Source organism: Gymnoscopelus microlampas (genome assembly GCF_963454915.1).
Source record: "Gymnoscopelus microlampas genome assembly, chromosome: 8".
NCBI classification, from domain to species: Eukaryota; Metazoa; Chordata; class Actinopteri; order Myctophiformes; family Myctophidae; genus Gymnoscopelus; species Gymnoscopelus microlampas.
Genome location: NC_139945.1, coordinates 7,951,436 through 8,023,524, shown reverse-complemented (window position 1 = coordinate 8,023,524; position 72,089 = coordinate 7,951,436). Strand labels below are relative to the sequence as shown.

Below are 72,089 nucleotides of genomic sequence, written 5' to 3'. Positions count from 1 at the left end.
TTAAAATATTACTGTCTATCCCTGTGTTTCCCCTCCCTTTTTTTTACTTCCACTTAGATGGTTGAAAAAAATCTGAAGGACAGACCTGGCGGAAAGAGGATCCTTACCGAGTATGCTCGGACAAAAAGCCTAACGGATACCAGAAGATGCGACATGGTGAAGATATTGGTTGCACACATGGCAAGTGAACATGGGTATGTTGTCATCTAAAAATTATGCACCCAATACACAATTTTGGTTGTACTTGGTGCAGGCCAAAATCCTCCTTTTTGCAGAAGGCAGCGGCACAGCAATACTTTTGTTTGGATCTCATACGTGTGTGTGTGTGTGTGTGTGTGTGTGTGTGTGTGTGTGTGTGTGTGTGTGTACTGTAGGACGAGTCCTTCAAGGCGTGTTAACCCTGCAAGGCCCAGTGTGATCGCACGATCACATGTATGTTTTATAAAGAAATGAGTTTAAATCATTTTTCTTTTCTGTTGTTTTTTATTTTTTTCACCTCTAAATCCTCATTGGGTCCTATTGTTTAGTCTTACAATGCCATTGGCCAGGATATTTGCATATAAATACCCCCCACAGAGCCAGGAATCATCACAACTTGAAAAGAATCTGGGCCTTGCAGGGTTAAAGAGGACTATGCAAAGGGCATCACTGCCTTATTCCCATACCTGGCCGATCCCCAGGGAAATTTGGGCTATGTAAGTACATAAAACACCAGTCTAACGCACATTTACACATGCTCATTAAAACCAAATGACACTTTCCCCCCCTCTTTTCTTCTTGTGTTTTAGGAACAGTATTACAGTCCAGTCGATGGGAGTGGGTTTCTGGCATGGCGAGTGAAATCACTTCAAAAAGAAGCATCAGAGGGACAAGAAAAGAGCTGAAATGTTCAGCCACTGACGGGTGTGTGATTTTGATTGTAGCTAGAATTTAAGGCTGAAGTCACATGTTCACACACACACACACACACACACACACATACACACACACACACACACACACACACACACACACACACACACACACACACACACACACACACACACACACACACACACACACACACACACACACACACACAGGAAGAACCAGTGCAACATGTCATGTTTCCCCCAGTCCACTGTCTAGCAACTGTGAAGATGGATCCTTATAGTAAATGCATATCACTGGAAAGTATTGCAGCAGTATATGTGGTTTCTACACTGTTACAGGTGGTCCAAATGCTGGCGACAGAGCTCCCGTCTGTGAGGAAAACCAGCTAACCACAGAAACCCAGTGTCGTGAGGCCATTGTATATGTGGCTGTATGTATGTATGTATGTGGCTCTTCAACTGCCTTGCATTAACCCACTAAGACCTGAGGAAGCGTCTGTGTCACTTTTTCATTTGAGCCAAAAAGCATTATTTTACACTTTGACTATTCAAAAATACAGATATATATCCCCTCCCCTCCTCTCCTCTCCCCTTCTCTCCTTCTCTCCATATCTACAAGCTCACTGTGAGTTTAATGTTTGGAAAATAGCAGATCTACAAGCTCACTGTAAACTTGTTGCCTTATTTTAAATAGCCGATCGACAAGCTCACTTGTCAGCTTGTAGATAACTTGTGAGCTTGTAGATCTGCTATTGTCACTATATTTATATAGTGACAAATATATATTTGTGTCTAAAATACAGTATTTTTGCTTGACATTTTCAGCTGTGGCGTGGCTGTACACCGGATCTGATATCTTGGCCAACACAGCTGTGGACTGAGGGGACCGTCCCAGACTGCACTACTGCAAGGTTTGTTTAACATAACATGACACATGTGCAAATCAAAACCTTTTAGATCTAACTATCTAATGTTAGCATATGGACATTTTCTTGTGGTCAGTCCATTGTCCGTTTTTAAGGAGGCATTGCCAATATATATACTCTGTAGCTTAACTCTTTGACTGCCATATGAACAGTGTAATAGTGTGCCACTGCTGCCAGCAAAAACAGTGATTTTTACTGTATCAGTTTGCATAGAAAAATACTGTACTTGTACTTCTATCCACTACAGCTCAGAGGCAAATATTGTACTTTTAATCCACTACAATTGTTAGAAAACTTTAGTTACTTTGTAGATTTTGGTTATTGTTTAAAAAAACATAGGGTACATTAACCACTTCAGCCCCATTTAAACTTTGGCTATTTGAAAATGGCAGATCTACAAGCTCAAAATGCAACATGTTGTGAGCTTGTAGGCTTACAAGCTCACTTGTCAGCTTGTTGGACACTTGTCAGCTTGTAGATCTGCTATTGTCTATTGATATGCATGTACTTTCATAGCTTTGTGTCTAAAATATTGTATTTCTTTTTTTTACAGCTCCTGCTGCGGACCCAGGTGACAGACACACCATCCCAGGCCTACTGCAAGGTGTGTAACTATCTAATGTTGGCTTATTGACATTGTCTTGGGGTCAAATACTAGGTTGTGGGGGTCTGTGGTTTAATGCATAGGCTTAAAAATGGAAGCTCTTTGACATTACAATAGTTTGAGAACCACTGGTATTCAGGTGACAAGTATATGTTGCTTACATTTTCTATAGTTGTCAGCTAATAATAATAATAATAATACATTTTATTTATAACGCACTTTACATTCTCACGGATGTCAGAGTGCTACAGATTAAAAACAGAGCATAAAAACAGCATAGGCAACAAAACAATTACAATAGACCCAACCACGCTAAACTAAAGGGCCAACTTTTAGAAATTATAACTCAATACGAAAAACAAACAAAGTCCATGAAAAATTAGAAAAATGCTTTTTTTAAAAGGTAGGTTTTTAGTCAATTTTTAAAAGCATCAGTGGACTGTGGCGCTCTCAGGTGGTCTGGGAGGGCATTCCACAGACATGGGGCTGTGTGGCAGAATGCCCGGTCGCCCATGGTGCGGAGGTTGGTGTCAGGCACGACAAGAAGGTTGGTGTTGTTGGAGCGGAGGCTTCGGGTGGCAGGTTTTGGGGTGAGGAGTTCTTTGAGGTGGGGGGGGGGGGTTGCCGTAAATGCACTGATGGGTGAGAAGGGAAATCTTGTATTCGGTCCTGAAGGAGATGGGGAGCCAGTGAAGTGAGCGGAGGGTGGGTGTGATATGGTCATATTTTCGCACTCTCATCAGGACCCTATCAGCGCTGTTTTGGATGTATTGGAGCCTTTGGAGGCTCTTGTTAGGGATCCCGATGAGTAGTGCATTGCAGTAATCCAGCCTGGAGGAGATAAAGGCGTGGACGAGTCAGCTGACTGAAAGGTGATAATAGGGGGGTGATTAGAGGTGTGGTTATCCATATGTGGCCAATATTTCAGCACAATATGACAGTTTTCAAGATGGATCTTGGCACTGTTTCTTTGCTATTGTCCAGTTTATAGAAAGCTATATGCTGATAGCCATCATTGCTTTGTGTTTGTTTAGTAACAGGGAACAGCCTGTCTCTGCAGGTCCTTTTTAAACAGAAAATTAAGGGTGTGTTGGCAATTTCATCCAACCATAATCAACAACTTGATTGTATAGGATGTGTCCTGTATGAGTTCTCTCTCCTGATTGGATGAAATTGGTCTCTCAAAATCACAATTTAGTTTTAAAGGCAGTTACTGTATTCACCCAGAAGCAGTATAATAGCAGTCGCACCCCTACTTAAGTAAGACTGTGTTTGCATACTGGTACAGTGGTGTAGTTAACTGGTATAGTTGCTGTGTTTTCACGTCGTGGATGCAATGTATTATTTAGTATATTCGTTTCCATTTGAAAGTATGCTTTAATAAGTACCTGGCATACAAACATGCTCACTTCTGTGTGCCTACGTGTCTTTGGGTCATTCCAGGGCCAGTGTTTAAAGGAGGAGTTCACCCAAAAAATTACTTATTTTCTATCAATTGCACACCCTATGAAGCCTTGAATCCATGGATTATTTTTTGTTTTTGTCGCATTCCTAAGCCAATAATTTGATTCCCGTCTCCTACCAGCTAATGTATCCGGTAGGAGACACAAAGTAGATTATTTGTGTCTCCTACCGGAAATACACACGGTCATCAAATTATTGTCTTAGGAATGCCACAAAAACAAAAATAAATCCATGAAATCAAGGCATAAATCACAGTATTATTCATATTGTAGCATTGTTTTGTCTTTTTTCATAACTATTGATTGTGAAGCATTTGTTTGAAAAGAACACTAACACTTGTTTCCCTTTTTTTCAGAAGCCGTCCAGCACTGACATGTTTTTTTGCCTTTAACCTTTTTCTACTTTTCAGGAATGTTCTTTGTGAATAATTGTCATATTTCTAAGATAATTGCATTCCATTTATGTTGTGGCTCGTGAACCGGTAGTACCCAATTTCTATAACACAATATTGGCCATCCCTGAATTTAATAACAAACTCACACATGAAATAATCAATTCTAACAAATGCATAACAAACTATTTTGGATTGTATACTGCCTTTTCATGACCCACTACCTTATATTTACATGTGCATGTTGTAAATGTTTAACTCACCATTTGTTTTTAGGGCTGTAAGACTGTAACACTTATTAGGACTAAATTATTTTTTAATTCATTTTGACAAAAAATGTAATTTTATTCAAACAGCCAATATACACTTATTAAAATAGGACTTAATTTCCTAATTAAACTAATAAATGTAATCCCAAAATAATTATGGAAAATGTTACACATTGATTCATTGATAAATACAAAATTAGATATCTACAAAATACACTTTGAGATAATTAACTTAATCAATATAGTTGCAGCCCTACAATTTGTACCTATTTTTTCAGAATGTTACATGTTGTTTAATAATATATTAATATATTTACCAGGAGCTTGCTTGATCCCCTTTTTTAACAAATGGGTCGGTGCAAGAATTTTTTTCCCCGTGCACTCCTAAATTGGCTGAAATAGGAGGCGGGTTTTTTGCTTCACCCTGGAAAATATTGAATTTACTTAAAAGTTAGAATATAATTTTGGATAATAACAGTAATAGTAGTAATAATAATCATTATAGCATCAACAATATATCTGTCAATAATAAACTGTTTACAGGCATTGTAATAGTTACCATACTATATAATTGTATAATTATCAATAATAACTATAATTAACCTATATATAGAATCATAAAATATAACCATACTATTATTACATATATAATCATAATAACAACAACTATAATAACAATAATTGATAGGACATTATACCAAATATATTGATGGTGTTGCTTACAGTAAAGGTACCAATAATACAATTGTGTTAATAAATACTTTAAACTATATCTGCTCTGCTTTGTCTCTACTTATTATTCTTTTTACCATGTGGTTGAAAAGTGAATCTATATGTTTGGTAATGTATTTAGTTGCATGTATTTAACATTTACAATGAATACAGATGTGTGTTGTTTTTTTTTGGAATTACTATTCATAATCAGAAGGGTTCTTCACTACTAAAGCTGAACAAAAAGTGAAACTTTGGAATGTAACATCTCTTAATACCTAAGCCCATACACATATGAACATAATACACAAAAGTTTTTTGTTTAACTGACAATAATTTTTGCCTTCTACAATCTGGTGTTTTAATTTATTTGACCAACTTATCCACTTAACGGTTTGATCCATGCAAGAGTCAAAGCTTGTAATTGAAAGTGTTGTCAGACTATAATCTCTGCCTGCTGGACAAAATGGACTTCAATCCCTCTACTGTGTGTAAAACTGTGAAGCAATCTACATGGACATTAGAGCTTAACCAAAACTCCTGCCTGGTGATGACAAGTCTGTCACAATGTAGGCTAAACAAAAGTTTTTCATTGTGGTATTGACGCCATTCAGTAACATTGATGTGCCTGATATGCTGGGGAGTATCTATTTTACAATATACAAAATGGTATGGCTTCAACCCAGCTACTAGCCAGGTCGACATGTATCGTAATGGTTCCACATGTATTATATGGTGAGACATTCCCAAGTACATTACAAGGTATTTAATATCTATCATCAGGCTGGGGGAAAATAAGTGCTGAATCTTATACTCACAAAACATGACATCATAATATATGGAAAACGTTAAATGTCTTCTGAGTATTTACAACTTGTTTGCAAATAGCAGATATGCCATTTACTCTATATACACAGGGTATTGTCTCCTCTCAATATCTCAGATCAGAACAATAAGGTAAACAAAAAAAGGCAAGTTTGCTTTAACAATAATTTATTTTGAGATCTTCAACACCACTGGAGACTGGACTGTGAACTATGTGACGATGGATTCCTTGGACCCCCATGGCCGCAACCCAGAACTCTGCGTCGGCGCAACCACACTTTGCAATTTCCCTGAATTGTGAAAATTCTAGTTCAGTCTTATGCTAGATGTGCTCCTGTTTCTGCACAACATTGTAACAGGGCCTTTTATTTATATGGTATATATTTTACCACGAATGTTCGTATTTTACCACGAATGTTCCATTTTCGTATGAAAATCTTGTACATATTGTGTGTCTTGTGACGATTGGGTCCAATATTTAGTTCAGTAACCATGGAGCTAAGGAATGGTTCAGAAGCTGTGTTCACGTTCACAAAATGAATATTGGAATTGGTCTATTTGTTCAATTTGATGCCTCTTTGTTATGCATCTTTTGGGAGGCCAAATACAGGCTTATATTTTTGTAACTGTCATTATTCGACTGTTCTCTTGGGATAAAAAAAACTAAAACAAAACAAAACAATTAAACGTCAACGGTATAGTTTGAATTAACGGCTTGCTCCTCCGGACGCGAAACGTAACGTCTGGGGGGTGACAGATACATTTTTTACACCCACCCTTTGTTATTGTGGTCCAAGTGAAGACGATGATTACTTTTAATTGAAAGTCATGTGTAATAATTAAAAGTAACTTCCCCTACACTGTCTATGAATTGACCTTCCTTCTCTCCGTGTCTTCCGGGTTGCAGTTGGAGGTTCTTCACCTGCTGTCTCCAGAACAGAAGGCTGAGCTGCTACTGAGGCCTGAGGTTGCAGGCCTGGACAACGGGACCCTCAGCCTGATCTTCCACAGCTTGATGACCGGTGGTCCTGGGCCCACCCCCACCTCCACCCCCGGATACACATACACCTCACATAGCCCCTACTCACCACTACCACCACCACAGAATAGCTTCAGAGAGGTTGCATAGCTTTAAATATTATACATTTCTTTCATCCAATTAAACTTTTACCAGATTGTTGATGGTAATCTTCATAACCTTAAACAATATTATTTTGTTCTTTTTGAAACACTTGCAGGTGGTGAATGGGTTGATGGGAGCTTTCAGACCTGTTGGGAGCCTCGTCAGTGAGTTTGTGTCTCTCACACGTGAGGTACATACAGCGTACATACATATACTATATGCATATATGAGAAGCCAATTACTTGTTTTTATATGACTAGTTTATTATGGTTATGCATATTACATCTGCTAACCTGACATGACCCTGACATTCCTATCTATCTGTTGCTCTCCAGAGAAATGTATCCGAGATCGGAAGCATGACTCTGACCCAGACCCTGCTGAACTGGACCCTAGCTGAGCTGGCTGGCATGTACACGCCACATGATACGTCCATAGCCCAACCAATGGAAGAGTTTGATGTGACAAATGTGGAGGATTGGTTCAACCATGTTGTACCGCCACTATTACAGAGATTCTTACCCCATGGGCAACTCCCTGACCAAATCAAGTATGCCTTCCACCAAGTGTTGTAAGTACAATTCATATTCTTTCATACAGTGAGTAGATGCATGTACAGTCCAGCGTCCATGTCTTTCCAATTATGTTGTGCAGGCTAGTCTTGACCAAAGTCACAGATTTTCCTGGATGAGCCGAACTAGTTTAATTAAGAGTGCCGGTGGTGTTAGTGGACTTCTGTTTCCTTTCACATTCAACACAACACAACACAAAATAATGGAAATCAACAAAAGGGCAACGTTTATTTATGGATTAACTCAAAACGTTTCTTTGAATATTACATGCGAGATAGCAAATATTGAGTGAGTAATAACTGGAATTGTTGATTGTAACCTTAAACAAGTGACCTAAGCAAGGCAGGACACAAAGATTACAAAAGGAAAGACAAACACAAGCCCTTTACTAAGATGTGAACACAGGGTAGGTGGCTGAACAAAGTTAAAATTATTAAAGGGAACTTAAATACAAACCGACGCAAGGAATTTGTCACTTTGTGATAGTGAACCTAACAAGACAAAGGTCAACAATGTCCTGCTTTTGGAGTGATAACAAAGGTCAGCCTCTGGGCACCCTCTGGTGGCCATCCAGAAATATTGCAGGTTATGTCCTTTGTAAGTCCCTTGTTTCGTCCACTGTCCATTATCTATGAATATGATGCTGATTATTGTGCTTGCTTGTTGAACAGCTATTTGGACATGGGCAATGACACCACTGAGGTCCAGGACACTTGCAGCATCACCCTTGAAGAAAGATCATGTGGCGTGAGAAGGCTTTATTAATTGTTTCTGAATTTCTTTAATTTAAATGTATTACACAAAGGATTCCAAATTCTATTCTAGATGTCGTCGGATAGGAAAGTCATGCCTGTACATCCATTATCCTTCTCCCCATCTCTTCTACCAGCTTACCAACGCAGTGGAAAATGTGGCCCGTTTCATGCACTGTGCTGCCCGTAGCAACCTCACTATGTCAGAGTCGATGATACCCAGGAGAACCTGGAGGACCCAGACTTCATCAGGATGTGGTTCCAGATCAAACTGCTGCCTCTGCTGCCTACAGTTCCCATAAGCCTCCTCGACTGCCTCAGCTTTAAGAACTTCACCTGTCCTGTTTACCAAGCCCTGTGAGTTGTCCCGTTTATAAAGGGAATGCTATCTTCTCTAGAACATAACTGTTTCCCAAACATTTTCAGCTTGAGACCTGAAAGATACATTTGGTGACTTCCTGGGACCTAAACTTTTAAGAAAAATCATTATGAATTATAAAGTATGCATATTTAAAAAATGTATTTCTTAAAATCTTCTGAAAATCTTTTGTATTCCTTTTCCTTTTCTTTAATTTCTGAAAATCTGTTGATTTAAAAAACTTTACCTTACTTTAATTCATAAAACCTGGTCTGTGACCCAAAAATGGGTCAAGAGTAAGACCCTACGTTTGGAAAACACTTATAGTCGAAATACACAAAATAGTCCCGGAATAATGATACATTTCTTTGCATTGCTGGGTCCAGAGTAAAAGACCTGAGTCATCATATGCGTCTCATGGATCCTGATCACAACCACAGCCCAGTGATGTACGAACACTTCATCCATTCCTTCTTGCTACATCACAACACGTCCGGTAAGTGAACCAAGTAGCCATAGCTAGAGACAAGCTCAGAGGACCATTTGTCTGCAGATGTACAGGAATTTCTGTTGCTTTCAGGGTACATTTTTGAGTAAAACATTACTCTATTCTAATACTTTACTATTATAGCCTACACTGACTTGTGTATTTATCTTCAGATCCTCAGTGTGTCTCCTCATCCAGCCATAGTGCAGAATGGCTGGAGGAGAACTTTGGATTCTTCTCCATGTTCGCCCCCATCACAGACTTCTATGACCTCAACCGTGACTTCTCTGGAGTGAGTGTGGATAATCTGAACATTTTTACTGAAAACATTGATTTGATTGTTTGTACTTGACACTACAATTTCAGTAACTTAATAACCTTTCAACCTGGCGTATATTTTGGGCATGTCATCACAGGATTGCAAGATTTTCAAAAACGTAATAGCTGATTTGCGAGTGTGACATTATAATTCGATTACGTATAAAATAGGGCTTCAGTGGTTAAATCTCATATCCTGCCCTCTCCCATTATGTCCTGTCTGTCTGTCTCTTGTCTTAAACGTGTCCAGATGGAGGTTCTACACCTCCTGACTCCGAAGCAGACTGCAGAGATGCTGCTGGTGCCTACTCCTCCAGAGAAAGACGTCATCATCCATGCAGTGTTTGACCATCTGACACAGTCTCAAGGAGACTTTCCTGAGTTCCTGCACCACCTGGTTCTGCTCGCTAGAGAGGTAACCTCATCTGTAGAGCGTCTTATGACAGCTTAAAAAACGTACAGCAAAATATAATAGTAATTATAATAATAATAATTATTATTATAATGCATTGACTTTTATTTTATTTCTTAGGTTAAGCCACCCTGTGATGTCTACCAAGTCATGTGAGTGTGTTGTGATGATGTTAAATGGCTTACATTTTAAAGGGGCTACACCATGAATGTAAAAAAAAAATATTATATATAAATATTGCCCCCCAACAACCCTGTGGTCAACAATTGGTATTTTTCTGGTGCGCCTGGCGTATTTCATCCAATTAGATGATAATAACTTCATGAAGACATTTGGAAAGTCTGTTTCCAATGTATTTTGCATTGTATTCTTGCGTGTGAGGCTGTTGTCCTTTTACCATAATATGTAATATTGTCTGACCACATTACCACCAAGATAAAAGTCTTGTAAATGTATTGCATGAATGAACAGGTATCGCAAATAAAGTGATTCCAGTTGCAGTGGCAGGCAGTGTAATCAGTGTAAAAGTGAGAAAACATAATGCGTTGTGATTATATTTACACGTTTTTGCATGTGTGTTCGTAAATGTGTGCAGTACATGTATATGGCACTAACACATTTTTTGTCGCCATCAAGGCCAAGGCCATCATTTCCAAGTATCTGACTAAGGCGGGCAACAGTCTTGGCAGTGCAGAGCTCAGTTGTGTCAAGGGACCCAACCTGTGTTCCCTGGATACCAGTGTCCTACAGACCATCTCAGAGGACACCCTCAGGTGAGGGGTGTTGGGGAGGGAGCCAGTAGTATCGTAAATCATGTTTACTTTAGTATTTCTTCACTACTTGCACACACTTGAACATCGACATTAATCCAAAAAACTATTATTATAAAAAATAAATTGGGAATATTTTGGGCTTTATTGACAGTGTATAGTAGAGCGAGACAGGAAACAGGGAGAGAGAGATGGGGAATGACATGCAGCAAAGGTTGTCGGGACTGGGATTCAAACTCACGACACTCTGTCAGACTGTATTAGAGCCTATATATGGTATGCGCCTGGACCGCTAGGCCAATGGGCGCCCCACCCAAAACTATTTTTAACCTAATTAACCCTGGCATCCGTATTTTGGGCTGGCAAAAATAAGAATCAATTATTTTTTATAGAAATAAAAGTCCTAATAATAATAATTCACGCATTTTCACAAATAAAAAAGAAAGTAGTAAAATTAGCATACATTTCTACAAGCAACATCGTACAACAAATTATAAAAGAGTGATGTGTGTGATTCCATGACATATTAGCCAAAAGGTAAATAAGATATGTAAGGGACTGAATTTTAGAGACTGAATAAATTACATTTGTGTTTGAAAATGTGGTAGCACTCTTTTGAGATGTGTGCTGTGTGTCTCCTGGTGTTTCCAGTAATTCCAGTTTGCTGGTAGTGTCCAGCTGTACGCTGGAGAAGAAGAAAGTGCTCTTTAACATCGCAGAAAAAGCCTTCTCTGGACTCAGCCGCACTACAGCTATCAGCACTACCAGCTTCCAGAATACAGAGCCATTTTTGGGTAAGCAAGCATTCATTCACATGTACATGCGTACAAACACATACTGTATATTGCAGTGGTTCTCAAACATTTCCATGTCAAGGCCCCCAAGTTCATACACAACTGTCTGTACTGTAATGTATACCAGTGGTAATAGCCTAACTCAAACATCCTCACAATGTCTCAAATTTCTCGCGCACGCACACGCACGCACACACACACACACACACACACACACACACACACACACACACACACACACACACACACACACACACACACACACACACACACTTCAGAGATGGATAAATTCAGTATTTTCTTTATGACCTGTAGGTGGTGCATCCCTTTCCTATGTGAGAAGTGCCGCTGCCTCCAATGTCAACATGGACATGGATACCTTCGTCAATCTGGACCCGAGTGTTGTACAGGTTAGTGGCGTGTGCGTGCGTACGTGCGTGCGGCCTTGTGGTTGTACATCTGGGAAAGGCAAGTGGTTAATGTATGTTTTTATAATATAATAATTTATATCTACAATAACTAGTAACTAAAGTTTTCAAATAATTGTAGTGGAGTAACAGTACAATATTTGCTTCTGAGATGTAAGTAAAAGTATAGACAATTGGAAATACTCCAGTAATGTAAAAGTACCTTCTAATTGTACTTACAATGCTGCGAAGTCCAGAGCTCGATGAATGTTAGGGACCAAAAAAAAAGTCACTACCAATCAACTTTAAATTGCCTGAAACGTACTCCTAACAGGTTTTTGGGGGAATAATTTTTTTTTTGACACAATGGTGTCACTACCGAAACGAAAAAAAAAAAATTAAGTCCAGAGCTCGATGAATGTTAGGGACCAAAAAAAACGTCACTATCAATCAACTTTAAATTCCGTGAAACGTACTCCTAACAGGTTTTTGGGGGAACATTTTTTTTTTTTACACAATGGTGTCACTACCGAAACGAAAAAAAAATTACTAAGTCCAGAGCTCGATGAATGTTAGGGACCCAAAAAAAAGTCACTACCAATCAACTTTAAATTGCCTGAAACGTACTCCTAACAGGTTTTTGGGGGAATATATATTTTTTTGACACAATGGTGTCACTACCGAAACGAAAAAAAAATTACTAAGTCCAGAGCTCGATGAATGTTAGGGACCAAAAAAACGTCACTATCAATCAACTTTAAATTGCCTGAAACGTACTCCTAACAGGTTTTTGGGGGAACAATTTTTTTTCTCGTTTCGGTAGTGACACCATGGTGTCACTACCGAAACGGAAAAAAAATTACCAAGTCCAGAGCTCGATGAATGTTAGGGACCAAAAAAAAAGTCACTACCAATCAACTTTAAATTGCCTGAAACGTACTCCTAACAGGTTTTTGGGGGAACAATGTTTTTTTCGTTTCGGTAGTGACACCATTGTGTCACTACCGAAACGGAAAAAAAATTACTAAGTCCAGAGCTTGATGAATGTTAGGGACCAAAAAAAAAGTCACTACCAATCAACTTTAAATTGCCTGAAACGTACTCCTAACAGGTTTTTGGGGGAACAATTTTTTTTTCGTTTCGGTAGTGACACAATGGTGTCACTACCGAAACGGGAAAAAAAATTACCAAGTCCAGAGCTCGATGAATGTTAGGGACCAAAAAAAGAAGTCACTACCAATCAACTTTAAATTGCCTGAAACGTACTCCTAACAGGTTTTTGGGGGAACAATTTTTTTTTCGTTTCGGTAGTGACACCATTGTGTCACTACCGAAACGGAAAAAAAATGACTAAGTCCAGAGCTCGATGAATGTTAGGGACCAAAAAAAGAAGTCACTACCAATCAACTTTAAATTGCCTGAAACGTACTCCTAACAGGTTTTTGGGAGAACAATTTTTTTTTCGTTTCGGTAGTGACACAATGGTGTCACTACCGAAACGGAAAAAAAATTACCAAGTCCAGAGCTCGATGAATGTTAGGGACCAAAAAAATTTTTTTTTTTCGTCACCAATTTTTTCGTCACCAATTTTTTTTTGTCACTACCGAAACGGAAAAAAAAAATCACAAAAAAAGTCACTACCAATCCACTTGAAATTGCCTGAAACGTACTCCTAACAGGTTTTTGGGGGAACAATTTTTTTTTCGTCACTACCAATTTTTTTTTCATCACCAATTTTTTCGTCACCAAATTTTTTTTCGTCACTACCGAAACGAAAAAAACATTTCACAAAAAAAGTCACTACCAATCCACTTGAAATTGCCTGAAACGTACTCCTAACAGGTCTTTGGGGGAACATTTTTTTTTTCGTCACTACCAATTTTTTTTTCGTCACCAATTTTTTCGTCACCAATTTTTTTTCCGTCACTACCGAAACGGAAAAAAAAAGTCACAAAAAAAGTCACTACCAATCCACCTGTAATTTGCTGAAACGTACTCCTAACAGGTTTTTGGAGGAACAAAATTCACAAAAAAAGTCACTACCAATCCACTTGAAATTGCCTGAAACGTACTCCTAACAGGTTTTTGGGGGAACATTTTTTTTCGTCACTACCAATTTTTTTTTCATCACCAATTTTTTCGTCATAATTTTTTTTTCGTCACTACCGAAACGGAAAAAAAAAATCACAAAAGAAGTCACTACCAATCCACTTGAAATTGCCTGAAACATACTCCTAACAGGTTTTTGGGGGAACATTTTTTTTTCCGTCACTACCAATTTTTTTTGTCACCAATTTTTTCGTCACCAATTTTTTTTTCGTCACTACCGAAACGGAAAAAAAAAATCACAAAAAAAGTCACTACCAATCCACTTGAAATTGCCTGAAACGTACTCCTAACAGGTTTTTGGGGGAACATTTTTTTTTCGTCACTACCAATTTTTTTTTCATCACCAATTTTTTCGTCATAATTTTTTTTTCGTCACTACCGAAACGGAAAAAAAAATTCACAAAAAAAGTCACTACCAATCCACTTGAAATTGCCTGAAACGTACTCCTAACAGGTTTTTGGGGGAACATTTTTTTTTCCGTCACTACCAATTTTTTTTTCATCACCAATTTTTTTTTCGTCACTACCGAAACGGAAAAAAAAAGTCACAAAAAAAGTCACTACCAATCCACTTGAAATTGCCTGAAACGTACTCCTAACAGGTTTTTGGGGGAACAATTTTTTTTTCGTCACTACCAACTTTTTTTTCGTCACCAATTTTTTCGTCACCAATTTTTTTTCGTCACTACCGAAACGGAAAAAGAAATTCACAAAAAAAGTCACTACCAATCAACTCTAAATTGCCTGAAACATACTCCTAACAGGTTTTTGGGGGGACGATTTTGGCCTCCACAATTAGTGATTTTTTCGGATTTAACTTTCGTTTCGGTAGTGACAAACTTTCGTTTCGGTAGTGACACAATGGTGAAAAAATATATTTACTAAGTCCAGAGCTCGATGAATGTTAGGGACCAAAAAGAGTCACTACAAAGTACTACCAATCAACTCTAAATTGCCTGAAACGTACTCCTAACAGGTTTTTGGGGGGACGATTTTGGCCTCCACACTTAGTAATTTTTTCGGATTTAACTTTCGTTTCTGTGGTGACCAACTTTCGTTTCGGTAGTTTGATTACAAAATGTAAGTTGTGTAAAAAATAATCTGACTATACTAAATTGTTATTTGTTTGTTTAAGTCAGGCTATACTCTACTCAGAGTCATAAGTACATGTAAACTGATATAAAACTGCTGTCATGTGCAGTTGGGGTGAAGAAACACAACCATTTCACTCCTAATAATACCTATTTGATTTGACATCCTGACTTGCTGCTGTAGCTGAGGCTTGAATCTGTTACCTGCGGCTCACTAGTCAGTGACTCTATCCATTCACCTACAGCTGTTTCCTTGGAATCTGTGGTTCTGAAACCTTTTGTTGTCAACCCCCCAAATTGACATGTATTTGGGCAGTGGACCCCAATGTGAAAAGATGTAGTGTCAGGGCCCCCCATGAAAAAGATTTATATTTATGCTGTAACACATTTTTTTTAAAGTTATTTGTCTTGTTTGTTGTTCAAGTCAAAGCACCAGGAAGGCTGTACTTGTCAGCCATCTGTTAGCTCAATGGGTTGAGACGCAGTATTCATGATCCAGAGGCCATGAGTTCAAATCCCATTGATGTCTTTCCTATGATTCTTTCCTTTGCAGACTGGCTTCCAGAAGATCAAGTGAAAACTACCATGAAGGCTATTTTTGTCATCCAACTGTTAGCTCAATGGGTTGAGACGCAGTATACATGATCCAGAGGCCATGAGTTCAAATCCCATTGATGTCTTTCCTATGATTCTTTCCTTTGCAGACTGGCTTCCAGAAGATCAACTGAAAACTACCAGGAAGGCTGTACTTGTCAGCCATCTGTTAGCTCAATGGGTTGAGACGCAGTATTCATGATCCAGAGGCCATGAGTTCAAATCCCATTGATGTCTTTCCTATGATTCTTTCCTTTGCAGACTGGCTTCCAGAAGATCAACTGAAAAGTACCAGGAAGGCTATATTTGTCATCCAACTGTTAGCTCAATGGGTTGAGACGCAGTATACATGATCCAGAGGCCATGAGTTCAAATCCCATTGATGTCTTTCCTATGATTCTTTCCTTTGCAGACTGGCTTCCAGAAGATCAACTGAAAACTACCAGGAAGGCTGTACTTGTCAGCCATCTGTTAGCTCAATGGGTTGAGACGCAGTATACATGATCCGGAGGCCATGAGTTCAAATCCCACTGGTGTCTTTACTGTGATGCTTTCCTTTGCAGACTGGCTTCCAGAAGATCAACTGAAAACTACCAGGAAGGCTGTACTTGTCAGCCATCTGTTAACTCAATGGGTTGAGACGCAGTATACATGATCCAGAGGCCATGAGTTCAAATCCCACTGGTGTCTTTACTGTGATGCTTCCCTTTGCAGACTAACTTCTAGAAAAACAAGTTAAAACCACCAGAAAACCTGTAACTCTCAGCCAACAGCATAGCTCAACTGGTAGAGCGTCTGTCCAATAACATGACTTGACTTAACTTGAGTGGGTTCGATTCCCACTCGAGTCAAGTGTCCCCGGTAACTTGGGGCAACGGATAAATTGACTGATATCCTTAGTGATGCTTCCCTTTGCAGACTAACTTCTAGAAAAACAAGTTAAAACCACCAGGAAACCTGTAACTCTCAGCCAACAGCTTAGCCCAACTGGTAGAGCGTCTGTCCAATAACATGACTTGACTTGACTTGAGTGGGTTCGATTCCCACTCGAGTCAAGTGTCCCCGGTAACTTGGGGCAACGGATAAATTGACTGATATCCTTAGTGATGCTTCCCTTTGCAGACTAACTTCTAGAAAAACAAGTTAAAACCACCAGGAAACCTGTAACTCTCAGCCTACAGCATAGCTCAACTGGTAGAGCGTCTGTCCAATAACATGACTTGACTTGGTTCGATTCCCACTCGAGTCAAGTGTCCCCGGTAACTTGGGGCAACGGATAAATTGACTGATATCCTCAATTCCAGATTCGGTTTCAGTTACTAAGGTGGTGACTGGATTTGAACCAGGACACTCCTACAAGTTATTCTACGGATATCAGTCAATTTATCCATTGCCCCAAGTTACTGGGGACACTTGCCTCGAGTGGGAATCGAACCCACTCAAGTCAAGTCAAGTCATGTTATTGGACAGACGCTCTACCAGTTGAGCTAAGCTTTTGGCTGAGAGTCACAGGTTTCCTGGTGGTTTTAACTTGTTTTTCTAGAAGTTATTCTGCAAAGGGAAGCATCACAAAGAATATCAGTCAATTTATCCGTTGCCTCAAGTTACCGGGGACACTTGACTCGAGTGGGAATCGAACCCACTCAAGTCAAGTCAAGTCATTGGACAGACGCTCTACCAGTTGAGCTATGCTGTTGGCTGAGAGTTACAGGTTTTCTGGTGGTTTTAACTTGTTTTTCTAGAAGTTAGTCTGCAAAGGGAAGCATCACAGTAAAGACACCAGTGGGATTTGAACTCATGGCCTCTGGATCATGTATACTGCGTCTCAACCCATTGAGTTAACAGATGGCTGACAAGTACAGCCTTCCTGGTAGTTTTCAGTTGATCTTCTGGAAGCCAGTCTGCAAAGGAAAGAATCATAGGAAAGACATAAATGGGATTTGAACTCATGGCCTCTGGATCATGAATACTGCGTCTCAACCCATTGAGCTAACAGATGGCTGACAAGTACAGCCTTCCTGGTAGTTTTCAGTTGATCTTCTGGAAGCCAGTCTGCAAAGGAAAGAATCATAGGAAAGACATCAATGGGATTTGAACTCATGGCCTCTGGATCATGTATACTGCGTCTCAACCCATTGAGTTAACAGTTGGATGACAAATATAGCCTTGCTGGTAGTTTTCAGTTGATCTTCTGGAAGCCAGTCTGCAAAGGAAAGAATCATAGGAAAGACATCAATGGTATTTGAACTCATGGCCTCTGGATCATGAATACTGCGTCTCAACCCATTGAGCTAACAGATGGCTGACAAGTACAGCCTTCCTGGTGCTTTGACTTGAACATCAAACAAGACAAATAACTTTAAAAAAATGTGTTAAAGCATAAATATAAATCTTTTTCATGGGGGGCCCTGACACTACATCTTTTCACATTGGGGTCCACTGCCCAAATACATGTCAATTTGGGGGGTTGACAAGAAAACGTTTCAGAACCACAGATTCCAAGGAAACAGCTGTAGGTGAATGGATAGAGTCACTGACTAGTGAGCCGCAGGTAACAGGTTCAAGCCTCAGCTACAGCAGCAAGTCAGGATGTCAAATCAAATAGGTATTATTAGGAGTGAAATGGTTGTGTTTCTTCATCCCAACTGCACATGACATCAGTTTACATGTACGTTATTTTCAGTGATGAAGACAAACCGCACAGACGTTCACTGTACTTTAGTACATTTTGTAAACTTATGACTCTGAGTAGAGTATAGCCTGACTTAAACAAACAAATAACAACTTAGTATAGTCAGATTATTTTTTACACAACTTACATTTTGTAATCAAACTACCGAAACGAAAGTTGGTCACCACCGAAACGAAAGTTAAATCCGAAATAATCACTAAGTGTGGAGGCCAAAATCGTCCCCCCAAAAACCTGTTAGGAGTACGTTTCAGGCAATTTAGAGTTGATTGGTAGTACTTTGTAGTGACTTTTTTGGTCCCTAACACCACAAATGGTTTACATACTCTTTACGAATGTCTTACGCATCATTTGCTTAACATGAATGATAATTCTAGTAATTGTTTGGTGTCTGCATTCATGAAAGCCAGGTAGTTTGCAACAGGTAAGGAGAAAGTCCACATTAACAGACAGTCATAAATGATGAACTGTCTTCACTTTACTGTAGGGCACATAATAACATGTACAAAGGATTTATAGATATTTTAGGAATGTTTTACAAAGCATGTTAAACATGAACAAACACATTAACAGACAGTTGTAAATGATGAACTGTCTTCACTTTACTATAGGGCACATAATAACATGTACTAAGGATTTATAGATACTTTAGGAATGTTTAACAAAGCATAATGGTAAACATGAACAAGCTACCAATAGCTTGTATATATTATGTAACATCAGTTACAAATGATTTAATAATCATTTACAGATGTATTATACATGGCTTATTCATGAATAGTTACTAATACCTTTATAGATGATTTGTAACCGTAGTTATAAAGGTTTTAGTAATCATTTACGAATGTCAATAAACAGGTTGTTAATGATTTGTTAATAGTCTACAAACTGCTTATAAACGTTTATAAATGCTTTAGAATGGGTCGTTACAAATGATTTAATAATCTTTTACAGATGTATATAAATGGCTTATTCATGAATAGTTCACTACTTACTAATACTTTACAAATGATTTGTAACTGTAGTTATAAAGGTTTTAGTAATCATTTACGAATGTTGTTAGTGATTTGTTAATAGTTTACAAACTACTTATAAACGTTTATAAATGCTTTATAACGGGTCATTATTGTAAAGTGCTACCGACAGTTGTGTATGAACTTGGGGTCCTTGACATGGAAATGTTTGAGAACCACTGCAATATACAGTATATAGCTGATAGCTGCACTGATAGCTGTAGTGCGGCTGAGTCCAGAGAAGGCTTTTTCTGCGATGTTAAAGAGCACTTTCTTCTTCTCCAGCGTACAGCTGGACACTACCAGCAAACTGGAATTACTGGAAACACCAGGAGACACACAGCACACATCTCAAAAGAGTGCTACCACATTTTCAACCACAAATGTAAGTTATTCAGTCTCTAAAATTCAGTCCCTTACATATCTTATTTACCTTTTGGCTAATATGTCATGGAATCACACACATCACTCTTTTATAATTTGTTGTACGATGTTGCTTGTAGAAATGTATGCTAATTTTACTACTTTCTTTTTTATTTGTGAAAATGCGTGAATTATTATTATTAGGACTTTTATTTCTATAAAATAATAATTGATTCTTATTTTTGCCAGCCCAAAATACGGATGCCAGGGTTAATTAGGTTAAAAATAGTTTTGGGTGGGGCGCCCGTTGGCCTAGCGGTCCAGGCGCATACCATATATAGGCTCTAATACAGTCTGACAGAGTGTCGCGAGTTTGAATCCCAGTCCCGACAACCTTTGCTGCATGTCATTCCCCATCTCTCTCTCCCTGTTTCCTGTCTCGCTCTACTATACACTGTCAATAAAGCCCACAAATATTCCCAATTCATTTTTTATAATAAAAGTTTTTTGCATTAATGTCGATGTTCAAGTGTGTGCAAGTAGTGAAGAAATACTAAAGTAAACATGATTTACGATACTACTGGCTCCCTCCCCAACACCCCTCACCTGAGGGTGTCCTCTGAGATGGTCTGTAGGACACTGGTATCCAGGGAACACAGGTTGGGTCCCTTGACACAACTGAGCTCTGCACTGCCAAGACTGTTGCCCGCCTTAGTCAGATACTTGGAAATGATGGCCTTGGCCTTGATGGCGACAAAAAATGTGTTAGTGCCATATACATGTACTGCACACATTTACGAACACACATGCAAAAACGTGTAAATATAATCACAACGCATTATGTTTTCTCACTTCTACACTGATTACACTGCCTGCCAGCCAGCCAGACAGACAGACAGACAGACAAACAGACAGACGCTCTACCTCCTGAGCCACTGCCGCCCCATGCATTTTTGTCAATAACACCATCAATCAATGAAAGATCATTTGTATACTTACCAGAGCTGAATCCCACTCCCCATCTGAAGAGTCCATTAAAGAACACAGTGTGTCAATCTGTGTGATGTTCCACATGCTGATGTCATCAGTAGTGGCGTTGCGAGACGCAGGCCCCAGCTCCTGGACTTTCTCTTCTGGGATGAACGACTCACTGACATAGGCCTGACGTTGTGGATAGAGACATATTAGTGGATAGAGACATATTAGACGGGACACCAGATCAGAAATGCAACTGGAATCACTTTATTTGCGATACCTGTTCATTCATGCAATACATTTACAAGACTTTTATCTTGGTGGTAATGTGGTCAGACAATATTAAATATTATGGTAAAAGGACAACAGCCTCACATGCAAGAATACAATGCAAAATACATTGGAAACAGACTTTCCAAATGTCTTCATGAAGTTATCATTTAATTGGATGAAATACGCCAGGCGCACAAGAAAATACCAATTGTTGACCACGGGGTTGTTGGCGGGCAATATTTATATATAATATATTTTTTTTTACATTCATGGTGTAGCCCCTTTAAAATGTAAGCCATTTAACATCATCACAACACACTCACATGACTTGGTAGACATCACAGGGTGGATAAAAGTCCATGCATTATAATAATAATAATAATTATTATAATTACTATTATATTTTGCTGTACGTTTTTTAAGCTGTCATAAGACGCTCTACAGATGAGGTTACCTCTCTAGTGAGCAGAACCAGGTGGTGCAGGAACTCAGGAAAGTCTCCTTGAGACTGTGTCAGATGGTCAAACACTGCATGGATGATGACGTCTTTCTCTGGAGGAGTAGGCACCAGCAGCATCTCTGCAGTCTGCTTCGGAGTCAGGAGGTGTAGAATCTGGACACGTTTAAGACAAGAGACAGACAGACAGGACATTATGGGAGAGGGCAGGATATGAGATTTAACCACTGAAGCCCTATTTTATACGTAATCGAATTATAATGTCACACTCGCAAATCAGCTATTACGTTTTTGAAAATCTTGCAATCCTGTGATGACATGCCCAAAATATACGCCAGGTTGAAAGGTTATTAAGTTACTGAAATTGTAGTGTCAAGTACAAACAATCAAATCAATGTTTTCAGTAAAAATGTTCAGATTATCCACACTCACTCCAGAGAAGTCACGGTTGAGGTCATAGAAGTCTGTGATGGGGGCGAACATGGAGAAGAATCCAAAGTTCTCCTCCAGCCATTCTGCACTATGGCTGGATGAGGAGACACACTGAGGATCTGAAGATAAATACACAAGTCAGTGTAGGCTATAATAGTATAGTATTAGAATAGAGTAATGTTTTACTCAAAAATGTACCCTGAAAGCAACAGAAATTCCTGTACATCTGCAGACAAATGGTCCTCTGAGCTTGTCTCTAGCTATGGCTACTTGGTTCACTTACCGGACGTGTTGTGATGTAGCAAGAAGGAATGGATGAAGTGTTCGTACATCACTGGGCTGTGGTTGTGATCAGGATCCATGAGACGCATATGATGACTCAGGTCTTTTACTCTGGACCCAGCAATGCAAAGAAATGTATCATTATTCCGGGACTATTTTGTGTATTTCGACTATAAGTGTTTTCCAAACGTAGGGTCTTACTCTTGACCCATTTTTGGGTCACAGACCAGGTTTTATGAATTAAAGTAAGGTAAAGTTTTTTAAATCAACAGATTTTCAGAAATTAAAGAAAAGGAAAAGGAATACAAAAGATTTTCAGAAGATTTTAAGAAATACATTTTTTAAATATGCATACTTTATAATTCATAATGATTTTTCTTAAAAGTTTAGGTCCCAGGAAGTCACCAAATGTATCTTTCAGGTCTCAAGCTGAAAATGTTTGGGAAACAGTTATGTTCTAGAGAAGATAGCATTCCCTTTATAAACGGGACAACTCACAGGGCTTGGTAAACAGGACAGGTGAAGTTCTTAAAGCTGAGGCAGTCGAGGAGGCTTATGGGAACTGTAGGCAGCAGAGGCAGCAGTTTGATCTGGAACCACATCCTGATGAAGTCTGGGTCCTCCAGGTTCTCCTGGGTATCATCGACTCTGACATAGTGAGGTTGCTACGGGCAGCACAGTGCATGAAACGGGCCACATTTTCCACTGCGTTGGTAAGCTGGTAGAAGAGATGGGGAGAAGGATAATGGATGTACAGGCATGACTTTCCTATCCGACGACATCTAGAATAGAATTTGGAATCCTTTGTGTAATACATTTAAATTAAAGAAATTCAGAAACAATTAATAAAGCCTTCTCACGCCACATGATCTTTCTTCAAGGGTGATGCTGCAAGTGTCCTGGACCTCAGTGGTGTCATTGCCCATGTCCAAATAGCTGTTCAACAAGCAAGCACAATAATCAGCATCATATTCATAGATAATGGACAGTGGACGAAACAAGGGACTTACAAAGGACATAACCTGCAATATTTCTGGATGGCCACCAGAGGGTGCCCAGAGGCTGACCTTTGTTATCACTCCAAAAGCAGGACATTGTTGACCTTTGTCTTGTTAGGTTCACTATCACAAAGTGACAAATTCCTTGCGTCGGTTTGTATTTAAGTTCCCTTTAATAATTTTAACTTTGTTCAGCCACCTACCCTGTGTTCACATCTTAGTAAAGGGCTTGTGTTTGTCTTTCCTTTTGTAATCTTTGTGTCCTGCCTTGCTTAGGTCACTTGTTTAAGGTTACAATCAACAATTCCAGTTATTACTCACTCAATATTTGCTATCTCGCATGTAATATTCAAAGAAACGTTTTGAGTTAATCCATAAATAAACGTTGCCCTTTTGTTGATTTCCATTATTTTGTGTTGTGTTGTGTTGAATGTGAAAGGAAACAGAAGTCCACTAACACCACCGGCACTCTTAATTAAACTAGTTCGGCTCATCCAGGAAAATCTGTGACTTTGGTCAAGACTAGCCTGCACAACATAATTGGAAAGACATGGACGCTGGACTGTACATGCATCTACTCACTGTATGAAAGAATATGAATTGTACTTACAACACTTGGTGGAAGGCATACTTGATTTGGTCAGGGAGTTGCCCATGGGGTAAGAATCTCTGTAATAGTGGCGGTACAACATGGTTGAACCAATCCTCCACATTTGTCACATCAAACTCTTCCATTGGTTGGGCTATGGACGTATCATGTGGCGTGTACATGCCAGCCAGCTCAGCTAGGGTCCAGTTCAGCAGGGTCTGGGTCAGAGTCATGCTTCCGATCTCGGATACATTTCTCTGGAGAGCAACAGATAGATAGGAATGTCAGGGTCATGTCAGGTTAGCAGATGTAATATGCATAACCATAATAAACTAGTCATATAAAAACAAGTAATTGGCTTCTCATATATGCATATAGTATATGTATGTACGCTGTATGTACCTCACGTGTGAGAGACACAAACTCACTGACGAGGCTCCCAACAGGTCTGAAAGCTCCCATCAACCCATTCACCACCTGCAAGTGTTTCAAAAAGAACAAAATAATATTGTTTAAGGTTATGAAGATTACCATCAACAATCTGGTAAAAGTTTAATTGGATGAAAGAAATGTATAATATTTAAAGCTATGCACCCTCTCTGAAGCTATTCTGTGGTGGTGGTGGTGGTGAGTAGGGGCTATGTGAGGTGTATGTGTATCCGGGGGTGGAGGTGGGGGTGGGCCCAGGACCACCGGTCATCAAGCTGTGGAAGATCAGGCTGAGGGTCCCGTTGTCCAGGCCTGCAACCTCAGGCCTCAGTAGCAGCTCAGCCTTCTGTTCTGGAGACAGCAGGTGAAGAACCTCCAACTGCAACCCGGAAGACACGGAGAGAAGGAAGGTCAATTCATAGACAGTGTAGGGGAAGTTACTTTTAATTATTACACATGACTTTCAATTAAAAGTAATCATCGTCTTCACTTGGACCACAATAACAAAGGGTGGGTGTAAAAAATGTATCTGTCACCCCCCAGACGTTACGTTTCGCGTCCGGAGGAGCAAGCCGTTAATTCAAACTATACCGTTGACGTTTAATTGTTTTGTTTTGTTTTAGTTTTTTTTATCCCAAGAGAACAGTCGAATAATGACAGTTACAAAAATATAAGCCTGTATTTGGCCTCCCAAAAGATGCATAACAAAGAGGCATCAAATAGAACAAATAGACCAATTCCAATATTCATTTTGTGAACGTGAACACAGCTTCTGAACCATTCCTTAGCTCCATGGTTACTGAACTAAATATTGGACCCTATCGTCACAAGACACACAATATGTACAAGATTTTCATACGAAAATGGAACATTCGTGGTAAAATACGAACATTCGTGGTAAAATATATACCATATAAATAAAAGGCCCTGTTACAATGTTGTGCAGAAACAGGAGCACATCTAGCATAAGACTGAACTAGAATTTTCACAATTCAGGGAAATTGCAAAGTGTGGTTGCGCCGACGCAGAGTTCTGGGTTGCGGCCATGGGGGTCCAAGGAATCCATCGTCACATAGTTCACAGTCCAGTCTCCAGTGGTGTTGAAGATCTCAAAATAAATTATTGTTAAAGCAAACTTGCCTTTTTTTGTTTACCTTATTGTTCTGATCTGAGATATTGAGAGGAGACAATACCCTGTGTATATAGAGTAAATGGCATATCTGCTATTTGCAAACAAGTTGTAAATACTCAGAAGACATTTCACGTTTTCCATATATTATGATGTCATGTTTTGTGAGTATAAGATTCAGCACTTATTTTCCCCCAGCCTGATGATAGATATTAAATACCTTGTAATGTACTTGGGAATGTCTCACCATATAATACATGTGGAACCATTACGATACATGTCGACCTGGCTAGTAGCTGGGTTGAAGCCATACCATTTTGTATATTGTAAAATAGATACTCCCCAGCATATCAGGCACATCAATGTTACTGAATGGCGTCAATACCACAATGAAAAACTTTTGTTTAGCCTACATTGTGACAGACTTGTCATCACCAGGCAGGAGTTTTGGTTAAGCTCTAATGTCCCTGTAGATTGCTTCACAGTTTTACACACAGTAGAGGGATTGAAGTCCATTTTGTCCAGCAGGCAGAGATTATAGTCTGACAACACTTTCAATTACAAGCTTTGACTCTTGCATGGATCAAACCGTTAAGTGGATAAGTTGGTCAAATAAATTAAAACACCAGATTGTAGAAGGCAAAAATTATTGTCAGTTAAACAAAAAACTTTTGTGTATTATGTTCATATGTGTATGGGCTTAGGTATTAAGAGATGTTACATTCCAAAGTTTCACTTTTTGTTCAGCTTTAGTAGTGAAGAACCCTTCTGATTATGAATAGTAATTCCAAAAAACAACAACACACATCTGTATTCATTGTAAATGTTAAATACATGCAACTAAATACATTACCAAACATATAGATTCACTTTTCAACCACATGGTAAAAAGAATAATAAGTAGAGACAAAGCAGAGCAGATATAGTTTAAAGTATTTATTAACACAATTGTATTATTGGTACCTTTACTGTAAGCAACACCATCAATATATTTGGTATAATGTCCTATCAATTATTGTTATTATAGTTGTTGTTATTATGATTATATATGTAATAATAGTATGGTTATATTTTATGATTCTATATATAGGTTAATTATAGTTATTATTGATAATTATACAATTATATAGTATGGTAACTATTACAATGCCTGTAAACAGTTTATTATTGACAGATATATTGTTGATGCTATAATGATTATTATTACTACTATTACTGTTATTATCCAAAATTATATTCTAACTTTTAAGTAAATTCAATATTTTCCAGGGTGAAGCAAAAAACCCGCCTCCTATTTCAGCCAATTTAGGAGTGCACGGGGAAAAAAATTCTTGCACCGACCCATTTGTTAAAAAAGGGGATCAAGCAAGCTCCTGGTAAATATATTAATATATTATTAAACAACATGTAACATTCTGAAAAAATAGGTACAAATTGTAGGGCTGCAACTATATTGATTAAGTTAATTATCTCAAAGTGTATTTTGTAGATATCTAATTTTGTATTTATCAATGAATCAATGTGTAACATTTTCCATAATTATTTTGGGATTACATTTATTAGTTTAATTAGGAAATTAAGTCCTATTTTAATAAGTGTATATTGGCTGTTTGAATAAAATTACATTTTTTGTCAAAATGAATTAAAAAATAATTTAGTCCTAATAAGTGTTACAGTCTTACAGCCCTAAAAACAAATGGTGAGTTAAACATTTACAACATGCACATGTAAATATAAGGTAGTGGGTCATGAAAAGGCAGTATACAATCCAAAATAGTTTGTTATGCATTTGTTAGAATTGATTATTTCATGTGTGAGTTTGTTATTAAATTCAGGGATGGCCAATATTGTGTTATAGAAATTGGGTACTACCGGTTCACGAGCCACAACATAAATGGAATGCAATTATCTTAGAAATATGACAATTATTCACAAAGAACATTCCTGAAAAGTAGAAAAAGGTTAAAGGCAAAAAAACATGTCAGTGCTGGACGGCTTCTGAAAAAAAGGGAAACAAGTGTTAGTGTTCTTTTCAAACAAATGCTTCACAATCAATAGTTATGAAAAAAGACAAAACAATGCTACAATATGAATAATACTGTGATTTATGCCTTGATTTCATGGATTTATTTTTGTTTTTGTGGCATTCCTAAGACAATAATTTGATGACCGTGTGTATTTCCGGTAGGAGACACAAATAATCTACTTTGTGTCTCCTACCGGATACATTAGCTGGTAGGAGACGGGAATCAAATTATTGGCTTAGGAATGCGACAAAAACAAAAAATAATCCATGGATTCAAGGCTTCATAGGGTGTGCAATTGATAGAAAATAAGTAATTTTTTGGGTGAACTCCTCCTTTAAACACTGGCCCTGGAATGACCCAAAGACACGTAGGCACACAGAAGTGAGCATGTTTGTATGCCAGGTACTTATTAAAGCATACTTTCAAATGGAAACGAATATACTAAATAATACATTGCATCCACGACGTGAAAACACAGCAACTATACCAGTTAACTACACCACTGTACCAGTATGCAAACACAGTCTTACTTAAGTAGGGGTGCGACTGCTATTATACTGCTTCTGGGTGAATACAGTAACTGCCTTTAAAACTAAATTGTGATTTTGAGAGACCAATTTCATCCAATCAGGAGAGAGAACTCATACAGGACACATCCTATACAATCAAGTTGTTGATTATGGTTGGATGAAATTGCCAACACACCCTTAATTTTCTGTTTAAAAAGGACCTGCAGAGACAGGCTGTTCCCTGTTACTAAACAAACACAAAGCAATGATGGCTATCAGCATATAGCTTTCTATAAACTGGACAATAGCAAAGAAACAGTGCCAAGATCCATCTTGAAAACTGTCATATTGTGCTGAAATATTGGCCACATATGGATAACCACACCTCTAATCACCCCCCTATTATCACCTTTCAGTCAGCTGACTCGTCCACGCCTTTATCTCCTCCAGGCTGGATTACTGCAATGCACTACTCATCGGGATCCCTAACAAGAGCCTCCAAAGGCTCCAATACATCCAAAACAGCGCTGATAGGGTCCTGATGAGAGTGCGAAAATATGACCATATCACACCCACCCTCCGCTCACTTCACTGGCTCCCCATCTCCTTCAGGACCGAATACAAGATTTCCCTTCTCACCCATCAGTGCATTTACGGCAACCCCCCCCCCCCCCCCCCCCCCCACCTCAAAGAACTCCTCACCCCAAAACCTGCCACCCGAAGCCTCCGCTCCAACAACACCAACCTTCTTGTCGTGCCTGACACCAACCTCCGCACCATGGGCGACCGGGCATTCTGCCACACAGCCCCATGTCTGTGGAATGCCCTCCCAGACCACCTGAGAGCGCCACAGTCCACTGATGCTTTTAAAAATTGACTAAAAACCTACCTTTTAAAAAAAGCATTTTTCTAATTTTTCATGGACTTTGTTTGTTTTTCGTATTGAGTTATAATTTCTAAAAGTTGGCCCTTTAGTTTAGCCTGGTTGGGTCTATTGTAATTGTTTTGTTGCCTATGCTGTTTTTATGCTCTGTTTTTAATCTGTAGCACTCTGACATCCGTGAGAATGTAAAGTGCGTTATAAATAAAATGTATTATTATTATTATTATTATTAGCTGACAACTATAGAAAATGTAAGCAACATATACTTGTCACCTGAATACCAGTGGTTCTCAAACTACTGTAATGTCAAAGAGCTTCCATTTTTAAGCCTATGCATTAAACCACAGACCCCCACAACCTAGTATTTGACCCCAAGACAATGTCAATAAGCCAACATTAGATAGTTACACACCTTGCAGTAGGCCTGGGATGGTGTGTCTGTCACCTGGGTCCGCAGCAGGCGCTGTAAAAAAAAGAAATACAATATTTTAGACACAAAGCTATGAAAGTACATGCATATCAATAGACAATAGCAGATCTACAAGCTGACAAGTGTCCAACAAGCTGACAAGTGAGCTTGTAAGCCTACAAGCTCACAACATGTTGCATTTTGAGCTTGTAGATCTGCCATTTTCAAATAGCCAAAGTTTAAATGGGGCTGAAGTGGTTAATGTACCCTATGTTTTTTTAAACAATAACCAAAATCTACAAAGTAACTAAAGTTTTCTAACAATTGTAGTGGATTAAAAGTACAATATTTGCCTCTGAGCTGTAGTGGATAGAAGTACAAGTACAGTATTTTTCTATGCAAACTGATACAGTAAAAATCACTGTTTTTGCTGGCAGCAGTGGCACACTATTACACTGTTCATATGGCAGTCAAAGAGTTAAGCTACAGAGTATATATATTGGCAATGCCTCCTTAAAAACGGACAATGGACTGACCACAAGAAAATGTCCATATGCTAACATTAGATAGTTAGATCTAAAAGGTTTTGATTTGCACATGTGTCATGTTATGTTAAACAAACCTTGCAGTAGTGCAGTCTGGGACGGTCCCCTCAGTCCACAGCTGTGTTGGCCAAGATATCAGATCCGGTGTACAGCCACGCCACAGCTGAAAATGTCAAGCAAAAATACTGTATTTTAGACACAAATATATATTTGTCACTATATAAATATAGTGACAATAGCAGATCTACAAGCTCACAAGTTATCTACAAGCTGACAAGTGAGCTTGTCGATCGGCTATTTAAAATAAGGCAACAAGTTTACAGTGAGCTTGTAGATCTGCTATTTTCCAAACATTAAACTCACAGTGAGCTTGTAGATATGGAGAGAAGGAGAGAAGGGGAGAGGAGAGGAGGGGAGGGGATATATATCTGTATTTTTGAATAGTCAAAGTGTAAAATAATGCTTTTTAGCTCAAATGAAAAAGTGACACAGACGCTTCCTCAGGTCTTAGTGGGTTAATGCAAGGCAGTTGAAGAGCCACATACATACATACATACAGCCACATATACAATGGCCTCACGACACTGGGTTTCTGTGGTTAGCTGGTTTTCCTCACAGACGGGAGCTCTGTCGCCAGCATTTGGACCACCTGTAACAGTGTAGAAACCACATATACTGCTGCAATACTTTCCAGTGATATGCATTTACTATAAGGATCCATCTTCACAGTTGCTAGACAGTGGACTGGGGGAAACATGACATGTTGCATCTTCCTGTGTGTGTGTGTGTGTGTGTGTGTGTGTGTGTGTGTGTGTGAACATGTGACTTCAGCCTTAAATTCTAGCTACAATCAAAATCACACACCCGTCAGTGGCTGAACATTTCAGCTCTTTTCTTGTCCCTCTGATGCTTCTTTTTGAAGTGATTTCACTCGCCATGCCAGAAACCCACTCCCATCTACTGGATTGTAATACTGTTCCTAAAACACAAGAAGAAAAGAGGGGGGGAAAGTGTCATTTGGTTTTAATGAGCATGTGTAAATGTGCGTTAGACTGGTGTTTTATGTACTTACATAGCCCAAATATCCCTGGGGATCGGCCAGGTATGGGAATAAGGCAGTGATGCCCTTTGCATAGTCCTCTTTAACCCTGCAAGGCCCAGATTCTTTTCAAGTTGTGATGATTCCTGGCTCTGTGGGGGGTATTTATATGCAAATATCCTGGCCAATGGCATTGTAAGACTAAACAATAGGACCCAATGAGGATTTAGAGGTGAAAAAAAATAAAAAACAACAGAAAAGAAAAATGATTTAAACTCATTTCTTTATAAAACATACATGTGATCGTGCGATCACACTGGGCCTTGCAGGGTTAACACGCCTTGAAGGACTCGTCCTACAGTACACACACACACACACACACACACACACACACACACACACACACACGTATGAGATCCAAACAAAAGTATTGCTGTGCCGCTGCCTTCTGCAAAAAGGAGGATTTTGGCCTGCACCAAGTACAACCAAAATTGTGTATTGGGTGCATAATTTTTAGATGACAACATACCCATGTTCACTTGCCATGTGTGCAACCAATATCTTCACCATGTCGCGTCTTCTGGTATCCGTTAGGCTTTTTGTCCGAGCATACTCGGTAAGGATCCTCTTTCCGCCAGGTCTGTCCTTCAGATTTTTTTCAACCATCTAAGTGGAAGTAAAAAAAGGGAGGGGAAACACAGGGATAGACAGTAATATTTTAAAGCACTGGTCAGGGTTCCCACACATTTTTACCTGGTCATTTTCAAAACTTTTCCATAACTTTTTCACCCTATTTCCAGGCCTATATCAATCGTATGGTGGCAATAATGAGGCTCTTACTCCATCAATGCCCCAAGACAGACCTCGAGCAAAGGCGTCACGCGACAGAACAGATCTACAAGCTAACAACGTTTGTTCTTAGCTTGTAGATGTATTATTTTTGTTACGTGATGTTCTGTATAATAGGCAGCTCTCACGCAGCACTGCATTTTACCATGTTACATATTTCATGAAATGTCAGACATGTTTTTTATGAACAAAATCAATAGCCAAAAACTATGTATATCCAAACATCTTCCAAAACATTTGATGAATTCCAAACATTTTCCAGGCCTGGCAGACAGTTTTTCTCATTTCAAAATATATCCAGGAAATTCATGACCGTGGGAATCCTGTTATTAACTGTAAAAGTACATAAAGAAATACATTCCCGGTTGTCAGGGGCAAACACTCTAAGAGAAGTTGTCAAACAACATTTACCTGTATGTGGAATGGTCATTGTGAAAAATATATCAGTGAAAGATTATATCAAAAAGTAGCTTTTTTTTAAATTGAAAACATATTTTACAGGGTGGATTGGGGTTCATAGAGATGAAGAATTGACCCCAGAGATGAATTGCACCAAATGGGGGTCTGTGCCCTAGTGCACATAAGAATTAGGGGGGGGGGGGGGGGCGGGTCCTTGAAATTCAAAGGTTTGAGAATCACTGACCCGTACAGACAGTAGAATGGGTGTATGTGTACCTGTGGTCCAAATATGACAGCGGCGGGTGCTCCCATCACGTCCGTTCCGGGCATGCGGCGACGGATCTTCTTCCAGAACTGTCTGATGTCGGAGCAGGAGGTGTCCAGGTCCTTCAGCAGGATGCAGAGGCTGGAGCTCTCCTGACCGGCGGTCAGGAAGGCCCGCAGGCGAGCCGACTCCACTGCCACACAGTCCAGGCCACTCTGGATGAACTGAGACACACCCATGGATTAAAGCAAAATACAATCTCACGACTGAAAAAGGTTTGTATGACCAAGTCGTAATGTGTGATTTGTGAAACAGTCGCAGGCGCATTGAGAGCATAGGTGCGCAACATGATGCCATAGAAGACATGCTGGCTTCTATGGAATACAAATGACTGAAATCAGTTGTGGCGAGAACTTGAATCAATGCACACCAGGCACTTATTCTCTCTCTCCATTCCCCTGTATCTCAGGGGCGCCCACCCTCTAGAGCCTGGTTCTGCCCAAGGTTTCTTCCCAATAACCACGTGAACCCTATTCTGGGGCAAACATTTGATGACAATGTATTTCAGTGTAGAGCGAAAACAGGAGTGGATCTAGAATAGAGTTCTTGGGAATCCAGTCAACTAAGTATAGGGTTTAAGTGGTTAAAAGGAGAGTTTTTTCCTTGCCACTGTTGCCAAATGTTCTCTCAGGGGGGGAAACGTTGGGTCTCTGCTCTATATGTAAACTGTCTTGAGACAATTTGTTAAATTTGACTATAGTGCCAAATCACAACAGAATTAAAAAAAAAACACCAAATTACAAAATAAACTTCCTTAGTCTTATTTTGTTAGATCTGTTTGTCTTCACAGTTGCACCGTACGTAGCTTGCTTTCGGCTTTAACGGGCAGGGGTGTGACCGCATTAAAGGTGCAGCAGACAGCAGCAAACGGTAACCGCCTTCCATTCCGACATCTCGCCACTCCGACTAGTGGCTTCCGCGTGCGGTTAGGGTTAGGTATAGGGTTCGTTAACGTCGGAAAGGCGACATGTAACCCAGCAAACACCAACAAAAAATAAATAAAGACAAAATAAAATCACAAGGCGTTGAAATACCTTGATGTGGTCAGCCAGCTGCACGGTGCAGTCCTCTGTGAGCTCCGCCAGGTGGATGCTGTACAGATGCTGGAGGACACAACAGTAGTGAGTTACTTACAGACAAGTAACAAGCATGAATACGTTGAATGCGTATTAATGCAGACCGGACACATGCACAGTTTTTCCATGGAGAGAGACACACACACACACACACACACACACACACACACACACACACACACACACACACACACACACACACACACACACACACACACACACACACACACACACACACACACACACACACAAATGTGTGCATGTTTTACATGCTAGATGGCAGCCTAGAGGTCCTGTATTGTTGTTACCTGGTAGTATTTGATGGCCTTGGTGAGTGGCTCCACTTGAATGGTCTCATCCAGCTGGTCTTTGTGCAGCAGGTCGATGAAGTAGTCCAGAGAGCGCTCGTGGACGCTCATTTCAGAGTACAGCGTGCCCATCCTCTTAAACACCTCCACACTGCAGCCACTCATAGCCCTGGATGAGAGGAGGACATGACAATGGAAGGACAGATAATGTTAGAAGTGGCGAGAGTGGAGAGACCGATAACGTTAAGGTTTTTGTGATACACAGGACGCTCAAAAGTAATGCATTAAGTGTGTTTTCAAACCAGTAGTGCGTTTGCTTTGTTCAGATTCAGGGACCAATATGATACATACAATGTTGCACTTTCCCTTGCAGCAAAAATAGCAGATTGTTGTGAGCTTGTAGAATTGCTAGTTTCACTATTCGTCATACGGTATGACGGTAAGTATGTAGGGCTTAAGTAGTTAACAGAGGACAAAACTTATAAACGAAATACGAGCGAGAAAAGTTGTCTCTCATTGGACTGATTTTTTATTGAAGATGTTCAATACATTGGGAATAAAGGTGTTCAGTTCTAGATAGCAACATGGAGCATTACCAGAATCTTTTAATTTATTTGGAATCTTGTTATAAAGTTTTAGCATGGTGGGTATATTCTCCAATGACAACATTCCCAATTTAGTCTCTCATGTGCGATAGTCACTCACTGTTCATACTTGTGCAGAGTGGCCTGCAGCAGGCCCAGGGAGTAGATCAGTCCTGAGGCGAAGCTGAGCTGCTCTCCACGGGATCCCCTCATCGCGGTTCCCTGCAGGGGGTCACCGTTCAGGTCAAACTTCTCCTGGGCCTGCTTGCTGATCAACTCCGCCTGCAGGGGAAATGACACACGGACATGTTGGGAACAGGTGGTAAGCAGAGCCTGAGCGATACATCGGTTGGCTGATATATGGCCATTGTTTTACTTATTTGTCGACATCAGTATTGTAATTATGCAGCAGATGTGTCCAAATGTTTTACCACTTTCAACAGAGTATCCCTACTACCTATTTGGGCATGTCATTTTAACACATTGGCTGCCAAGAACGCAGATCTGCGTTCATTTGCGCAAAAGCCCGTTGGCTGCCAAGGACGCAGATCTGCGTTCTTTCAAAAAAAAAAAATTTTCAAAATAAAAGTTTTTTTTTTTTTTTTTTTTAAACCCAAAGACCAAGGAGATATGATTTACCGAAGATTTAGACTCCCATCCACTTCCTTGTACCTTAAAACTTAAAAATGATGCATCTCGGCTCCTAAGTGCTTTTTTTTCTCATTGAAAAAGTCTGGCAGCCTACTGTAGGTAAAAATTAAAAAAGCTGGCAGCCAATGAGTTAAGTGAACATTAACAAACGTTTTCAAAACAATAACAAAAATAGTCGATCTACAAGCTCACGACACATTGTGAGATTGTAGATAGGCTATTTCTGAAAATGTATGAACAGGGCTTATGTTGTTAAACACATTAAAATACTTTTTTTTTACAAAAGATCGGTCAAACATTAGTGGTCTAGGACTCTCCAAAATCAGGATCGACCCATGTGGCATTGGTCAGACTATTTTTTTCGTTTTTTTGCAGATCACACACACCTTGCAGATGAGCCTTGGAATGAGCAGCAGCACCAGAATACAGTCGTGGTCTCCTCCATGGCGGAGGAAGGACTCAGGCATGAAGGCGGTGAGGAGGGACACCTGGCGGTTAGCCTGGCCCACCTCCATCTTCCTCAGTTCCATCTCGATGGCCTGGAAGACACACAGTCAAGGTTGGGTATAGAAGTTAGGAACCATATCCAAACTGCCAGGTACCCATGAAAATGAAGGAATCGGAATTGATAAATATCGTAATAATTTTAGGATCCAGAAATGATTATCCTAATTTTATGATATGAGCGGTTACTATTCATTACTCTTCTTAAACTTTTATTAATGTAAAACTTTTAAACTAAATGTCCATTGATGCCATTAACAAGAATTATGATCACGTAAGCCTAGTGCTCAGTTAAACTGGATACAACCTTTTCCAATCCATTTCTTTCCAGTATGGCTTGGCTTGAGTTTTGTGGTAGTGGTACCAAAGTGTCACTTTAGACATTTTATTGTCATTGGATTGATTCAAATCCCCATCAACTCCCAATCAGATTCCTAGCATTCTGACATTCGTCTCAGCCGTACCTTGGCATAAGCTTTGGTCTCTGCAAACTTTATCTTGAAATCAAACATCTCTGCAGGAGGATGCAGCAGGACCTGCTCAGCGTTGGCATTCTGCTGGTTGGTCAGCTCTCTGTTGGTCTCCTGGTGCACAGGGAAAAGCACACACAGACAGCAGTGAGCAATGTGCATTTACTGACGACCTACTGATAATCATAGCAGCTCACTTCTCATTCCTGTGTGTGTGTGTGTGTGTGTGTGTGTGTGTGTGTGTGTGTGTGTGTGTGTGTGTGTGTGTGTGTGTGTGTGTGTTTATGAATATACTTGAGGGCCACGTGTCCCCATAAGTATAGTAGAAATTGACCTTGTGAAGGCCATTTTCCTGGACACCACAAGAGAATTTGTTAACAAAGACTTTTAGAGCCAAGGTTACAATTAGGAAAAGATTCAGGTTGGGGTCAGAATTAGGATTTAGAGTTAGGTTCAGGGTTACAAACGGCAAAAAAACTCATGGGGGAAAAAATGCATTTAAAACGAAAATCCATCCTAAAATGTTGCGGTAAGTATAGTAGTACAACGTGTATGTGTGTAGTGATCTATGCACCTGCAGGCTGGCAGTGAGCTCTCTGTACTTGTTGATGGTCTGCTGGTAATCGGCCATGGTCTCCTGGGCAGCCTCAACTCTCTCTTGTGGGCCTCGCGGACCTTTCCCCCGCTCATGTCCAGCTGCTCTCTCAGCTCCATCTCAGTCTCCCTGCCGTTCTCCTGGAGCTCGTCGTTCATGTCATTAATGGCCTCCTGTTGGGAGGACAGAAGAGGGGACTGACCGTCATGTGTGGTAGTATATACATTGTAAGGCGTAGAACAAAGCCAAATGCAGTGGTGGAAGGAGTACTCAAATCTTTTTACTTAAATAAAATTATCAATAATACAATGTAGGAAAACTGTTACAAGCTAAAGTCTGGTATTCAAAATTTACTTGGGTAAAACTACAAAAGTAGTGGCATCAAAATGTACTTAAGGGATAGTTCACGCCCAAAATGACGTTTTCTATCGATTACTCACCGGCAGCGGTTCTGTATGGAGACACAAAGAATCTCCTTTGTGTCTCCATACGGAACCGCTGCCGGTCATCAAATTATTGGCTTAGGAATGCGACGGAAAGTTATTTTCGGGGTAAACTATTCCTTTAAAATACCAAAAGTAAAAGTATTCCTTATGCAGAATGTCCCATTTTAAGTTTTCAAAATGTATACCGGTACAAATCTTTTGTAAATAGCAGATCTACAAGCTCACAACGTGTCACTTCGTGCCACGCTGCAAGCTTGTACAACAATTTGGGGGTCCTTGACATGAAAAGGTTTGAGAACCACTGAGAGGGCGTTTGTAAAATGGGCCTCAGGTCTTAATGGGCTATGAAACAAAACACTGATTGCATGCAAGTCGGGGTGAAGAACACAGGTGCACTGACCAGGTCAGTGACCGTCTCTCTCAGCTCCCGGACTTTCTCCTCCAGGTCCAGGTTCCTCTCCGTCAGGGTCTCCACCATCTCCACTGACCCCAGCGCAGCCGCAGCATCCACCTGTGACACACACACACACAATCCTTACAAGAGGCACATGGTTTGAAAGTCAGGTACAATTATCCATATCCATTTAAATGTCACTTCACCCCATCCCATTCACTAATATCTGCAAATTTGACAGAATGACATTCATATCTGCAAAGGAAACCTGTTTAACCCAGATGGTTTGCCTCTTACAATTTTTCATCACTTTGTATTGTGTTTCTTTTGCTGTGCTTTTGTTCTTTTAAACATTCTATTTTTTTGACAATATCAGCATCAGCAAATACAATATTTAACCACTTTCATTCAACGTCCCGTCCCAATTTTGGGCATGTAAGTGAGAATTTTAGGGCTTAAGTGGTTAAATAAAATTAAGTTCATGTGTATTGCATACTTAGCTGTTTGATTGTTCATTGTATAATTAAAGTGTGTAAAATGTATTATTAAAGTAGTTTAGATATGGTGAAATAGTAAACTAGAACATGTTACCCCTTAAAAACGGGAAAGGATCTGTGTCATTTTAGATTTTATCTGCCATTTTTTAACATTTTTGAAAGATCTTGGAAAAACTACTGGTTTAGAAGGCAGGTCTTAACGATAAAGAGCATTAGCAGTCATCTTTTTAAAGAAAAAGATGAAATCATCTTCATTTTAAGCATGTGGTTCATATCCTATACAGGGGAAGACAGTACCCCCTCTTCAAAATGATAGTGATTCGCTCTAACTGTCCGTACCTGTTCTTTCAGCTCATCGATAGTTGCCTCGGCTAGTCCTCTTGGAGTTTCTCCTTCTGGCTCCTCACAGTGTCCAGCTCCACGTTCTTCTTCTCCGTCTGCTTCTGCAGCTTCACGTGCTCCTGCTTCTCTGACGAGGACAGGTCACGCGTCCTGTGAACATAACAGGGGGGTTAACAACTTACAATTAGAGATGTAACCGATACCATTTTTTCCCTTACCGATCCCCATAACTTGCGCATCTCATTTAAACAAATCTAGGACAGTGGTTCTCAAAGTGGGGTTCAGGGACCATCTGGGTTCCTTGAGGGGGTTCCAAATAGACCCTTACAGGTCTTATAGTATATCATTTGTGCACTCTCAGGTAAATAGTACAAGTAAGAGTATAAAACAGTCGTGCAACATCAATTGAGGAAATCAAAATATGAATGAAATACCATGTAATTTATGTGGTATCGGAATGGCATCCTCGCCAATACAGATACCAGCCTTTTAGGCAGTATCGGCAGCTTTTCCGATACAAGTATCGGTACAAATCTGCTTACAATTTAACAGGGAGGCAATGCCATAACCAGACTATGTCTTGTTATTGTAAAAGTACAATGTGCGTGTGTCCGAGGCAGCAGAGGACACCTACATATCATTTAAGTCAAGTGGTTTATTTTTAAACCACTTGCTTTTGTGGATAATGGTTATTATGACTATCATGCTGTTGTCAAGTCATTCCTGATTGGAAACCATTTGGGTCAACTGCTGTTGTTTTTAAACAGATGTACACATTTTGACTGACCTGACCAAGGCCTCCTTCAGCCTGCCCTTCTGCTCCTCCAACTGTTTGACATGGTAGCTGGAGGCCGTGCCGTCTGTACCTGGAGGGACAGCATGATGAGAGGTGGGAGAGAAAGATACACACAGGGAGATAGGGTTGATAGAGAGAGTGGCGTAGAGAGAGGAGTCAGAGAGAGAGAAAGAATGAGAGAGACAGCAAGGAACCATTGGACAGAGAGACAGGGGTGGATGGGAGAGAAAGAGAGACAGATACAAACCATTAAGAAACACGTGTACATAGATTTTTGAGCAGTGATTATCAACCTTTATCATTTTGAGGACCCCCAGTTTGTTTTGCATGAGGTCGTGGACCTTCATTTCATACGATTCTCATCTCTGGGAGCCCAATCTACATGGCAAGGCATCAGTCTGAGTGTGTAAATGGAACCAAATGGACCACTACGGGTCCATTTGGTTCCCGCTATAGACTCTGAGTTAAAGACCCCCCCCAAGGACCCCTTCAAGTTCCTCAGTCTGGTCCTACAGGCCACTACATTTGGTGGCCAAGTATATTTAAGGGAATTGGAATGGAATTGCTTTAAACACAGAAACACGAGGAGACAAAGAGATGTTGAGCTCTCTCAGATGCCTCACCTGTCTTTAGCGACTTCTTTCTTCTCCTTCTCCTTTTCCTCTTCCTTGCCCTTGTCTTTGTCCTGGTCAGTGATGATGTCCGACACCAGTTTGAGGGCACGTTCTGTGATGGACACAATCTTCTGGATAGCTTGGAGTTCATCCTCTGAGGGATAAATGGCTGCATGCTTGGTCATTACGCAGCGATCGTCTGAAGAGTCGGGGCGACGAGGCGGGTAAAAGAGAAATGGTGGAAAGAAAACTATTCATTCACAGGACAAGAAAGGAATCGCAATGAGGTTTCAATTTAGTTCATGTAAGAGTATTCCAAAGAGTTACTATTCTCAGTAGGCAATTCTGTAACCAATTACTTTTTAATGACAAAGACATAGTTCTGCAAAAAGGACAATTTAACAATATAATGTATACTCACAAAAATAACTGATCTACAAGCTAACAATGTGTCGTGATGCGACGTGTTAGCATGTAGATCAGTTATTTTTGGCAAGCAACACCCAAGTGAACTGTCAGAATACCTCTTCAACGTAGTCGTGACCAACAGGCTGCACGTCGTTCTGCAGTGCAGCTAGCGCCGCCGCAGACAGCCAATCAGAGATATCATTCTTGGTCTCTGGGGCAGCCATCCGCGTTGGCTTGGATATCTCCGCCGCCTTCATCTCATCCGCTTTCGCCGTGGTCTGCAGTTTGTTTCCTCCTGCAAGGGGCGAAGGGGAAGGTAGGGTTCTTTAGTCTCAGACCATTGCTATTGGGCACAAACCCTCTTCCAATATTTCATAAATTGCCTATTTAGTGGCGAAAATAGGCGATGCAAGGTGTTGTGAGTTTGCAGATGGCATTGGATGAAGTGAACAGCCAACAAATACGATAAAACCCGAAATTGTGTCTACTAATGACTTCATCCTTACTGCTCCAAAAGACCACAGCTAGAGAAGTTATTATTTGTAGCAGGGCCTTATTTTTCAATCAAAAGTTACCGTAAACATTAGTGAACACCCAACCTCTAATCGTAAATACACACAAAAAATGAATTGATTAACCGATAAGAATTTGCAAATCAAAATTTTGATCATGCAAAAACAAACAAAACATCATTATTAACACACAATCCCATTCAAAGATTCTTAGTATTGGTTTACTTAAAACTGTGACATTCCATTTTACATTTTACTGAGGAGTCACTAGTCCACAGATGCTTTGACTAATGGACAGCATACAAATGCAATAAATCACAATAATAAAAAATAAAAAAAGGAAAACAATGACCGAAAACAATGAAGACGACAGCAGCACTGGTTACAGTTCATTTTCAAATGTATCTACTTTAATTACCCACAGTATCTCAAACAGTATATGAATCATTTTACTTCTAGACACCAATTGAGACATTGTGCACAAGTTTACTTTGATGTTCCAAGTGCATTTAATTCGGTTTCCAAAAAATCCTTTAGGTTTAAAGCTCCTTCTGACTGGAACAACGTACCTGTTCATATTCGGTCAATATCATCTCCTCAATTGTTTAAAACGGCGCTGTCCTCTCACCTGGAGACTACCTGCTCATGTTTTCACTAATTATCAGTAACAGATCTATGACACAATAATTCATGTACTGTATGTGCTTTGTGTATTGTTGTTATGTTATTGTTGTATGTTTTGTCTTGTTTTCCCCCCTTGATTGTTGTTATTGTCCTGTTTATTTATGTTTTGTTTTGTTCTGTTTCTTAAATGTATTATTATGTATTCTGTAACTGCGGAGCCCCTTGAAAACGAGATGGTTCATCTCAAGGGGTTATTCCGAATAAAGAATTTCAATATATAATGACCGTTTCCATTTGCAAGGGCCAGGAGTGAACTATTGGCCATTTCACTGCATGGTTAAACTAGGTTATACACTTGTTATTCTACAAGGCACAGAACTTCAAGAAATGTTAGGTTTGGAAACGCACACCTGGTCGCCGTCCATCACTACACAAGTTGGCAGAGACTTATCCAGACATTGGCCGCGTTTCCCAAACGAATTTGAGCTCCTGCGTAGCCTAGAAGCTGCGTAGGTGCCTCCACGCATCTGCGCAGTAGCAACCCCGCTGCGCACTATCTTCGTTAGTAGCAGCTGTGTGTGCCCAACGTCTCATCTAAATTGGCTTCAGTAGACACCATCGTCGTAGGTTCCGTTTCGTCTGTGCTAAAACTACATTCGTGAGACAGCATGCACGTGAAGAGATCCTGGACGTAGCCTACGTAAAGCCTACGTCAACTACGTAGTGCTATCCTACTATAGTTTAAACACCCTTTGCATACATATATCTATATATACAGGATTTTGCAAATATACTAAGATAAAGTCGCACCTTTATCTAACTTACCTTTATATGAATTGGACACTTACATTTTTATAGGTACATTCTGTAATGTATTAAAATGCATTTTAAGGTGACACATTTCAATGATCTTAAATGAACACTGCGGCCATTGTTCGCCGTTCAAAAAAATTCAGAGGATAGAGGGGGCGTCCCCCTGCATGATTGACAGCTTTTAGCACCAATGGGGGGAATTTACTTTAGGAAAGTTTAGGAATATATATATATATATATAACGGCGCGTAACGGGCGACGCCTCCCCAAAAAAACAGACATATATACAACAAACACACTGCGACATGCCGTGTTGTAGCTTGCAGATCTGTTATTTTGGGGCGAGCGGCTGTTAGGAGGAACAGCTGCGCTGTGTAGCCCCCACACTCAAATTTAGCGACAAGTGGCGTGCAAAAGACCTAACTATCGGGCTCAGTCTTATTGGCATGACTGGTAACGCGTTGGGCTGGCGAGTGGGAGCCTTGGGTTCGATCTCAGAACGTCCCATTTCCCAAGTCTACTATGCATAAAATCTTTTGAAAATAGCAGATCTACAAGCTTGTGACACGTTGTGAGCTTGTAGATCTGCTATTTTCAAAAGATGTTTTAACCATTCATAAACATGGCGAGCGCAACAGCTGTCACTTTGTGAGAGGAACTGCACTTTCATCATAACGTTTAACTATAAAACTTCGAAATTAAGGAAACATATTTAGCTCAGCATCATTTATATACCTTTAGTTAACTTGGCATGTGCTTAATATTTTTATTAGATGATCGGATCATCCGTGAGAGTACGATTTGTAAACTTCGGGTTCATGCATAGAGGACGAAGCACTGCAGCCGCTCGCCCTACCCAAAAGAACAGATCTGCAAGCTATCGACACGGCATATCGCAGTGCGTTGACAGCTTGTATGTCTGGTTTTTTTTGGGGCACGTTACGCACCGGCCCGGCCGTAATATATATATATATATATATATATATATATATATATATATATATATATATATACATACACATACACACGTGTGTGTGTGTGTGTGTGTGTGTGTGTGTGTGTGTGTCGGTCTTTTCATAGATTTCATAGAACGATGGGTGTTACAGGCGGCCCAGGGCGCTCGTTACAAAATGCTTCGTAGGACAGTACTCCCCTCCTACTGTGGGCGGGGAGTATGCTGCGCGCATTCTGTCTCACGAATGTACTTTTACCACACACGCAGCCAGTTTAGATGGCACGCAGGGGCACAACCACCTGCTACTAATGAGGGTAGAGCGTAGGTTTGGCCGAGTCCCAGCTGTGTAGGAGACACTTGCGCAAGCTGCGTACGGCCACGCATGACCTGAAATCTACGTGCCTGCTATGGTACTGCGAAGCATGTGACGTCACACGTTAGACCCGTCGTCGGACCTGCGACGATGCTCTACGCACGAGCTCTTTGGGAAACCCGGCCATTGGCATGTAGCCTTTGAGTGCAAAGCACGCTCTGTGAAACCAGCTTCACTCTTTATTAGTGATGAGTGTTTGAACCACTTTCAACCTGGTGTCCCTATTTTGGGCACGTCATTATAGGTGCAAATTGTCCAAAAAAATGTTTTATCATTTTTAAAGTGAAAATGGAAGTTGTTTTCTTTATTCATTGTGTGATAAGTACATATAGGGGTTCAATGACTTAAACCCTATATACTTAGATGGGTGTGCAAGGGGTCTGTAATTGGCCCCGTCCTTTTCTATCACTCATCAATCTCTGCCGATCTACAAGCTCACACAATGCCTCGTGACGTGTAGTGAGACGATTTTTGTTTTCACTGAATGTTTGCCTATTACGACAAGCCTCGAATAGGGACACTAGGATTCATGTGGTTGAACTGGTTAAATAAAGAGCTATACTAATCAAACAGGAATACAGCAAAAACACAGTACAGAGCATAATGGCAACAAGGTGAAGAATGAAGTCATTGTCAAATACCGCCAGGAGACGTCAACATTCAAAGGGGACCTACTGACCGACAGAGTTGATCTTGGGGGGCGGAGGCCTTCTTGACGGGGGCGGTGGAGTTGGCAGACGACAGACTGTTGCCGAGCGCGTTCTTGCCGAGCGCCCCCCCCCCCGCCACCGCTCACTATGTTGACCGGCTTCAGGTAGGAGGAGTTGTGGGAGGAGGCAGAGGCATTGGACGAAGAGGTGGTGCTGGAGCTGCCCAGGCCAGAGGAGGGGGTCTTACTGGGGGCAGCCGTGGTGGAGGAGGAGGTCTGGGTGACCACGCTGGGCTCCGTGGAAGGGATGGGTTTCCCCAGCTTGGTGTGCAGCTTCACCACCTGGGGAACGGAGCAGAGCAACACGTTTGAGGGTTTGTTGTAAAAAGCAGCTGTCCAAAGCCTTTTCTAAATTAAATTGTGTATTGTAACGCAGTGGTTCTCAAACTTTTTCATGCCAGGGACCCCCAAATTGACACTTATTAGCTCACGGAACCCCCATTTGAAAATATAAGCCAGGGACCCCCATAAGAGACGATTTTTACGGCTCTAGCAGTGATTCTCAACCATTTTAATTTCAAGGACCCCCAGTTTGACATGCATTAGGGCAGGGGTTCCCAAAGTAGGGGTCGCGACGGGAGACTGACGTGGGGTCGCGAAATTATTTTGGGTCATTCAAAAAAAAATTTAAAATATTTTTTGTAACTTTTTATTCAACAGAATGGATGAAATACCATCTAAAATGATCACAAATGGTACATTTTACCATTTTAACACATTACAAATGCGCACCGAACGTGCAAGTTTATGTGCATAAATGACCTCCAGGTTTAGGTGGGGTCGCGAGTCAATTTCCGCCTTATTTTGGGGTCGCGGGCTAAAAAGTTTGGGAACCCATGCATTAGGGCTACGGACCCCCATGTAATGGCATTTATATCGCTGGGACCCCAATTCATATTGTAAAATCAATGTTATGGGTCTGTAACTCTGAGAGTGTACAAATGGAACCAAATGGACCTGTTAGGGTCCATTTGGTTCCATTTGTACACTCTCAGAGTTACAGACCCATAAGGGTCCATTTGGTTCCTATCCATCATTTAGCTGGGGACCCCCTGGAACCCCCTCAAGTACCCCTGGGGGTCCCCGGACCCCACTTTGAGAACCAATGTTGTAACGACATGTATATTTACGACACTGAATTTTGTTAACTAACACCACTAAACTAAAAGCCTATCCATCCATCCAACATATCACTGTTTATTTGCCATCCTAGGCAGCATGATAGCAAAGCCATGTTCAGCCATTGCTTGAGCATCATGCAAATTGCTGTGTGGCTTTGATTGATTGAATTCTTTATCAGCAGTTTGCAAAAAGTACAGAGGCACAGTAAGGCCTACACAATAATGCTAAAAGGATAACACAAAAATCCCTGAGGGCTTGTTTCCATTGTGGTCCTGCGTATTCAATTCATAAAGGCCGAGTTCTGTAGGTGGACACGTTTTTTTTTCTAAAATGAAATTATAGCTATTCAATAAAGGCTTTACCTTCAAGAAGGATTGCCCCTTTTCTTTTCAATTGAAATTTAAAAAAATAAATTGTACATCATGCTGAATATCAGTATTGTGGTAAGATCTAAAAACACTGCAGCATGATTTAATACCACAACACAGTCACAGACAAACGTTGGTAATCATTCCAGCGTGCGTCAGTACGGCCAATGCTCTCATATCATAAATCTCATATTTGGGAACACACATGTTGACATCTTTGCTTTAATTGCCAAAACACGTCAAAGCTAAAGTTCCCCTTATGACTGATGAAGCTGTAAAAGGATTGGCTTATGTCTTTATTAAACCAGATATGCAAATATGTTCTGTTTTTTTGTCCTTCCAAACACCTGAACCAAGCATAGAACTTGCGTACCGGTCATATATGCATACATCTGTGCCAAATATACACAGTATAGAGACAAGTACACAACGTCCAGTAAGCCTGCCTGTATGTGGGCGTGTGTATATTGAATGAGGGTTAATATCTTTTGTGACCGTTTACAATCCATTATGTTCCTAAATAATGTGTTTATCGGTGTCAGCCAGGGGTCTATAATGGGCCCCTCCCTTTTTACCCCTTTACAAATATCTACAATCTCACAGTGCGACACGTTGAAAGATTGTAGATTAATGAAGTTAACCACATTAATCCTGGCTTACACATTTTGGGCATGCCATTATAGGCAAAGGTTTAAAGACTTAAAAAATATGTTTATCAAAGTTCTCAAATTTTGAAAAATAGTAAATGTATAAAACTTCATAAGACAAGCTGTGAGCTTGTATCCCAAAGTACAAATTAGTGCTTACGTGGCTAAGTCAGGTCAGTGTTCTAGTTAACCAAAGTTATTCATGAATATACATGAACATTTTATAAAACCTATTTGCCTACAATTTTGAGGTATTTCTACTTTACTTGAGTATTTCCAATTTCCAATACTTTTACTTCTACTCCACTACATCTCAGAGGCAAATATTTTACTTTTACTCCACTACAATTATTTGAAAACGTTAGTTACTAGTTACTTTTAAGATATAAATGATTACATTATAAAACATACCTTAACCACTTTAGCCTTATTTTATACATAGTCTATTTGAAAATAGCCAATCTACAAGCTCACAACGCGTCGCAGCGCGACGCGTTGTGAGCTTGTAGATCTGCTATTTTCGACATGTGCGACAGTGAAACGTGTCTGGGCGGAAACAATTGCTTGACAGTTTGGTTCCGCATCGACAGTTTCTCCACAATTTAGAGGCAAATGTGGGCACATAATCATAAATATGATGATCCTAATATACAATTGAGAGTGGCGCGCGTGCGCAACCGACACGGTACGACCGACCGTGTACCGTCTACTCTCATACGGTCCTTTTCAACCCCAAAACAAGCCCCAAAAGAAGCGCGACCATCCGCTTACAATAAGCGGACATGGCAAGTTGCCAGGTTCAGCGAGAGAAACAACAACAAACAACAAAGCCACGGCGTCCTCTAACATTAGTCAACCCAGTACAATGCTCGGTGCAGATAAACACTTGTTGAACCAAACAGTGCGTCGTCAAATGAATGTCTATTTACTGCTAGTAAAACAGTCAAATTACAACAGCATCTCCTTCTAGCGTTAAACTCATGTTACTCTATACTGAGTCAAAGCCACGTTGTTTGCCATTGTCTCAGTAAAGTCCACCAACATATAAAATATCATTGTTCTGTCTCCTGTACTATGTCTACTGGTCTTGTATGGTATTAATACAACCGTTTTTGTATGGATAGTTATATCACCACTTTTAACAGCCTGCTCAGGGACTACAGATGAAAGCTAGCTTCTGGCTAACTCTGGTTCATTACACGGATGTGAAAACCAACATGTTGATTAATGTGCACTGTGTCCCTGGTAAATAAATAAACATGATAGCGATACTGTTGATAATGTAATCATTTACGTCACTGCCATGCAGAAGTTGTAGGCATACGTTTATAGCCGTTAGCACTGGTTAGCCTAGGTTGTTTTTAACCCAGTTTCAGAGGCTGCTTAAAGTTAGTTTTAGCAGATCTACAAGCTCAATTTTAACAGACAAGATATAACAAATGCAATGTTGATTAAAAGCTGCATTCTGCGTTGTATAATGAATTGTTATGGACAGGTCGATTGTGACATAAGTTTATGAAAACAAACCAACAGAGTCCTGGGGCCTGAAACAAACGTAGCCTGGCGTTTGTACTTAATTCATTTAGGGCCCGTACATGTACATAAACGTTCAAATTTCAAATATAAAGTTCTCACCTCACGGCCACGGATGTGACAATTCTGTTCGAGCCCTCAGAAGTAACCGTATCTTCAGTAATGTTCAATAAAAAGCATTTTAATCCGATCGGTGGCCATTTTCTCAGCATGTCCGCCCTATGCTTTCAACTGCATTACCCATCGGTTGGTAGGTGTACTGCACTCTGACAGAGTGTGCCAGCCATCAGCAAATGGCCACCGATCGGATTAAGATGCGTTTTTATTGAACAATACGGAAGATACGGCTACTTCTGAGGGCCCGTACATAATTATAACATCCGTTGCCATGGGGTAAAAACTGTGTTGAAATCTGAACGTTCACTTAGTCCAAAAAAGGCGGGCAAAAATAAAAATAAAGTAATAAAGGCGGGAAAAAAGTATATATCAAGTAATATTACTCACCTCAGAGAAAAGACGACGAAATGAAAGTAGATCAGTGATGTATGAACCGAAATCAAGTAGAACAGTTTCCAGTAGTAATCTATCATCGACCGGAGAGACCTAGTATCGAGCGACCTAGCATCTGCTGGAAACCCTGAGAAATGAGCCGAGCTCTGCAAGAACGGTGGATTTAAGGGGCGGGACAAAACAACAAGGGCTGTGATTGGTCTGACAAGCAGACATGCGTACATGCAAGAGGGCATCCCCGGGAATGCCCTCTCGCGTGTACGCCATTCGGTTCTTAAGTCTGACGTAATTTTGTAGTCCGATGTCACGTCCGGGTCCAAAAGGCACCAGCGCCGTCCACTCTTCATTGTAAACAACATGTTGGAACCCGTAAATCTTTTTACAATAACCTCCTTTTTCAGAAATGAACCATTGAGGGTTAATAAGGGTCTTAATGCTAATATCATAGAAGTACAAAGTATTTATTTATTATTATGATTTAACATTATTATTATTAACATTAAAACACTTGGACCCGGAAGTTATTCTAGCGGGGCGCAACGTCACGTCTTAACAATCGAATAGACTGTATAAGGGGTGTACGCAAGCACAGCCCCCCCCCCCCCCCCCCGCCCACACACACACACACACACACACACACACACACACACACACACACACACACACACACACACACACGCTGTTACACGCACGCACATCCCCCTCCCCCCCCCCCCCCCCCCCCCCCACACACACACACACACACACACACACACACACACACACTCACACACACACACACACACACACACACACACACACACACACACACACACACACCATTACAAGCACGCACATGCGCACGAACCAAAAATAGATACATTTGTTTTCAATGCAAACGTCATTTCACTAATTTAAAAGTTAACGAGAAGAAGTTAGCGAAATATATAACAGCAATAATAATAATAATAATAATAATAATAATAATAATAATAATAATAATAGACATACATTGTAATATTTATTTAACAATGAATATCAATGAATCAATTATATCAATACTGCAATTGTAGAAACACTCTGTTACAAGTACAAGTCTGGTAATGAAAATGTACTTGAGTAAAAGTACAAAAGTATCGGCATCAAAATATACTTAAAGTGTGGTAGATGTTGATAGTATTACATTCTTCTCAGTTAGTAAAGTATGTTTACTAATGGCAGTGGATATGAATGAATATATTAATCTATTATTTGAATAGCTTGAATGCACAACATGGTACGTATGTCTATACATATGAAACACAATGTTATACATTATACCAGGGATCTTCAACAGGGGGTCCGGGACCCCTAGGGGGTCCTCAGAGTTACTACAGGGGTCCGCCAAATCTTTGTGTGATATGATTTTTCTTTTTTTATATTAACCACTTGAACCCTAGCATCCCTTTTCTGAGGAGAATTTTAGCCAAAAATAGCAGATCTACAAGCTCACAACGCCTCGCAGTGCGAGGCGTTGTGAGCTTGTAGATCGGCTATTTTTGGCAAAGAGTTATAGGTGTAAAGGGAGAAAAGAGCAGCAAAAGTATATCTGAAAACGCCTGAAAACGTTGAAGACCCCTGCATTATACAATATATGCTGTACCACCCCCCAACGGGGGTCCCTGGCCTGAAAACGTTTAAGACCCCTATGACTGCCCAGCCTGATCGCCAGAGAATTAGTATACATTGCACGGATTTGTGCACGTCATTCCGTGCATAGTCGCCTAGAAACCCCCAAATTCCGTGCATATGTACGGGGAGTCCCACGGTGGGCGTAACCAGTTTTTTTTTCGTTTCGGTAGTGTCACTACCGAAACGGAAAAACATTTTCTAAGTCCAGAGCTCGATGAATGTTAGGGACCAAAAAAAAAGTCACAAAAAAGTCACTACCAATCAACTTTAAATTGCCTGAAACGTACTCCTAACAGGTTTTTGGGGGACCAAAAAAAAAGTTTAAAGGAAGTTATTCGGGATAAAGGGTAAGTGGGGTTTGAACCCACAATCTCTGGAACATGTTGGCAGCATTAGCACTGACTCTACCCACTGTGCTACCGCAACAGTACTTTGAAAAAAGAAAAGAAAAAACAAGTTTACAGCATATTACTTTGTCTATGGTTTGCTGTGCTGTTACTTGTCTAGATGTTTCAATGTTAATGAACCCCAATGGAAACAAGCCTTTGGCTTTTCTGTCATTATTTATTTGGCCTTCAAATTTAGGCATGGCACAGTGGCCCACTGGATTAAAAGCCTGCTTGAGAAACAGAAGGTTATGAGTTTGATTCTTAATCCTGACATTGTGTGAAAATAAAGACACATCAAAATATGCAGTTAAAATGATTTAGTTTAGCTTAGATGTTTCAATGTTTATGGAAAAAATCCTCTGTCTTTTTTGTGATCAATGTATTCTATTTGGCTGTTCTAGCAGTCACCACAATAGCTCACTGTGAAAAGACTCTTTCTGCATGTCCAAAAGGTCCTGGGTTCAAATCCCACAAATATCAGAAGAATCTTGACGTTTTAAACAAATCCTTATTGTTGCCACCCCAGCATAATCTTTTCAGATGGAGCCAGTGGCTCACTGAGTAATGGTGCCTGCCTATGGTACGGGAGGTTGCAAGTTCAAGTCCATGTTCTGACAATGTACCAAGCTTTACACAATATCTTGCCAAATTTGGAACACTCTTTTTTTCCCCTCCAAGTTATAAATATAAATCTTTCTTATGGGGGGTCCTCGCACTACATCTTTTGACATGGGCGTCCACGGCCATATACATATCAATTTGGGGGTCCTTGTGATGAAGATGTTAGAGAACCAAGTTGACAAAAGAGACAGCCATAGCTGAATGGGTAGAGAGACTACCCAGTAAACAGAGAGTTACAGGTTCAAGTCCCACCCCATTAATATGTCTGAGTGTCATTTCCTCTGAGAAGGTGTGGGCAAAGGGACTTTAGATGCACTGTTGCAGATGGTTTTGAACTATACAGTACATTAAAACACAAACATATTGATGTAGTAGAAAGTAAATGTTTACACCTAGAAGCCTTAGTTAACTTAGTTACTATGTATAAAGTAAGTTTGAATCAGGCATAAATCCATTTAAATAAAATGAATTTCACTGGTGGGAAAAGTACTCAAATGTTTGACTTAAGTCAATACTGCAATGTAGAAGTTTACTTGAGTAAAAATGCAAAAGTATTGGTATCAAAATATGCTTAAAGTACCAAAAGTTAAAGTACTAAAATGTTTGAAAATAGCTCACTAAAAGCTCACAACGCGTCGCGTCGGCACTCCCCTCTAACCTAGTGTTACTAGCATAACATTACTGCATGTGGAAAGGACCCCATCATTGCATGTAAAAAAAACCTGAACATTCTGAACACAGAACAGACTGTAGGTCTGAACAAGTGTCTCAGGACATGGTGATGGAAGGTGCAGTGCGAGGCTTCATAGCTGAATGGAGAGAGAATCCACCTGGAGAGTTCATCGGAGTGTGTCATCGTGTCTATGAGCAAGGCATTGGACCCCTAACTGTGGTAAACCATCAGCTGGGTAAAGCTGGAAACTGAGTCTACGCCACAGGATCAAATAGGTCAAATTATTATTATTAGGGTGATGTAATGGTATTTTTTATTCCCCTAAATGCACAGGACAGCAGTTTGTCTGGTTTACTCCTCTCTGTAGATTAAAGATCACACACACACACACACACACACACACACACACACACACACACACACACACACACACACACACACACACACACACGATATGTTGGGGTCTTGTAGATCGCTTATTTCTGCTACTTTTGACACTAAGTTTTAACTGACCATGATACTGACCATGTTACTGACATATGTCATTGAGTGAGTGAAAGTGTGAGGAGGGATATACACTTTTATGAGTATGAATTTATCTTGATTTTGTTCATCTGTGTGATACTCATAGCTGCACGTTATTATATGGGCATACCTAACAATAGATGCCCAAAACAAATTAAACTCATTTTTGTGTATTTTTGTATCAAAAGTCCCTAAAAAAACAATCTTAATTACTCAATCTTAAAAACGTGCTCCTTGTCAGAATCTAGTTGTATAAAAATATCAGAAAATGTCATTGCACCGGACCTTTAAGATTCAAACCCCCAATCATCAGATTTGTGAAGCATCTCCACCTTCTCTTGTGCAGCCAGGCCTTTCACATCGATGAGATGTTTAAGGGCATATTTGAGGTTGAAGGGGGAGGTCAAAAGATGGTTTGTGTGGATCGGCAGATTCGTCACTCCGCTAAATAACTCAAGATGTAAACTCCCGACAATGGCGTTGAGTGATGCTAGCGGCGGCGATGATATTTTGACTGCAATTGATGTTCTCTTTCTGTAATCAAACTGGGGAGGTTGTGGCTTCATGTGGTGTTGCTTTTACACTATGGAAACATCCAACGTAGTATGACAGCATATACTTTCTTTTACAACATAATCTAGTCTTGACTTACTTGATTTAAGTGTCCTCCATTTCACTCGGTTCTTAGCGGTTCTTTCAAGATCTCCCCAATTGAGCCCACTCTCTAGTATGGAGCCTTTCTTTACACTCACATACACAATGCACTTTGCAATGCTTTTTTAACACATGTTTTCACCTCTTTCTTTCATCTTCGCTTTTATGTGTATGCTTTTTACAACGCTGCCTTTTCCCCATGCTAATTCACACCCTTTCTATTGCACATGTACGATTGTCTTTACAACGGATGCATGTTCTTTTGCCTCTATTTCATGCCTCTTCACATTCATGCCATAACATGTTTACAAAGCACCACAGCACACACCACTTTCACACAACGCCACTACAAATGTTTCCCATGCTATCACGCCTTCACAAACCAACAATGTAATGTGTAATGCCTTTTTAACACTCATGTTTTCACCTCTTTCTTTCATCTTCCCATCTTATCTCCATGCTTTTCACAACCTCGCATTTTCTCCATGCTAATTCACACTCTTTCTATGCACATGTATGATTGTTTTCTAAACGGATGCTGCTTTTTTCCCCTGTATTTCATGACTGCTAACATTAATGCCATAACATGTTTACAAACCACCTCAGCACACTGCTCTTTAACACACTGCCACTACAAATGTTTCACATGCTATCACGCCTTCACATACCAACAATGTAATGTCATCTCATGCCAAGGCAGTACATCATTCAATACAACTTCTTCACACACAAAACTATACTAAGGAGCCGTTGCGCACCACAACTGCCACCATGTCTCCATCTAACTGAATCACAACAACGCCATACACACCCATCACCTCACACGCTGTCTGTGGCCCCACTTACTGCACGTGTGTTTCTAAGCACACGCCGACACTTCTTCCTTCACTCTAGCACTCAGTTCCATTCCTCTCTTCCCACTCTCTATGTTCTAATTCATCTCTTCACTCTTTGCCTCACTGCCTGTTATGTTGTCTTGGACCCATTACTTTCAAGACATTGTTTTCTTCGGCCCTCTTTTACGTTGTCAATCCTATTTTGCCTTTTGCTGCTTCTCGTTGGCCACAGCACTTTGCACAGCATGTCTATGAGGAACGCAGCTGTATTGTACACACCGTTATTACATTTTCATTTGCCCTCACAAGGTGTCACACCACACTTACACTGCCTCACAATGTTCCCTACTTCACAGTTTACCTACAACCACCCCACTCCTGCTTGGGACCGTCACATTGTCTGGCAGTCATGAAAAGGAAAAGGCCTGCATTGGCTAGACGACGCAAGCGGCCACACGTGCCACACACATCAGGTAATGCAGTACTTCCATTTCACCACCTTCTCTGTACGTCTCTTTCACTATGCAGTCCCCTCCATTGCATGTCCTTAGCTCTTCCCTTGCGCATAGCATTACACATCATGCCACAGCCACTATGCATACATATGTGTGTGCGTGTCACCACACATGCAGTCAATCCTATTCAACACCTATTAACATGCATACCTCACTTCTCAGCTGACAAGCACGAAGTGAGTCCACATCACCAGCCCTACCTCCCACACCTTCACCGCAGCAGCCTGACAGCCAAGGTAATGACTTCTGTTGTCCTCATCCCTTCCATGCAGTCTTTCCACTCTACACTATTTCCCACCTATAATCTCTCATCACCAACATATGCTCTGCCCAGCACAACAACACACCACCACTTCTTTTGTCTCACTGATTCACATATATCGCATTACTGCTCATTACTGGCGCACACTTTCCCATCATGCCTACACTCACCTTCTCGCACATTCTATGTCCACCCAAAGCACGCCACGTCTCCCACCTGCACTTAATCCTTTTCATCCAATGTGTACCTCATATACTGTACATGCCACATCACTTCTCAGATGCCGGTCATGATGCCACACCACAACGCCAGCTTCACACCCCTTCATTGCAGCTGCCTGACAGCCAAGGTAGACTTTACTGCATTCCCAAACTTTCAGCCATTCTCTTCGCAAAAGCATATGTACAACCTTTTCTCTCACATCACCAACATGCACACAGAGGAACACTGCCAGTCTGTGTGTCTGTCTATGTGCGTGACCCAATCGCCTCAGCACACACCTGCCTACTGGCACAGAACAACAACAACACCATCAACACAGTCACCACACACCGGAGCACGCTGCACACACAGCAGGCCCTTCCTTGCAGCTGCCTCACAAGCAAGGTACTGCCTAATGCAATTCTCATTACTTCCACTCATGCAGTCCACTGTCATCCATGTACTACCTACTCTTTCACATCACCACCATGCACACACAACTACAGCCTGTGTGTCTGTGTGTGCGTGTGTGCGTGTGTGCGTGTGTGCGTGTGTGTGTGTGTGTGTGTGTGTCTGTGTCTCTCTGTCACACAGAGTGTCTGTGTTTCACTCTATTGTCTGCACGACACAGACGTCCTTGCGCACATCTGTTGTCCTCAGGTGGACGTCCTCTGCTGTTGCATTGGCCTTCAAATCACACTCTTTGCCCTCATTGCCTTTCACCTTCACATTGCTTCACCTCCACAAACAGCACCACACACTATATACACCGCAACATACATGTGTGTGCAATTCTTTCCGTCTCCACCCCACATTCCTATGTACATCTTCACACTGAACACTAGCTACCTACTACACCAGCCCCCAATATCTATCACTTACATCACACAGACTGCCTTACTGACAATTCACACACCTCTCATCCACACTGCATAATTGCTCCTCACACTACTTCATAGCCAACTGTCTTCACTTCTCAGCTCAACTCCTCGCAAAGAACACACGCTGCCAGCAGCACCAACCGCAGCCCAACACACCGAGACGCTCCTTGAGACTTTTGCGCCAGGCTGCAGCCACAGCACAACCTTCCTTGCAGCTGTCTCCCAAACAAGGTAATGACTTATGCTCTTCTCCACTCTTGCACACATTCTCTCCACTGCACTGTCATACACCCTATACTCACACACCACATACATGCACACAGTCTGGGTATGTGTCTCCCTGTGCATTGCGTGTGTGCGTGTGTGTGTGTGCATGTTCTGTCTGCAACACACAGCCCTCTTTGCCCTTATCTCTGCTCCTCAGTTGCCCCTCCTCTGCACTTCCATGCACTTCACATTCCACATGACGGCAGAGTCATTTCACACATGCCCTATAACTAATACACTGCTTCCCCCTCCACAAACAGCACACCACACTACATACACACCAACATGCAACGCCTGCATGTACTACTCTCTACACCCACACCCCTATCTACATTTGCCTGCCAAAGGGCATGACCGTGCAATGGTATCTGCTGAAGCGGATGGCGTCCAACCGGCACGTGATGAGATTCGCGAGTATGTGGACATGCGTTCAGTTGGATCCAGTGAGGCCTGCTGGAAACTCTTCTCCTTCAACATATCAAAGAACCACCTCCTGTCAAAGCCCTCCGCCTGCATCTGAAAGAGCAGCAGCAAGTCTATTTTGCCCATGGTCATGAGGAGACTGTGGTGCAGCAGGAGAGGGCCACAGAGTTGACTGCTTTCTTCGACAACAATGACAAACAGAAAGCCCTCGCAGGTCCACACTTCGACCCTACAACCATGCCGCGCTATGTTGACATGCCTCAGAAATACACCTACCTACCACAAACCAAAAAATGGAAGCTCAGGAAAAAAAAGGCAGTCACCATTGGTCGCGTCCACACCGTCAACCCCGTGGCAGGCGACGTCTTCTACTTGAGAATGCTACTCCACCATGACCACTGCAGAGGGAAAACAAGTTTTGACGACCTCTACTCCATCAATGGCAGGACCCTGGAAACCTACAAGGAAGTGTGCAGGGAGCTCGGCCTATTGGATGACGACAACGAGTGGGCCACTGTCCTCACTGAGGCTGCAATCACACAGCTGTGCCCACAGATTCGTCTCTTATTCGTAATCATCCTCCTCTTCTGCCAGGGAGGCATGCGTTAATCCGACAGACCTTTTCTCCGACTATGTGGCATCCGCGTGCAGTTAGGGTTAGGGTGCGGGTTTGGTTCGGGTTTACTGTTTAATGTCGGAGCACTGCGCTGTCGGAGGAATGCGCTGTCGGACTAACGTATTGCACCCCTTCTGCCAACCAGCTGACCCCAAAACACTGTTCAACGACAACTGGTCACAGTGGACTGATGATTTCAAGCGCACAGCACAGCTTAGGAATCTCTCCTTCACTGAGGACCAGCTGAAAACCATGGTCCGACTGGATCTACAAGCCTCACTCCAGTCACATCACCAGGACCTCCACAACGTTTTCCTGGAACCAATGACTGATGCTGAAAAGGCCACTGTCCATGGGCTGGTCAACATGGAAGACGCCCTCATCCGTGAAGAAATGAACTACGATGTGCGCGAGCTCTCCGCCACTGTGGAGGCAACAATACCAAAGTTCACTACAGCACAACAACAGATTTACGACACAGTCATGTCAGCTGTCACACAACAACAAAGCCTACAAGTCTTCATATCTGCACGTGGAGGCTGCGGTAAAACCTTCCTGCTCAATGCCCTCCTAGATGCAGTGCGGAGTCTGGAACCAGGTGGCTGCATTGCCCCTGCCATGGCCACCACTGGCATTGCAGCCCAACTCCTTCACCTCGGCAGAACGCTCCATTCGCGCCTGAAAGCTCCTCTCTACCTCACAAAGAACACTACCTTGAACATCACAGCACAGAGCAGCCTGGCCAAACTACTACGCCGCTCACGCCTCCTGCTGATTGATGAAGCCACCATGATGCACCGCCACTTGCTAGAGGCACTTGACCGCTCACTGCAAGACCTACTCCAGAAGCCAAACACTCCATTTGGTGGCAAAATTATTGTCTTGGCAGGTGACTTCCGACAGTGTCTCCCAGTGATTCGAGGGGCCAATGAGGGCCAGATTATAGACAGCTGCCTGAACAATTCCACACTCTGGAAAAATTCTCAGTCTTCTCCCTCACAGAAAACATGCGCGTCAAGGCCAGTGGAGACCCACGTCTGGAGGACTTCGACACGTGGACCCTCAGCCTTGGCGATGGCACAGCAAATGATGCCAACGACTTCGTCTCCATCCCTGAAAGCATGCGTTTCCACATTCAACCTAACACAGATCGCAACAACGTCGCAGAGGCCACATCCATGAAAGAATTTTGCAACACAGTGTTTCCAGACTTGGCAACCAATTACGCACGCACTGACTGGCTGCACGGCAGATCACTGCTTGCCCCTACCAACAAAGAGGTGGACACCATCAATGACATCATGGAGACCTGGATGCCAGGTATGGCTACCAAGCTCACCAGTGCTGACACCCTGGTGGACTACCAAGATGTTATGCGATTCACCATCAAATATCTCAACACCCTCTGCCCCAGTGGATTTCCCCGCCACATCATCGCCCTCAAGCCTGGAATGCCCTTGATGCTACTCCGCAACATCAGCCCTAAAGACGGACTGTGCAATGGCACCAAACTCTTCTTCCAGAGGTCCCTCAACAACAAGCTCCTGCTGTGCACAATCGCAGCCACACAACAGGAAGTCTTGATCCCTCGCATCAAGTTCCTTCCTGAAGCTGGACAGTTCCCTTTTGACTGGGCCAGACGACAGTTTCCGATCCGCACTGCTTTTGCCACCACCATCAACAAGTCCCAAGGGCAGACCCTCAGAAGAGTGGGAGTCTGGCTACAGTCCCCTGTCTTCAGCCACGGACAGCTTTATGTTACCAGTTCAAGGACGGGTGACCCAGCAGCCCTGACGTTTGCCATACCGCACCAGACAGACCACACTGAAAATGTGGTTTTCAAACAAGTGCTTCTTCCACATTGAGGTAAAAGTCTTGCATTCTTCCATGTGCCATTTGTAATTGCTCTACATAATTGACAATACCTACCACTTCAAACACAAATCACTGTCTTCACTGTCACATGATCCATGGTGGACGTCTCACATTGTGTGCTTCCTTCCCGCCTTCTCCATTTCTCCCATTCTGCAGCCTCTGTCATGGATGACTATCTGTGTAACATCAGCCCGTTGCAACTTCCCTTCATGGTCAAGTGCTCCTTCACAAAGAGGTACGTCTGCTGCATTGTCACATGTGCCATTTCTCATTCATCTACATAAGTGCTGCTGACAATGACGCAAATTACCACTTCACAGACATTTCACTGCCTTGCCCGCACACCAGTGCCCGTTCCACAGACCATCTCACAGCAGTCCTCCACCACCTGCAGTGGCCCCCCGTCAAACAAACAATCCACTACTATTACTACAGTTTTCCCCCCTAATCAACGTGACGATGAGCTGACCAATTGGTGGTTGCCAAAGTCGTTGTGATACAGGGATACACTTTTATCCCGTACTGTTCCAACAACTTCTGGCACCACATAGGTCACAACCCCCTTCTGCTTATCACACAGCACCACAACCGCTGTCATCAAAGTCACCGCTGCCATTCAGCCATTCTGCAGAGCCTCTCATGACAACCCGCGCCACCTGCCGGCCTTGCTGCTTCTTTCCTGGACTACTGCTTCGTCCCCCTTGAGGCAAGGTTCATAGTTACATTCCTTTCTCATAAATCCACATAACTAATAGTGCTGCTGCTTAACACTTCACACACATATCACTGCCTTTCCTTTCACATAATCCCTCTTCAACATGTCACATTGTGTGCTTGATTCCTGGCTGCTCTTTCACTCCCATTCTGCAGGCCCTGCGTTGCCAATTTCTGGAACCTGATGACTTGCCAACTTCCTTACAACATGGACATCTGCTTCTTCCCCATTGAGGTACATCTGTTGCATTCTTCTATGTGTCATTTATGCTTGCACTACATAATTGTCAAGGCCTACCACTTCACACAAAAGACGCTTCCTTACACTGTTACATCTTTTCAAAATATCCATTCCTATGCAAGGCCCAGTAGCAAACAAAAAAGCACACAACCCCGCAAGCTATTCCGCCCTACGTACACACAACACTCACTCACACGATCAGGTGGCAATAAGGTGAGTCTGCAATGAGACAATATTCACAACTTTACAAACAACAGAATCCCACGATCCACCTCCCTTAAAGGAGCATACATCCCATCTTAATGCCCACTCTGTGCTACAGCGACACAAACACAAAGACAGACACACGTAGGCACCAGCGAACGCAAAGCCCCGCGCAACGGCTGGGGTCTCGGGGGGCGTAGTCCCCCCGAGACTAGTAAATGGATAAAGTGGTTAAAATGTTTATGATGCTACCTTAACTACTCTAGCTGGGAACCCCCTGAAATCCCCCCCCGGACCCCACTTTGAGACAGGCTAAGAGCTTGTAGCTGCGTTAGCATTTGGAACCGTATCCATCACACTAAGAGCTGGTGTGTGGACTTCACGTCTGATAAACCATTACAATACCAGTGGTCTTCAAACTTTTACGTTTCAAGGACCACCATAACGGGTCCATTTGGTTCCATTTGTACACTAAAGAGTTACAGACCTGTAATGGTCCATTTGGTCATCAACAATTATAATGATAATGAAGGATCCCAACCCTACACAATGAACCTAAAGAATAAAACAAACCATGTAAGGGTAAATACAACACAATGAACATAAAGAATAAAACCATAAAGGGTAAATACAACACTATGAACATAAATAAAACAGACCATATAGAATGGTAAATACAACACTATGAGTAGGGCACTGCAGGGAATTGAACCCCATCCCGGTAAACCAGGAGTACCACACCAGAGCCTTTGTTTTTATGTTGTTATTTACAAATCACATGGTAACATTCACTCATTTACATTTCAACAGTAAAGTCACTTCACAATTTTCAATGTAGATATTCATCTATACTCTTTGTCCAGAGTGACTCACAATAAACAAGGTAAACACATACATAGAATACCATCACATTCAAATACAGTAAATGGAAGTTAAAACAAAACATACATTACAACTGAAATATTTTTTGTGCAAATATTACATAATTTCCAATGATATTATCCATCAAGACTAATGCTATTATGTAATTTTGACAAGCCTATGAAGTCATGACGACCAAGAAGAAAACAGGAAAACAATAACCCAAAATACATGTCAATAATTAACATTACAACAATAAAAAAGGAGAAAAACTAAAACAAAATACAGATAAGATACAATAAACTAACAGATATTCAAATTAATATTTGCACAAAAAAAACTCTTGCTGACCTCCCTCATCCATCCCGTCACAGTTCATCCATTTACCAATTTAGTTTATCCACTTAACAAGGCTGCCATGTTAAAGGACAAGTCCGGACTAGAATAACAGCCTTTTTTCCTACTTTTATTGATCCCAAATGTCTGGCCATGGAAAATTCATGAACAGGCCATAAATAGGTAGCCATGTTTTCACTCGACACAAACTTTAAGGAAAACTCCTTAGACAGAGATTAAGAAAATATATTTGCATTTTATTTGTTCATGCTCATAAAGTGCTCCAAGAGCTAAGTGAAAAGTGCAGCAGCAAACTTTTGGGTCAAAGGACCATCGTCAGTGCCTCGCCTACTGACCGCCGTGAATAATGAAGCTTTACCCGCAAATGACAACACATAAATCCACATCACATACAGCGCCTATGGTCATATGTGATGTGGACTGACGTGATGAAGACTTACCTGCACATGACTGAAGTGACGTGAAATGATAAGACGAGACGCAAATCAAATTACGCAAAATGAAACGAGACATAAATCCACATCACATACTACACTACAGTACACTACACCAGACATACACTATGGTCATATGTGATGTGGACTGACGTAATGAAACTTTAACCGCAAATGATTAGATCTGATGATATAGCACTGACGATGGTCCTATGACCTAAATGTTTGCTGCTGCACTTTTCACTTTGATCCCTTGGAGCACTTTATGATCATGAAACGAATAAAATAAAAATAGCTTTTCTTTGTCTCCGTCTAAGGAGTTTGTGGAGGGAGACTTTTTTTTCTGCCAGTTTTGCTTTGTTTTTGAGACCAGCTACAGTCAGTAAATATTCCTCTTTTTCCTTTTAGTTTCCTACAATAAAAAAAAAGAAAGAAATGTACAGAAATAAAACGTTATTTTTCAAAGGAACCTCATATATTTAAGGAAACATGGAACAAAATGGACCCTTGTCCACTGTTTCCCAAGTTATGGGTCGGGACTCAATAATGGGTCGTGGACACATTTTCTTGGGTCATGAGTAAATGACCCCCCCCCCCCCCCAACCTGTTAATTAAGTATTCAATCAAAGCTTCCAGCAGGTTATTGGCCTGTGGATTACAATTCATTGAACATTGTAATGTATTAAATACCTTTGAAATGACATTGGTTTGTTCTGAATGGATTAGATGACATATTGGAATATTGTTGATGTCCAAAAAACATTATAAAAAGTGAAAATAGCCGATCTACAAGATCAATTTCACAAGAATAAAGAAAAACATTCAAAATAATGTCATTTAAGAAAATGCTAAATAAGAAATTCCATAAAGAAAAGAAAATAATGAAAATCTACAAGAGTGAAGATCTACAAGCTCAAACTAATTTCATAAAGTAAATTAAAAAAAGAAAAGCAATTCCATAAAGTAGGGGAATCATTTGCTTAACATACAACTTAAACCAGTGGTTCTCCTCCTAAATATTTGGCAAAAACATTAAGATTTAATATAAAAAAGTTATACTAAATAAATAATTTATACTAAGTTAGTACCAATGGATTGATTGGTCTTTAAAGCATGCTCTGAAAAGGCCCACCCATCTGTCCACTTAACACGGCTGCCATGTTAAGTGGTCAGATCCAGAATTAGGTTGAGAACCACTGATTTACACATTTCAAAGATCTACAACTACAGCAGAAATTAACATTTAATTAAAGATCTACAACTACGGCAGATGAAAACCTAACCCTATGGATTAAGTACATGAGCAACATGTAATTAAGTTTCACAATTAAGATTGACATTTTTAGAGGAACTTCATTTTATTTAACACTTTTTTAAAGCTCTGTGGACTTTATTTAACACTTTTTTAAAGCTCTGTGGACATTGTTTTAATAAAAACCTGATAATGCTTTTAATCGGGTAAACGACATATAGATCATATTTGTTATCAAAAAACAAAAATGTCCACAAAACTTACAAGGGTGAAATAAAATCTCGACTCCTCCAACCAATTTTATATTTTTGAAAATTGTAATAATGTAATCATTTACAGACCATAAATGGGTAGCTATGTTAACATCTTTATAAAAAATAAAAAACGGTTGAAAAGACTCACTCCACAAAAACCTTATGGAAAACTCCTTAGACAAAGACTAAGTAAATATATTAGTGTTTTAATGTTTTATGCTCATAAAGAGCTCCAAGTGCTAAAAGTGAAAAGTGCAGCAGCAAACGTTTGGGTCAAAGGACCATTATCAGTGCATCGCCTACTGACCGCTGTGAATAATTAAGCTTTACCCGCAAATGACAACACATAAATCCACATCACATACAGCGCCTATGGTCATATGTGATGTGGACTGACGTGATGAAGACTTACCTGCAAATGAATTATAAGTGACGTGAAATGATAAGACGAGACGCAAATCAAATTACGCAAAATGATACGAGACATAAATCCACATCACATACTACACTACACTACACTAGACATACACTATGGTCATTATGTGATGTGGATTGACGTAATGAAGCTTTAACCACAAATGATTAGATCTGATGATATAGCACTGACGATGGTCTTATGACCTAAATGTGTGTTGCTGCACTTTTCACTTTGAGCACTTGGATCACTTTATGATCATGAAACAAATAAAACAAAAATAGATTTTCTTAATCTCAGTCTATAAATCTTCCTCTTTTTCCTTTTAGTTTCGTACATTTTTTTTAAATAAAACATTTACAGGAATAAAAAGTTCTCATATTTCAAAAAAAAAATCCTACATTTAAGGCAACAAATGTACCCTGGACCACTGTTTCCCAAGTTATGGGTCGGGACTCAATAATGGGTCGTGGACACATTTTCTTGGGTCATGAGTAAATAACCCCCCCCCCCCCTACGAACCTGTTAATAAAGTATTCAATCAAAGCTTCCAGCAGGTGATTGGCCTGTGGATTACACTTCATTGAACATTGTAATGTATTAAATACATTTGAAAATGACATTGGTTTGTTCTGAATGGAGCAGATATGACATATTGGAATATTGTTGATGTCCAAAAAACATTATACAATGTGAAAATAGCCGATCTACAAGATCAATGTCACAAAAATAAAGAAAAACATTCAAAATAATGTAATTTAGGAAAATGCTAAATAAGAAATTCCATAAAGAAAAGAAAATAATGAAAATCTACAAGAGTGAAGATCTACAAGCTCAAACTAATTTCATAAAGTAAATTTTAAAAAAAAGCAATTCCATAAAGTAGGGGAATCATTTGTTTAACATACAACTTACATTTAGTTGAAATTTAAACCAGTGGTTCTCCTCCTAAATATTTGGCAAAACCATTAAGATTTAATATAAAAAAGTTATACTAAATAAATAATTTATACTAAGTTAGTACCAATGGATTGATTGGTCTTTAAAGCATGCTCTGAAAAGGCCCACCCATCTGTCCACTTAACACGGCTGCCATGTTAAGTGGTCAGATCCAGAATAAGGTTGAGAACCACTGATTTACACATTTCAAAGATCTACAACTACAGCAGATGAAAACATAACCCTATGGATTAACACTCTGTACATGAACATTTAATTAAAGATCTACAACTACGGCAGATGAAAACCTAACCCTATGGATTAAGTACATGAGCAACATGTAATTAAGTTTCACAATTAAGATTGACATTTTTAGAGGAACTTTATTTTATTTAACACTTTTTTAAAGCTCTGTGGACATTGTTTTACTTTGTTTTAATAAAAACCTGATAATGCTTTTAATCGGGTAAATGACATATAGATCATATTTGTTATCAAAAAACAAAAATGTCCACAAAACTTACAAGTGTGAAATAAAATCTTGACTCCTCCAACCAATTTTATATTTTAAAAAATACATTTTTTTTTAAATAAAACACTTACAGAAATAAAAAGTTATCATATTTCAAAAGAACCTCATACATTTAAGGCAACAAATGGACCCTGGTCCGCTGTTTCCCAAGTTATGGGTCGGGACTCAATGGTGGGTCGTGGACACATTTTCTTGGGTCATGAGTAAATACCCCCCCCCCCCAAACCTGTTAATAAAGTATTCAATCAAATCAAAGATCTACAACATCAAAACATAACCCTATCGATTAACGCTCTGTACATGAGCAAAATGTAGTTCACAATTAAGATTGTTTTTAAAGGAAAAACTATTTTATTCAACACTTTTTAAAGCTCTGTGAATTTTTTGTTTTACTTTTTTTTTTAAATGACAACCTGATAATGCATTTAATCATCAGGTAAACAATACATCATATTTTTATCAACAAAAACAAAGCAAAAATATCCACAGAACTTACAAGTGTGAAATACAATCTTGACTCTTCCAAACAAAAACATTTAGAAATTTGTAATAATTTAATCATTACAGACCATAAATGTGAAGCCATGTTAACATCTTTATACAAAAGGAAAACCGGTTGAAGAAAAGACTCACTCCACAAAAACCTTAAGAAAAACACCTTAGACCGAGACTAAAAAAATATATTAGTGTTTTATTTGTTCATGCTCATAAAGAGCTCCAAGTGCTAAAAGTGAAAAGTGCAGCAGCAAACGTTTGGGTCAAAGGACCATCGTCAGTGCCTCGCCTATTGACCGGCATGAATAATGAAGCTTTACCCACAAATGACAACACAGAAATCCACATCACATACTACACTACACTACACTACACTACATTACGGTCATTATGTGATGTGGACTGACGTGATGAAGCTTTAATTGCACTGACGATGGTCCTACGACCTAAATGTGTGTTGCTGCACTTTTCACTTTGAGCACTTGGAGCACTTGATGAACATAGAAAAAATAAAATAAAAATATATGTTCTTAGTCTCTGTCTAAGGAGTTTTCCTTAAGGTTTTTATGGAGTGAGTCTTTATTTCTGCCAGTTTTCATTTGTTTTTGAGATCAGTCAATAAATATTCCTCTTTCCTTTTAGTATCCTACATTTGTTTTACATGAATAAAATAACATATTTAGAGTAGTAAAACGTTCTTATGTTTCAAAAGAACCCGATACATTTAAAAACAAAAATCAAAGAAATTCCATTTAAAATAATAAAATAAGAGAAATGAAAATAGCAGATCTACAAGCCGAGCTTGCAGCAGATCTGCTATTCTCACTAGGTCCCAGGGAGACATCACATTTCTCTTTTGGGTCTCGAGCTAAAACTTTATGAAAATCTTTACACTGAAATGTTTACATTCCAGTGTGTTTTTGCCATTGCTTGTTTATTGATAATTTCAGATCCAGATTCAAACAGTGACTATTTTTTCTGGGGTCAAATAGTAAAATTAAAATGAATTAAAAGCACATATAAGAAGCAAGCAAAATAGAACATGTGCTATTTCGTGAAAACAACAAATCTAAGCAATAAATTAGAAACAAAACCAAAAAAAGAGGTTGTGAAAATAGATTTACATGCTCGTTGTGAGCTTGCAAATCTATTATCTTCACTAGTTTGGGTCCTGACCTAAAAGGTTTGGGAACCTCTGCAGTGGCACAATGCCTGGTAGCTGTTAAATATAGAGCTTACAAATTTTGAATGACATCAGTTATGACTGTAATGTTTAGAATGCAATCACACAGTTATGACTAAGGTTTATTTTATTTTCCAGGAGTAATACAGTCTACAGTGACTGAACTGCCTCTTACACAGTGTCACAGTGGCTGCTAGCTGATGCCTATGAGTTAAATTCAAAGTTTACAATTTAAATGGTGAATTTATCTATAGTACCTTTAACCAAAGCACTTTGTAATGTGCATTACATTCACCAACATATTAGCAGGGGGAGAGATAGAGAGATGAGGGATAGAGATAGAGAGATGAGGGATAAAGAGACAGAGAGAGGGATAGATAGAGAGACTCGTATAATTTACATCATTTGTGAACGATTGACATAAATCATACGAGGCGCATATGACGCAATGGCAGCAGCATTCTTTGTTTCATGTTCTCTGCATCAGTCTCAGTCCAGCATCAGTCCATTTTCTTCATTTTTCTCCTGCCAAATGACGAGCATTGTACGCAAACAACGTGAAACGAAGTCCACATCACATACTGGTCATATGGTTGTATGTATCGTTTATATTATATTATTATTATTATTATTATGTGATGTGGATTGACGTGATGAAGCTTTACTCGCAAATGACGGCACAAATAACGAGTAACTATACGTGATGCACATGCCGACATCCGTCAAACACCTTCACATCACATACTGGTCATATGCGATGTGGATTGGCGTGATTAAGCTTTACCGCAAATGACGCAACGTAAAATCAATTGTGCCAATATTTGTCAGCAATACAGCAACAGCATGAATGACATTAGTACACAATATACAACACTATGAATGACATTAATACACAACATACAACACAAGCAACAGGAATAACCAAAGTCATTAACCCTTTAAGACCTGAAGCCGATTCTACATGTCTCCTAAATCCCAACAGTTTTCTGAAAAACATAAGTTTCTATATCAGTGGTTCTCAAACTTTTTCATGTCAAGGACCCCCAAAATGATATGTATTTGGCCGCGGACACCCATCAAAATATTTTGTTCCAGGGACCCCCCCCCGCAGAAGCAAAGATTTGAGTTAAAAAATATTTGCTTTAAATATATATTCAGAGATTTGCACACATTTTCAAAAACAACAGATCTACAAGCTCATAGCGCGGCACTCGGTGCTGCGCTATGAGCTTGCATATCTGCTATTTTTGAATTGCCAAAGTGTAAAATAAAGCTTTTTAGCTCAAATCTAAAAATGACACAGTTCCAGGTCTTAATGGGTTAAATGCATATGATATGAATGATGGCCCTACATCTCTCCCTGTTCTGACCTACTGTAAACAACGGCGTGTACCTCGCCTAAAAGAAAAAATTGCCGACCGATGTTAATGACGAGCTATCCGCAAATGTCGTGAAATAATCACAAAAATCCACATCACATATAACCCTAACCCTACGACCAGTAATGTGATGATGTTGTTGTTATTATTATTATTATTATTATTATTATTATTATTATTATTATTGTTATTATTATGTGATGTGGATTGACGTGATGAAGCTTTACTCGCAAATAGCCTGAAACGGTACAACGGCAATAAAATTACGCAAAACGACACACGACGTAAAGGACGACATGCATCACATACCTCCACATATGTTCATATGTGACGTGGACTGAACGTGATGATGTTTTACCCGCATATGTTGTGAAATGACACAACACAAGACATACATCACATCAATGCACATCACATACGGCCCCCGTGTACGGTCATATGTGATGTGGGCTGACGTGATGAAGACTTACCTGCATATGACGGAAGCGACGTGAAATCAAATGTAATTTTTACCCGCATGTGTTGTGAAATGACAACACATACATCACATCAATCCACATCACATACTACACTACACTACACTACACCATGGACTTATGTGATGTGGGCTGACATGATGAAGACTTACCTGCACGGATATGACGTGAAATCCTGAGACGCGACGCAAATCAAATCAAAACGCAAATGACGCGAAATGCTACGAGACATAAATCACACAAACGCTGGCCGTGACCCAATAATAAAAAAAACTGGTCCAGTCCCTTACATATTCTTCACGAATGACGGGCATTGAACGCAAACGACGCAAACCGCTGGCCCGCCACCCGTTAAATGACACAACGCAAGCGGCGCTGATAGTGCAAATTTTACAGTTAAAGCTAAAAAAAAGCTATATTTTTAACTTTATCAAAAATAGATAAAGCACAAATAGGTTTAACTATGTGAGTTTGCTATGTGACCAAGAGCCACATATACTATACCCTGTCACTATATTATACAACCTAGTACACATATACTGTACCCTGTCACTATATTATACAGCTTAGCGTAGGCCTACATATACTGTACCCTGTCATTACATAAACAGCCTGGATACGTATACTGTCAGTACTACAAATAGAACCAAATGGACCAGAGTCCATTTGGTTCCATTTGTAAAAAAAACTCAAAGACACACTAGAAGGAAAAAAAGTTATAACTTTATTCAAGCAGATAATGAAGAGAAAAGAGGGGAAGTTAAAGTATGGAGGTCAGGCAGAAACCTTGTATGTCCAAAATTGTTACTTTTTAAAATAGACACAAAATAACCTGTGTGCCAATGGATCCAATGTAATTATCATGATCTTTGCGTTGTGAGCTTGTAGATCGTCTGTTTGTACTGCTTTAGTGTGTGACACCGTCACACGGTATGACCAAGTAAAGAAATGTATTCAAATAAATAAACAAACAAACAAACAAACAAACAAACAAACAAACAAACAAACAAACAAACAAACAAACAAACAAACAAACAAACAAACAAACAAACAAACAAACAAACAAACAAACAAACAAACAAACAAACAAACAAACAAACAAACAAACAAACAAACAAACAAACAAACAAACAAACAAACAAACAAACAAATAAATAAATAAATAAATAAATAAATAAATAAATAAATAAATAAATAAATAAATAAATAAATAAATAAATAAATAAATATATATATATATATATATATATATATATATATATATATATATATATATATATATATATATATATATATATATATATATATATATATATATATATATATATATATATATATATATATATATATATATATATATATATATATATATATATATATATATATATATGAGGTTTCTGCCCGACAACCAATGATAGACCGTGTCACTACGATCACTTACCTTGAACAGCAGCCACGACTCGGACAACAGAAAATTAAATTAAAAAAACACTAAGAAAGAAGCAAATGACACTACGGACATCATTTGCCTTCTCTTTTAGTTTGCACAGACCTACAGCATAGATGACTGTTAACACAGTGTTAATGGGGCTACATGCTACCATAATGATACCAGACATAAATCACATAGCTCCACATCACATACATTTGTACACACAAACCACTAGTGAAGAACTAGTGCAATAGACAGGCAAGAAGAAAGAAATGTTAATGTTTGTGTTTGTGAAAAGAAAGATAGAAAAAAATAAAAAATCGATCAAATAACTCAGACACAAAAGTAAATAATAACAAATAATTTTGTTATTGCTTTATTAAAGCAAAGAATAGAGAAAAAGAGGAGAAGTTACGACCACATATGGTCGTATGTGATGTGGACCGATGTGATCAAAGCGTTGGCCGCAAATGACGTGCAACAATAAATAAAATCACATAAATCCACATCACAGAAAGGCACATGGTCCTATGTGATGTGGACCGACGTGATGAAGCTTTACCCACAAATGACGCGATGCAAATGACATGAAACGATAGACGACGCAAATGACCACATACATGGTATGGTAGCATGTAGCATGTAGCCCCCTTAACAAGCAGCAGCTGCAATCAAAAGGTTCCTACCTTCCTGCCATCTTCACTTACGGACGTCTTCTTCTTGTCATCTTCGTGTTCTGTAAAGACACAAAAAAGAAAACAAAAACGTTGAGTTGAGCAGGCCTTACAGGGTGACATTTTGGAAGCCAAGATGGCCTGTAGAGCCATAAGCTGGTCACTGACAGGGCTGTGTCACCATTATGGCATTTTACTTGAGTAATTGTCACAAATAATTGCGATTAAGGATTTAAATTGTATTGTACATGAACATTGAACATGTCTGAAAATAAATCAACACTTTTGTAACTAGAAGAGTGGGCACCCGGGAAAAGTGGGCACTTCAATGTGTAATTGGCCGTTCCTATTCCTCAAAGTAAGTAATTAAGTAACTTAAAAGGAGTAGTTCACCCACAAAATGACTTATTTTCTATCAATTGCACACGCCATGAAGCCTTGAATTCATGGATTTGTTTTTGTCGCATTCCTATGCCAATAATTAGATTCCCGTCTCCTACCGGCTAATGTATCCGGTAGGAGACACAAAGTAAATTATTTGTGTCTCCTACAATTCACTCCTACAAATTCAAGGCTTCATGGGGTGTGCAATTTATAGAAAATAAGTGATTTTTTGGGTGAACTACTCCTTTAAGTACATGCTTTGAAGATGCTTGACTGGCCTACAGCCACTATGGGCATAAAACAATACGTTTTAGGTCTGATAATGATGTACCCACCCGTACATGTTCACATCATGTATACTTTACATTACTTAAAAAGGGATAGTTCACCCAAAAACATACTTTTTTTCGATTAGTCACCCCACGGAGCCTTGAATTATGGACTGGTAGGCACAAAGGAGACTCTTTGTGTCTCCTACCGGAACCGCTGCCGGTCATCAAATTATTGGTTTAGGAATGAGACAAAAACATATTCATGAATTCATGTCTCCATGGGGTGACTAATCCATAGGAAAAAGTGTTTTAAAGTAAACTATCCCTTTAAGACAGGGGTCTTCAACGTTTTCAGGCCAAGGTCCCCCTAGCTGAGAGAGAGATGAAGCAGGGACCCCCTCTATATTGTATAAAATTGTGTTTGGGATAAACTTTTGCTGCTTTTTTTTCCCTCTACACCTATAACTCTTTGCTAAAAAATAGCCGATCTACAAGCTCACTACGCCTTGCAGCGTGAGGCGTTGTGAGCTTGTAGATCTGCTATTTTTGGCTTAAGTTCTCCTCAGCAAAGGGATGCTAGGGTTCAAGTGGTTAATGTAATGTCTATTCCTGTATCAAACACCATGTTCAAGTCTACAATGCTTATCATTTCATCAAGTTTCAGAAACAACTAAAGACAGTGGCTCTCAAATGTTTTCATATCAAGGACCCCCACATGAATATTCATTTGGCCAAGGATTGGGCCTCTTCCTTACTTCCTTCACATTACCACGTTACCAATGATACAAATGAAGGCTCTGTTCTATTTAGTGTAGCACAGTGGTTCTCAAAGGACACCCATAACTCTGAGTGTACAAATGGAACCAAATGGACTGTAATTTGTTTCCAT

The 72,089-nt window shown here is 40.2% G+C and overlaps 1 protein-coding gene, 2 long non-coding RNA genes and 2 pseudogenes across 5 annotated transcripts in view; 3 read left to right on the top strand and 2 right to left on the bottom strand.

Moving 5' to 3' along the window:
• LOC311050098 (dynactin subunit 1-like) overlaps positions 1-7,307 on the top strand; it is a 22,437-nt pseudogene extending 15,130 nt beyond the window's left edge. The window contains exons 16-18 of the transcript in view: positions 2,352-2,402; positions 6,970-7,094; positions 7,301-7,307. The product of the transcript in view is annotated as a dynactin subunit 1-like (transcript). The remainder of the gene's footprint in view (positions 1-2,351; positions 2,403-6,969; positions 7,095-7,300) is intronic.
• Positions 7,308-7,696: 389 nt separating this feature from the next.
• Positions 7,697-8,724, top strand: LOC311050165. Its single transcript, XR_014601269.1, has 3 exons — positions 7,697-7,756; positions 8,429-8,504; positions 8,647-8,724. It is a non-coding gene; the product is annotated as an uncharacterized lncRNA (long non-coding RNA).
• Positions 8,725-8,758: 34 nt separating this feature from the next.
• Positions 8,759-10,861, top strand: LOC311050097 (uncharacterized protein; the record flags this gene model as incomplete). The annotated part of the gene is made up of 5 exons (XM_084064062.1): positions 8,759-8,866; positions 9,254-9,363; positions 9,528-9,646; positions 9,923-10,087; positions 10,721-10,861. Exons 1-5 carry the CDS (start codon positions 8,763-8,765, stop codon positions 10,859-10,861), a joined length of 639 nt encoding a protein of 212 aa, XP_083920188.1. The 5' UTR covers positions 8,759-8,762.
• A 12,112-nt stretch (positions 10,862-22,973) lies between these two features.
• Positions 22,974-24,001, bottom strand: LOC311051060. The gene is made up of 3 exons (XR_014601372.1): positions 23,942-24,001; positions 23,194-23,269; positions 22,974-23,051 (listed from the first exon to the last, which is right to left on the bottom strand). It is a non-coding gene; the product is annotated as an uncharacterized lncRNA (long non-coding RNA).
• Positions 24,002-24,506: 505 nt separating this feature from the next.
• On the bottom strand, positions 24,507-39,925 carry LOC311050096 (dynactin subunit 1-like; annotated as a pseudogene). The gene is made up of 14 exons: positions 39,750-39,925; positions 39,481-39,491; positions 39,118-39,196; positions 38,328-38,480; positions 37,498-37,608; positions 36,631-36,824; positions 36,051-36,170; positions 35,469-35,621; positions 34,553-34,713; positions 33,848-34,016; positions 33,498-33,566; positions 32,415-32,627; positions 29,310-29,360; positions 24,507-24,728 (listed from the first exon to the last, which is right to left on the bottom strand). The product of its transcript is annotated as a dynactin subunit 1-like (transcript).
• Between the last annotated feature and the right edge of the window lie 32,164 nt (positions 39,926-72,089).